The 72,089-nt window shown below is 45.6% G+C and overlaps 1 protein-coding gene across 1 annotated transcript; it reads right to left on the bottom strand.

The window, feature by feature from the left end:
- Positions 1-48,293: 48,293 nt before the first annotated feature.
- Positions 48,294-52,347, bottom strand: LOC123412737 (very-long-chain aldehyde decarbonylase GL1-3-like). Its single transcript, XM_045105672.1, has 8 exons — positions 51,985-52,347; positions 51,635-51,858; positions 50,705-50,943; positions 50,404-50,623; positions 49,853-49,974; positions 49,176-49,747; positions 48,960-49,070; positions 48,294-48,880 (listed from the first exon to the last, which is right to left on the bottom strand). The coding sequence occupies exons 1-8, from the start codon at positions 52,033-52,035 to the stop codon at positions 48,551-48,553; spliced, it is 1,869 nt and encodes a 622-aa protein (XP_044961607.1). The 5' UTR covers positions 52,036-52,347; the 3' UTR covers positions 48,294-48,550.
- Between the last annotated feature and the right edge of the window lie 19,742 nt (positions 52,348-72,089).

Below are 72,089 nucleotides of genomic sequence, written 5' to 3'. Positions count from 1 at the left end.
AATTGATGAAATGATTCACGAGGGCTCCTTGAATGAAAAGCATGATTGCAATTATTTCATTATAAATTCTATTAATGACAATCATGCTAAAAATATGCAAAACCCTAAGCTTGGGGATGCTAGTTTTGCTATGTCCACTACTTGTTGCAATGATATTTGCAATAATATTGAAAGTGGGTTTGGAGAAGTCATGACTTTAGTTGATGATAATCCCACTATTTTGGAAGAGCGTCAACTTTGCATGCATGTGGATCATGAAAAGAATATCCTTTGTGATAGATATTTTGCTGAATTTGATTATGATCCCACATGTAATTGCTATGAGAGAGGAAAATATTGTGGTAGAAACTTTCATGTTACCAAATTACCTCTCGTTATGTGGAGATTGCTATTGTCTCTTTCTTCTTCCTTGCATATGGCAACTATTGGTTGTCTTGACAATCTGTTTTCCTATAAAATGCCTATGCATAGGAAGTATGTTAGACTTAGATGTGATTTTCACATGCTTTATGATGCTCTTGTTGTGCTTCAATTCTTGTCTTTTGTGTGAGCATCATTGATTTATCAATGCCTAGCTAAGGGCGTTAAACAATAGCGCTTGTTGGGAGGCAACCAAATGAATTTATCTTTGCTTTTTTGCTTTCTGTTTTGTGGCGTCCACACCATCATAATTCTGTTGTGGTTGTGTTTTTTGTGTTTCTTTTTGTGTTTGATCCAAGCAAAGCCTTTATGACTAGTCTTGGTGATGGTTGTTTGATCCTGCTGGAAAAAGACAGAAACTTTTCGCTCACGAGATGATTTTTCATTTTTATTCAGAAAGAGATTTTGAGTTGATTCTTTTTTCTGCTGGTTGATATGCCTTTTATACAAGCAGTCATAATTTTTAAGAATTGTTTAGGTACCAGAAGTATACGAAGTATACAGATTGCTACAGACTGGTCTGTTTTTGACAGATTCTGTTTTTGTTGAGTTGGTTGCTTGTTTTGATGAAACTATGGATAGTATCGGGGGGGGGGGGGGGTACTAGCCATGGAAAAGTGAGAATACAGTAATCTAACACCAATATAGATAGAATTCAAGTTTGCTACAGTACCAAAAGAGGTGGTAGTTTGTTTTCTTGTGCTAATGTTATCACGAGTTTGTGTTGAAGTTTTGTGTTGTGAAGTTTTCAGGTTTTGGGTGATGTTCTCATGGACAAAGAGATAAGGAGTGGAAAGAGCTCAAGCCTTGGGATTCCCAAGACATCCCAAGCCAAATTCAAGGACACCAAAAATCCTAAGCTTGGGGATGCCCCGGGAAGGCATCCCCTCTTTCGTCTTTAATCCATCGGTAACATTACTTGGAGCTATATTTTTATTCAACACATGATATGTGTTTTGCTTGGAGCGTCTTGTATCGTAGGAGTCTTTTCTTTTTGTTGTGTCACAATCATCCTTGCTGCACACCTTTTTGAGAGAGAGAGACATGCACTCATCGTGATTTTGCTAGAATGCTCATAGTGCTTCACTTATATCTTTTGAGCTAGATAATTTTGCTCTATGTGCTTCACTTATATCTTTTAGAGCACGGCGGTGCGTGACTTGGTTGTTGGCTTATGCTATGAAAGTAGTCCCAAAGGTGATAGGTACCCCAAGAGGATACAAAAACCTCCATCTTCATGTGCATTGAGTAGAAAGAGAAGTCTTGATTCCTCTCAATTAGTTTTGAGACGTGGATTCGATAATATTAAGAGTTATGTTAGTAGGGTGTTGTGAATCTAGAAATACTTGTGTTGAAGTTAGTGATTCCCGTAGCATGCACGTATGGTGAACCGCTATGTTAGGAAGTCAGAGCGTAATTGATATATTGATTGTCATCCTTTGTGTTGAGGTTGGGATCGCGCGATGGCTAACACCTACCAACCCTTCCCCTAGGAGTTTGCGTTTAGCACTTTGTTTCGATTACTAATAAAAACTTTCGCAACAAGTATGTGAGTTCTTCATGACTAATGTGAGTCCATGGTATAGATGCACTTTCACCTTCCACCATTTCTATCCTCTCTAGTGCCGCGCAACTTTCGCCGGTACACAAACCCACCATATGCCTTCCTCAAAACAGCCACTATACCTACCTACTATGGCATTTTCATAGCCATTCCGAGATATATTGCCATGCAACTCCCACCGTTCCGTCTCATGACTTGGTGCCGTCACTCTCATATTGCCATTGCATGATTGTAAGATAGCTAGCGAGATGTTTCAACGTCATACGCCAAGCTAGATCGTTGCACATCCCGGTACACTACCGAAGGCTTTTCCTATAGAGTCATTTCTAAGCTTTGAGCTGTGAGTAAATAAAAGTGTGATGATCATCATTATTAAAGCATTGTTCCATGTGAGGAAATTAAATAATAATAATAATAAAAGAGGCCAAAGATCCCAAAAAAGAGAGGAGAAAAGAGAAAAAAGAGAGAGGCCTAAGAGCCCAAATAAAAAAAAGAGAAGAGAGAAGGGACAATGCTACTATCTTTTTTCACACTTGTGCTTCATAATAGCACCATGTTCTTCATGATTGAGAGCTTCTTGCTTAGTCACTACCATATGCTAGTGGGAATCTTCATTATATAACTTGGCTTGTATATTCCAATGGTGGGCTTCCTCAAAATTGCCCTAGGTCTTCGTGAGCAAGCAAGTTGGATGCACACCCACTTGTTCCGAGCTTTCACACACTTATAGCTCTAGTGCATCCTTTGTTTGGCAATCCCTACTCATTCACATTGATATCTATTAAATGGGCATCTCCATAGCCTTTTGATACACTGAGTCAATGTGACCATCTCCTCCTTTTTGTCTCACAACCACCACCACACTCTATTCCACCTATAGTGCTATATCCATGGCTCACGCTCATGTATTGCGTGATAGTTGTAAAAAGTTTGAGAAAGTAAGAGTGCGAAAACAATTACTTGGCCAATACCGGGGTTGTGCATGATTTACATTAGTTGTGTGAGGATGATAGAGCATAGCCAGACTATATGATTTTGTAGGGATAACTTTCCTTGGCCTTGTTATTTTGAAAGTTCATGATTACCTTGCTAGTTTGCTTGAAGTATTATTGTTTTCATGTCAATAGAAAACTATTGTTTTGAATCTTACGGATCTGAACATTCATGTCACGTGAAAGAAGTTGCAAAAGGACAACTATGCTAGGTAGCATTCCACATCAAAAATTCAGTATTTATCACTTCCCTACTCGAGGACGAGCAGGAGTTAAGCTTGGGGATGCTTGATACGTCTCCAACGTATCTATAATTTTTGATGGTTTCATGCTATTATCTTGTCAAACTTTGGATGTTTTGTATACCTTTTATATATTTTTTGGGACTAACTTATTAACTCAGTGCCAAGTGCCAGTTCCTGTTTTTTCCATGTTTTTGACCCCTTTCAGATGAGGATTTTGAACGGAGTCCAAACGGAATGAAACTGCCAATTTTTTTTCCGGAACAGAAAAAGATCGGGACGCAGGAGAATCAGGGCAGGGGGCCACCAGGGACCCCACAAGCTCTCATGGCGCGACCAGGGGGAGCCCGCGCCCCCTGGCTTGTGGGCTCCCCGAGGCTCCTTTGCCCTAGGTTTTGCGCCTATATATTCCCTAAAATTCCATAAAAAATCAGGAGATCATCGAAAGTACTTTTCCGCCGCCGCAAGCTTCTGTCTCCGCAAGATCCCATCTAGGGCACGTTCTGGCGCCCTGCCGGAGGGGGATTCGGATACGGAGGGCTTCTCCATCAACACCATGACCTCTCCTATGATGCGTGAGTAGTTCACCATAGACCTACGGGTCCATAGCTAGTAGCTAGATGGCTTCTTCTCTCTCTTGGATCTTCAATACAAAGTTCTCCATGATCTTCATGGAGATCTATCCAATGTAATCTTCTTTTGCGGTGTGTTTGTCGAGATCCGATGAATTGTGGATTTATGATCAGATTATGTATGAATCTTATTTGAGTTTCTTCTGATCTTTCTTATGCATGATTTCATATCCTTGTAATTCTCTTCGAGTTGTGGGTTTTGTTTGGCCAACTAGATCTATGATTCTTGCAATGGGAGAAGTGCTTAGTTTTGGGTTCATACCGTGCGGTGACCTCACCCAGTCACAGAAGGGGTAGCGAGGCACGCATCGTGTTGTTGCCATCAAGGGTAAAAAGATGGGGTTTTCATCATCGGTTTGAGATTATCCCTCTACATCATGTCATATTGCTTAAGGCGTTACTCTGTTCGTCATGAACTCAATACACTAGATGCATGCTGGATAGCGGTCGATGTGTGGAGTAATAGTAGTAGATGCAGAAAGTATCGGTCTACTTGTCTCGGACGTGATGCCTATATGTATGATCATTGCCTTAGATATCGTCATGACTTTGCGCGGTTCTATCAATTGCTCGACAGTAATTTGTTCACCCACCGTAATACTTGCTATTTTGAGAGAAGCCTCTAGTGAACACTATGGCCCCCGGGTCTACTCCACACCATATTTTCAGCCTTACACTTTTTACTTTGTTGCACTTTCCGCCTTCAAATCTCACTTTGCAAACAATCTTGAAGGGATTGACAACCCCTTTATAGTGTTGGGTGCAAGCTCTTTTGTGTTTGCGCACGCACTCTGTACTTGACGATATTCTCCTACTGGATTGATACCTTGATTCTCAAACTGAGGGAAATACTTACTGATCCTGCGCTGCATCACCCTTTCCTCTTCAAGGTAAAAACCAATGCAAGCAAGTCTCCGTCAACATGTCAAATTTTGGCTCTGTTGTTTGAGAAGTAGCATTGGGCCAAGCCCCAATATGCGTAGATGTCCGAGGGCATAATAATGTACCTGCTTGCATGAAGATTGAACAAAGAAGGAGCACGCAAAGTAATAGTCTCACGAGTACCCTGACTAAATACCAGGTTATAAATCATCCTTCTATTTATATCTCTATCAAGAAAGTCATGGCGAACCATGCTATCATAATCTAGATATATCTCGGGAAGAAGAATCTCTTCTTCCTCATCCAGTCTAATAGGTATCTCAAAATGTCTAGCAAGACGAGTAGCCTAGATACCTCCATAGACAACGCCTTTCGAATGGTTCATGTTCAACCGTTGAGCTACTATAGCGCCCAAGCTATAAGTTTTATCATTATAAAAGGCTTCACGCAAGACCGCAAGGTCTGGGGAGCTAAGGGACCCAGCTTTCCCACGGCCAATCAAACATTCTCCCACGAATAGTGAGAAGTACCGAAGCACGGGAAAATGTATGCTAGCATCTCTAGCGCAAGACACTCCTCTCTCCTCTCCTACAACAATTGTATCTATGAAAGCCTCCAAGTCCTGTGGACGAGGTTCATGAATATCCCCAAGAAAAGGCAATTTGCAAACATTGCAAAAATCCGGGAGTGACATGCGTTGGGGGATATCATAAAGTTTGAACTCAACCATAGGAGGATTCTTCCTCGGATAGAAGTTAAAGCTTTGTACGAAGATATTAGTGAGGAGGAGGTATTGCGGACACTTATCTTCAACGAAGGCGGTAAGGGCTGCGTTCTCCACCAAGTGATAAAAGTCCTCATAAAGTCCGGCGGCGCGTAAGAACACATCGCTTGGCCACTCGCACGCTCGAACTTCTACGACTCGAGGGACCGGATACTTGGGCTTCTTCTCACTTCCATCATCCTTGGGGCCACGGCTTGAAGAGCCTCTTAAGAACCTCCTCATCTTTTCCTTTTTCTATTTCTCAAAAATTCTGAATTTTTTAGTGATTCTAAGGAAAAGTGAATAAGGCTCAACAAAACTCATAGCAACTACTCCCACAAGTGCCTAGAGGCCATATTACGCATCAAAACTACTTGGGACCAGCTAAAATTAGCATGTAAATCTCAAGAACAGGGTCACCAAGGCAGCAAAAATACGCGAAGTATAAGGCACTAGAGCAAAAACTAATTGGACCAATGGAGGAGTCACTTACCAAGGAGTAATTTCCCCAAAACAGTTCAGAGAATGGTGCTTTGAGCAAGGAGATCGAAAATCCCAGCAAGAAGAGCAAGAACACGGGTTTGAGCTGCGAAACGATTTTTTCTGGAGGTAGGAGAAGAAGATGGGGGCTAGAATGAGTGGAGGGGGTGCACGTGGGCCCCACAAGCCTGGTAGGCGCGACCAGGGGGTGTCTGTGCCTCCAGGGCTTGTGGCCCACTGGTGCAGCCCCCAGACTAGCTCTCCGTCTCAGTATTTTTCAAAAATTCCAGAAAAAATCATACTTTATTTTCAGGACGTTCGGAGAACTTTTATTTTCGGGGTACTTTTCCACGAGACGCTAAAACAGAAAACAGGGAAAACTAAACTAAATCTATCATTTTTCTTCTAAGCAACCGAAGGTGAAAGCTTGAAACAGAGGTTTGTGACTCCTCAATTCATCCATCTCATGGTCATCGGAAGAAATCCGTCAATGAGGTTGATCAAGTCTCATTGACAAACTTTACGAATCGCAAAAGAAGACGCATAATTTTTCGAATAGTCACTAGGTCATCTCAATGGGGATGTGTATCTCCCCAACGAGCAAATCACACTTCATCTTAACAGTAGGTATAGGGCATTCAAAGCTCCCAATAAGAATCGATGAAGTTTTTTCTTTGGAAAGTGCACCGTATGCTCATTACCGTTGACATGGAAAGTGACATTGCCTTTGTTGCAATCTATAACAGCCCCTGCAGTGTTTAAAAAGGGTCTTCCGAGGATGACCTCCATGGCATCATCCTCGGGAATATCCAGAATAACAAAGTCTGTTAAGATAGTGACGTTAGCAACCACAACAGGCACATCCTCGCAAATGCCGATAGGGAAAGTAGTTGATTTGTCGGCCTTTTCTAGAGAGATTTCAGTGGGTGTCAACTTATCCAGTTCGAGTCTACGATAAAGAGAGAGAGGCATAACACTAACACCGGCTCCAAGGTCGCATAAAGCAGTTCTAACGTAGTTGCCTTTAATGGAGCAAGGTATAGTGGGCACTCCAGGATCACCTAGTTTCTTAGGAGTTCCACCCTTGAAGGTATAGTTAGCAAGCATGGTGGAAATCTCAACCTCAGGTATCCTCCTCTTATTAGTCACAATATCCTTCACGTACTTAGCATACGGAGACATTTTCAGCATATCTGTCAAACGCATTTGCAGAAAGACAGGTCTAATCATTTCAACAAAGCGCTCAAAATCCTCATCATCCTTTTTCTTGGATGGTTTGGGAGGAAAGGGCATGGTTTTCTGAACCCATGGTTCCCTTTCTTTACCATGCTTCCTAGTGGTGAAGTCATTCTTATCGTATCTCCTATTCTTAGGATGTGGGTTATCAAGATCAACAGGTTCAATCTCCACATACTTATCGTTGCTAGGTTGAGCATCATCATGAACATCACTATTGATATTATCATTAGGCTCATGTTCATCACCAGATTGTGTTTCAGCATCACAGGCAGAGACATCGTTTGGACTCTCAGGTGTAACAGCATCAGGGTTGCTAGCGTGCAGGTTCCTATCATCTTTCTTCTTCTTTCTAGGATGACTAGGTGCATCAGTGCTAACTTCTTGAGAATCCTGTTCAATTCTCTTAGGATGACCCTCATGATACAAAGGTTCCTGAGTCATTCTACCGCCTCTAGTGACGACTCTGACAGAATTATCATTCAACTCATTGAGCAAGTCATTCCGAGCTTTAAGTACTTGTTCTACCTGAGTAGTATCCATAGAGGCATGTTTACTCAAAAGTTTAAGATCATTGACATTTCTGTCCACACAAGCACTTAAATGACTAAGCATACGATCATTCTGTTCCAATTGTCTGCTAACATAATCATTGAAACTTTGTTGTTTGGGTACAAATTTATCAAATTCTTCCAGGCATAAGCTAGCAGGTTTATCAAAAGGAATATCACTCTCATTGAATCTACGCAGAGAATTTACTTCTACTACCTGTGGCGGGTTATCAAGACCATGGATCTCTTCGATAGGTGGTAGATTTTTGACATCTTCAAATTTAATGCCTTTCTCTTTCATAGATTTCTTAGCTTCTTGCATATCTTCAAGACTGAGGAATAGAATACCTCTTTTCTTCGGAGTTGGCTTAGGAGGTGGTTTGTAAATAGTCCAAGCATTCTCATTGCACAAGATGTTATTCAGTAGAATTTCAGCTTGTTCTACGGTTCTTTCCCTAAAAACACAACCACACAACTATATAGGTGGTCTCTAGAAGCTTCGGTAAGTCCATTATAGAAGATATCAAGTATTTCATTTTTCTCAAGAGGGTGATCAGGCAAAGCATTCAGTAGCTGGACGAGCCTCCCCCAAGCTTGTGGGAGACTCTCTTCTTCAGCTTGAGCAAAGTTGTATATTTCCTGCAAGGTAGCTTGCTTCTTATGGGCAGGGAAATATTTTTCAGAGAAGTAACTCAGGTGCTAATACTTGAGAATATTCTTTAGGTAAGGAAGCACAGCTGACGTCAGCATTTTTCTGGCACCGTTGCCGGGGAGGTATTGCTATATTCTCTGAGTCACTTGGGATTTATATCTGGTGATCACTATGAAGAATCTGAAGGATCCGAAGACCAAACTCTTGCCCTCAACTACGAGGGGAGGTAAGGAATTGCCATCTAGCTCTGCACTTGATTCACCTTCAGTTATGAGTAAGTTTGCGACATCGGCTCCTGCTAGAAATCTTGATATGTCGCCTGTGCTTGATGATGCTACTTCTGCTGCCTATGATGCTTATGATGATGCTATGCTAGATACTATGCCTGATGATGCTATGCTAGATACTATGCCTGATGATGTTATGCTTGATACTATACCTGATGCTATGCTTGATACTATGCCTGATGATGCTATGCCTGATACTGCTTTGCCACTAGGTGCTCTTGATGCACATATTGCTAGATTTGCTACTAGATGTGATGATACTTCTGAAACTGCTAATACTATTGAAGTAGAACCTGCTACTATGCCTGAATTGCCTGTTATGCTTGATACACGCTATGTTATGGAGGGAGAGATAGCTGAGGAATTTCTTGCGTGTAAGGATAGCTATGATGTTGAGAAACTTCTGCACAAGTGGAAAGAAAAATCTTTGAACGCTAGGATGAAATACGACCCGAAGTTTGCCACTTCGCCTATCTTTGTGATCGATAAGGATTATGAATTCTCTGTGGACCCTGAGTTAATCACTCTGGTCCAATCTGATCCCTTTCACGGTTACGAGTCTGAGACGGTTGTAGCCCATCTTACCAAACTACACGATATAGCCACCCTATTCACTAGTGAGGAAAAGATCCGCCACTACTACATGCTCAAGCTGTTTCCTTTCTCGCTAAAGGATGATGCTAAGACCTGGTTCACTTCTCTTGCTCCTGGTTGTGTGCATAGCCCCCAGGATTATGTCTACTACTTCTCTGAAAAATATTTCCCTGCCCATAAGAAGCAAGCTGCCTTGCAGGAAATATACAACTTTGCTCAAGCTGAAGAAGAGAGTCTCCCACAAGCTTGGGGGAGGCTTATCCAGCTACCGAATGCTTTGCCTGATCACCCTCTTGAGAAGAATGAAATACTTGATATCTTCTATAATGGGCTTACCGATGCTTCCAAAGACCACTTAGATAGTTGTGCCGGTAGTGCTTTTGGGGAACGAACTGTAGAACAAGTTGAGATTCTGTTGAACAACATCTTGTGCAATGAGAATGCTTGGACTATTCCCGAACCACCTCCTAAGCCAACTCCAAAGAAAAGAGGTATTCTATTCCTCAGTCCTGAAGATACGCAAGAAGCCAAGAAATCTATGCGAGAGAAAGGCATTAAATCTGAAGATGTCAAAAATCTACCACCTATCGAAGAGATCCATGGTCTCGATAACCCGGTACAGGTAGTAGAAGTAAATTCTCTGCGTAGGTTTGATGAGAGTGATATTCCTTTTGATAAACCTGCTAGCTTATGCTTGGATGAATTTGATAACTTTGTTGTCAAACAACAGAGTTTTAATGATTATGTTAGCATACAATTGGAACAAAATGCTTGTATGCTTAGTCATTTAAGTCCTTGTGTAGACAGAAACATCAATGATCTTAAACTTCTGAGTAAACATGCTTCTATGGTTACTACTTAGGTAGAACAAGTACTTAAAGCTCAGAATGACTTGCTCAATGAGTTGAATGACAATTCCGTCAGAGTCGTTACTAGAGGCGGTAGAATGACCCAGGAACCTCTGTATCCTGAGGGTCATCCGAAGAGAGTTGAACAAGATTCTCAAGGAGTTAGCACTGATGCACCTAGTCATCCTAGAAATAAGAAGAAAGATGATAGGAACCTGCACACTAGCAACCCTGTTGCTGCTACACCTGAGAGTCCAAACGATGCCTCTGTCTCTGATGCTGAAACAAAATCTGGTGATGAACATGAGAGTAATGATAATATCAATAGTGATGTTCATGAAGATGCTCAACCTAGCAATGATAAGGATGTGGAGATTGAAACTAGTGTTGATCTTGATAACCCACAGCCTAAGAATCAGAGATACGATAAGAATGACTTCGCTTCTAGGAAGCACGGTAAAGAAAGGGAGCCATGGGTTCAGAAACCTATGCCCTTTCCTCCCAAACCATCCAAGAAAAAGGATTATGAGGATTTTGAGAGCTTCGTTGAAATGATCAGACCTGTCTTTCTGTAGATGCGTTTGACTGATATGCTCAAGATGTCTCCGTATGCTAAGTACATGAAAGATATTGTGACTAATAAGAGGAGTGACACGTCTCCAACGTATCTACTTTTCCAAACTCTTTTGCCCTTGTTTTGGACTATAATTTGCATGATTTGAATGGAACTAACCTGGATTGTCGGTGTTTTCAGCAGAATTGCCTTGGTGTTATTTTTGTGCAGAAATCAATGTTCTCCAAACGTCCTGAAAATTTATGGGGAGCAGTTTTGGAAAATATCAAAAATACCTGCGCCAAGTTCCACCTCAGGGGTGGGCGAGTGGGCCACAAGCCCCTGCTCCGCCACCACCACCCCTGGTGGTGGTGGGCTGGCTTGTGGGGCCCACAGGCACCTGCCGCACCCAACTCCAGCTCTATAAGTTGTCTTTCATCCCAGAAAAAATAAAAAGAGAAGTTTTCGTCGCGTTTGCGATACGGAGGCGCCGCCACAACCTGTTCTTCATCTGGAGGGCAGATCTGGAGTCCGTCTTGTGCTCCGGAGAAGGGAAATCGTCGCCATCGTCATCATCAACCTTCTTCCCTCTCCAATTCCATGAAGCTCTTCATTGTTCGTGAGTAATCTATTCGTAGGCTCTCTGGGCGGTGATGAGTAGGATGAGATCTATCATGTAATCGAGTTAGTTTTGATGGGGATTGATCCCTAGTATCCACTATGTTCTGAGATTTGATGTTGCTACTACTTTGCCATGCTTAATGCTTGTCACTAGGGCCCAAGTGCCATGATTTCAGATCTGAAATTATTATATTGTCACCAATATATGTGTGTTTTGGATCCGATCTTGCAAGTTGTAGTTACCTACTATGTGTTATGATCCGGCAACCCCGGAGTGACAATAACCGGAACCACTCCCGGTGATGATCATAGTTTGAGGAGTTCATGTGTTCACCAAGTGCAAATTCGTTGGTCTGGTTCCTTATTAAAAGGAGAACCTTAATATCCCGTAGTTTCCTTTTGGACCCCGTTGCCACGGGAGGGATGGACAATAGATGTCATGCAAGATCTTTTCCCTAAGCACGTATGATGACACACGGAATGCATGCCTACATCACATTGACGAACGGGAGCTAGCCACATATCTCTCCGTGTTATAGCTGTTGCATGATGAATATCATCCAAAAAAATCACCGACCCATTGCCTACGAGTTTGTCCTACTGCTGTTACTTGTCTTGCTCTGCTGCTGCTACTACTGTTGCTACTGTTGTTACTTGTCTTGCTCTGCTGCTGCTACTACTGTTGCTACTGCTGTTACTTGTCTTGTTCTTCTGCTGTTGCTACTGCTATCACTAATGTTGTTCCTTGCCACTGTTATTGCTCGTTACACTACCGTTACTCGTTACTTTGTTGTTACTACTGTGCTTGCAGATACTAATCTTTCAGGTGTGGTTGAATCTGACAAATTCAGCTGCTAATACTTGAGAGTATACTCTCACCTCCCATCGTGCAAACCAACAAGTTGGGTCGAATACTCTACCCTCGAAAACTGCTGCGAACCCACGCGCTGGTGGGCCATCAACAACATTCTTCTAGTTTCATTGCTGGGGAGTGCTAGCAGCATTCTTCTGGTGTCGTTGCAGGAGAAGGTTTGTTGTCATAAGCATTTTTCTGGCACCGTTGCCGGGGAGGTATTGCTATATTCTCTGAGTCACTTGGGATTTATATCTGCTGATCACTATGAAGAATCTGAAGGATCCGAAGACCAAAGTCTTGCCCTCAACTACGAGGGGAGGTAAGGAATTGCCATCTAGCTCTGCACTTGATTCACCTTCAGTTATGAGTAAGTTTGCGACATCACCTCCTGCTAGAAATCTTGATATGTCGCCTGTGCTTGATGATGCTTATGATGCTGCTGCTAGAGATGCTATGCTTGATACTATGCCTGATGATACTATGCTTGATACTATGCTTGATACTGCTAGAGATGTTATGCTTGATACTATGTCTGATATTGCTAGAGATGCTATGCCTGATACTGCTTTGCCTGATGATGCTAGAGATGCAATTTTGCCTGATGATGCTATTCTTGATACTGCTAGATATACTCCTTTGCCTGATGTTCCACTAGGAGTGTTCCTTGATGCTCATATTGCTAGAGTTACTGCCAATGCTCGTGATGCTTCTGAAACTACCGATACTATTGAGATAGAACATGCTTTTGCTCCTGCTAGATCTAGCTCTCCTAGATATGAATTGCCTGATATACTTGAGGGTTACATTATGGAGGGAGAGATAGCTGAGGATTTTCTTGCGTGTAAGGATGCCTATGACGCTGAGAAATTAATTCTCAAGTGGAAGGAAAAATCTCGTGAAGCTAGGATGAAAAATGACCCAAAGTTTGCCACTTCGCCTATCTTTGTCGCCGATAAGGATTATGAATTCTCTGTCGACCCTGAGATAATCTCTCTAGTCGAATTTGATCCGTTTCACGGTTATTAGTCTGAGACGGTCATAGCCCATCTTGCCAAACTATCCGAAATAGCCAGCCTTTTCACTAATGAGGAGAAGATCCGCCACTACTATATCCTTAAGTTGTTTCCTTTCTCTCTAAAGGATGATGCTAAAGCCTGGTTCACCTCTCTTGCTCCTGGATGTGTGCGTAGTCCCCACGAGATGGTCGATTACTTCTGTGAGAAATATTTCCCTGTCCATAAGAAGCAAGCTGCCTTGCAGGAAATATACAACTTTGCTCAACTCCAAGAAGAGAGTCTTCCACAAGCTTGGGGGAGGCTCGTCCAGCTACAAAATGCTTTGCCTGATCACCCTCTTAAGAAGAACAAGATACTTGATATCCTCTATAACGGACTTACCGATGCCTCTAGAGACTACCTAGATAGTTGTGTCGGTTGTGTTTTTAGGGAACGAACTGTAGAACAAGCCGAGACTCTACTGAATAACCTCTTGATCAACGATAATGCTTGGACTATTCCCGAACCACCTCCTAAGCCAACTCCTAAGAAAAGAGGTATTCTATTCCTCAGTCCCAAAGATATGCAAGAAGCCAAGAAATCTATGCAAGAGAAAGGCATTAGATCTGAAGATGTCAAAAATCTACCACCTATCGAAGAGATCCATGGTCTCGATAACCCGATACAGGTAGTAGAAGTGAATTCTCAGCGTAGGTTTGACGAGAGTGATATTCCTTTTGATAAAACTGCTAGCCTATGCTTTGATGAATTTGACAACTTTGTTGCCAAACAACAGAGTTTCAATGATTATGTTAGCAGACATTTGGAACAAATTACTCGTATGCTTAGCCATTTAAGTGCTTGTGTAGACAGAAATGTCAATGCTCTGAAGCTTCTGAGTAAACATGCCTCTATGATTACTACTCAGGTAGAACAAGTACTTAAAGCTCAGAATGACCTGCTCAATGAATTAAATGACAACTCTGTCAGAGTCATTACTAGAGGAGGAAAAATGACTCAGGAACCTTTGTATCCTGAAGGTCATCCTAAGAGAATTGATCAAGATTCTCAAGGAATCAATGCTGATACACCTATTCATCCTAAGGAGAAGAAGAAGGATGATAGAAACCTACATGCCAGTTCACCAAATACTGTCACACCTGAAGAGCCTAATGATATTTCTCCGTCTGATGCAAAAACACAACCTGGTGATGAACATGAACCTGGTGACAATATGGACAGTGATGTTCATAATAATGCTCAACCTAGCAATGATGAGGATGTGGAGATTGAACCTACGATTAATCCTGATAATCCACAACCTAAGAGATACGACAAGAATGACTTTACTGCTAGGAAGCATGGTAAAGAAAGAGAGCCATGGGTTCAGAGACCTATGCCCTTCCCTCCTAAGCCATCCAAGAAAAAGGATGATGAGGATTTTGAGCGCTTCGTTGAGATGATAAGACCCGTCTTTCTGCAGATGCGGTTAACTGATATGCTCAAGATGTCTCCGTATGCCAAGTACATGAAAGATACCGTGACTAATAAACGGAAGATACCAGATCTTGAGATGTCCACCATGCTTGCCAACTACACTTTTAAAGGTGGAACTCCTAAGAAACTTGGTGATCCCGGAGTGCCCACTATACCTTGCTCCATTAAAATGAAACTACATAAGAACTGCCTTATGTGACCTTGGAGCCGGTGTTAGTGTTATGTCGCTCTTTCTTTATCGTAGACTTGAGTTGGATAAGTTGACACACACTGAAATTTCTCTGCAAATGGCCGACAAATCAACTGCTTTCCCTATCGGCATTTGCGAGGATGTGCCTGTTGTGGTTGCTAATACCAATGTCTTAACAGACTTTGTTATCTTGGATATTCCCGAGGACGATGCCATGGCTATCATCCTCGGAAGACCCTTTTTAAACACCGCAGGGGCTGTTATAGATTGCAACAAAGGCAATGTCACTTTCCATGTCAACGGTAATGAGCACACCGTGCACTTCCCGAAGAAACGATATCCAGTACATTGCATCAATGCTATCGAAAAGACTTCATCGATTCTCATTGGGAGCTTTGAATGCCCTATTCCTCATGTCAAGATGAAGTATGATTTTCTTTCCGGGGAGATCCATATCCCCATTGAGGTGACTTAGTGGCTATTCGAAAATTCTCCGTTCTCTCTTGCGATTCGATAAGGTTTTGTCATAAGGACTTGATCAACCCCATTGACGGATTTCTTTCGATGACCATGAAACGGATGAATCAGAGAGTCACATACCTCTGTTTTGAGTTTTCCTTTTCTGTTGCTTAGAAGAAAAATGATGGAATTAGTTTAGCTTTTCCTGTTTTCTGTTTTAGCGTCCCGGAGAAAAATACCTCAAAAATAAAAGTTCTCTGATGGTCCTGAAAATTTAGTATGAATTTTTCTGGAATTTTTGAAAATTTCTGGGCCTGAGAGCTGGTGAGGGGGCCTGACCAGTGGGCAACAAGCCCCCCCCCCCACCGCCACCTACCCCCCTGGTGGCGGGGTGCAAGCTTGTGGGGTCCACAGGCACCCCCTCCACTCACTCCAGCTCTCAGCCTCTTCTTCCACCTCCAGAAAATAAAAATTCGCAGCTCAAACCCGTGTTCTTGCTCATTTGGCTGTGATTTTTGATCTCCTTGCTCAAAGCACCATTCTCTGAACTGTTTTGGGGAAATTACTCCTTGGTAAGTGACTCCTCCATTGGTCCAATTAGTTTTTGCTCTAGTGTTTTATCCTTCGCGTATTCTTGCTACCTTGGTGACCCTGTTCTTGAGCTAGAAAAGTTGATTTTAGCTGGTCCCAAGTAGTTTTAGCGTGTGATACGGTCTCTAGGCACTAGTAGGAGTAGTTACTACAAGGTATACACTAGTGGGGACGGGGCCTTTAGCCCCGACCCGTAAGGGGCTTTAGTCCCGGTTCACCAACCGGGACTAAAGGGGCGGGACTAAAGGCCTAACCTTTAGTCCCGACCTGTTCCAAGCCGGGACTAAAGGTGCTCCACGTGGGCGCCTCGTAGCGCCCCAGGGGCAGGCCCTTTAGTCCCGGTTCGTTACACGGACCGGGACTAAGGAGTTTCAGATTTTGTTTATTTTTGGGTTTTTTTGAATGAAATTATTTTTGGGTTTTAGGGTTTTAGGGTTTAGGTGTTCGGGAGATTAACGTGATGTCTCGTTTGGTGTTCGGGAATTAGTTTTCATATAATTTAAATAGAAATAATTATGCATATATATATATATAAGATTAACTTATCTTACAAGCGAGCATATATATACAATTATATGGAGATCTGAATTATCGGGACTAGAGCCCGTCTATTCGATTACATGGACGAACATCAGTAATGGCCCCTAGCTACACTAAATTGTCCTTTGTCATCTATAGCTTCCGTCCTCAGAAAGGTCGCAAGCTCCTCTGCAACAGCAATCGCGCGTTGCTCTGGTAGGACCTTCGTCCTCATGGTCGTGTACTATATAAGAAGAGGAGATGAATATGAATATCAATCATGATAACAAAGAATGACGGGTAAAATAGGGGTGTGAATGTTCATTGCTTACGTCGAATCTGTGATCCTTGGGCTCACAGGTAAACGTGCGAATGGTCTCGAAAACATAGTATCCGCATAGATGCGTTCCCCGTGGCTGTTGGTCGCACTTTACGAGATTAGAATATATATAATCAAAATAATAATCTAGCATCATAAATGTATTGAAAATAGAAGTATATCATACTACTACTTACCTGAGCCGCTCTAAAAGTCAGCTTCTCAAGAAAGATACCGGGAGTCACGGACTTGAACTGCTTCCAAACCCTGCCCGACAAGGATAATGATTTGCTAAGTTTTTCATTAATTGATATATCAGAAAATCATCGAAAGAGACCGATAGAGCGCAAGAATGATTGAAATTACCCTTGGAGCATGTCCTGCAGGCTTTGGAACTGTTCCAAGGGTCTCGATAATGGGTCGAAGGCATCAACTCTTCCCTTATCAATTTGAATGTCCAACAGAATCCAATGGAAGCTGCACATGTATATATATATATATATATATGTGTGTGTGTGTGTGTGTGTGTGTGTGTGTGTGTGTGTGTGTGTGTGTGTGTGTGTGTGTGTGAGTAACTTATCAATTACACTTATAAGTGAATGGACACAACAGAGTAAAGACCCTCACCTGAAATTGTATGGAAACAGTATGTGGTCACAGAAATTTTGATCTGTTAGAAACCTTAGAAGGTTTTCCTCCGTCTCCTTGGGTTTATCAGTTAGCGTCGCTATATGTATTTTATCTGGGTCAATAAACCCAATATTTAGGATGTTCTTACTTTTACAATCCAGAATCTTCATTCTGCATAATAGAGTACAAGTTATATATATAGACAATGAATTTAAATAACTAAACAAGTTATATGTAGACAACGAATTGAAAAACTTACAGACAATAGCAACTCATAAGCGATTTGTCGAGGGCGTCGCCATTGTACATCTGGAAGAGTTCATCAAAGTCGATATGGATTTCTTCGGGACGGCCGTAGTACTCCCGTGGGACACTCACCACGATCATCGTTCTCCCATTCTTTGATTCACTTAAGTACCATGTATGCAAGTAACACATATTTGTTGGGAGATCATCTTTGCTGACGAAAGGCTCTCCCATGACAAACTGTGGCTTAGGGGCTACCACAGCCTTGGGTAACCTGTCATCTTGGGAAGCCAGAACATCTTCAACCGAGACACCCCATTCAGCCGCCCACTTCTTTGCTAATTCAAAATCTTGCCCCTGCACCGGAGGGGGAACATTCTCGGTTAACACCTTGAGGGGTGGGATCGACTGTTTGGCCTGTTGTCCAAGCTGAGGAACGTCTGATTTTTTCTTGCTTGTAGTTGAATTTGATTTGCTCCCACTTGCACTTGCACGTGATCTGCTCTTTTTCACTTCCTTCTGCAATGTGCGTGTATAGTCATCAGGCTTATGGTGTAAGTCATACTATGATGGAAGGGTCGTGAAGTATTTTGCAAATGCTATTTGCTTCTCGGTGTATTCCGGGCGGGGCTCGGGTTCCTTCTTTTTCATCTGCGCATCATGATGTTCCTTTGCTATCCTGGCGTTTTCCTCGGGGGTACGATCATAAGGTCTGATAGGAAGATTAGCATGAGGTACCTTTGGGAGGGGCAACCGTTTGCGCTTTGGGGGGCTCCATCGCTTAGAAATCGTCGGCGGAGCATTCTTGGTGGCACGCTTCCGCTTAGTATCCTGTGCGGGCGGCGGCGGAGACGGACGACCCAAGTCCGGCGGCGGTGATCGAGATGGACTCGTGTTGTGCTGGCCGACGTCATGTGGAGGGCTTGGAGGTAATGGAGGTGTAGGTGACCTGCGACGACTCGGAGGCGGTGTTGTCCTTGGGGCCGAGCCTGGAAGCTTGACGTAGTTCTTGTCCCATAGGATGACTCCACCCAGTACTTCTTCGAGTGTCCTCTCATCTTTGGGTCCAGCTATGTCGAGCTCCATATCATGAAACCCCACCATGATTTCATCCACCCCGACTTTAGCAAAGCCAGCTGGAATCTCACGGCCATGCCAGCGTGCATCAGGGCCAGAAGGTAAAGCTTGTCCGACGGCCACCTTCATGGATATGTTCTTGAATTTCTGATGGAGTTCACATGATGTTGACTCCTTGATTCCATCCACGGGGTAGCCGGGACCGCCCTCTATCATTCTTCGTTCATCGTCGGGCGGGGCCTCAGATTCAGCCACGCTGCTTTTCCGCTTAGATGGGGCGCCGGTAATATCAAGTGCAGGATCTTCCTGGCGCGCTACTCCTCTAAGTTCATCAATCTGCTTCTGTTGCTCGTTAATCCTGGCAAGCAACTGGTTGAACTTGTCATTCTCCTCATCCTGCTGCCGCTTCTTTGCTCTCTCTCGGCTTCTGTAAGTGTCTTGGTCTCTGGCAAACCCAAGCCACCACGGGTAAGAAGGACCGAAGCCTCATGTTCGTCCTCCATGTTCGTCATTGCCGAGGACCAGTGCAAGCAAATCTTTCTCTCTATCTGCAGTGAACTTTCTTTTTCCCTCCTTAATTTCTTTCACTATCCTTTTCCAATTCTCCCTGGGTATCCTAAGACCGTCACTGCAGATGAGGTCCCCTGTTTCTTCGTCGTACGAACCACCATGCGCAAGGAACCAATTTCTTGCTCTCAATTCCCACTCATCACGGAGTGGTTCAGGTACGATGCCTTTATCTAGCAAATCTTGCTCTTTCTTATCCCACTTTGGGATGGCAGTCTCATAGCCCCTGGCCCCAGCTTGTGGTGATATTTCTTCTTGTCGGCATTTATCTTGTTCTTTTCTGATAATGCCTGGGCATCTTCTGACTCCTTGTACTCTTGAAATGCCTTCTAGTGATTCGCCTGCTTGGCTAGATACCCCTCGAATACTGGCACTTTCTTTGTCTTCAGATAGTTTTTCCATAGCTTCTTCTTCCAGCTATGGAACAGTTCGGCCATCTTCTTTAGAGTCCACTGCTTGACTTTGGCCCTCAGTTTGTCTGCGGCGTCTTCATTCTCACATTCTGGCAGGTTGAAATGTGACATGAGACCATTCCAAAGATTATCTTTGTACCTTTCGGCGACATAGTCACTATCGGGTGCCCCTTTGCGCTTGTTCCACTCCCGAACGCTGATCGGGACGTGATCCCTAACGAGAACTCCGCATTGCTTCTTGAATGTGTCAGCAACATTCTTAGGAAGCTTGGGTTCGCCCGTAGGCAATATCACCTCAAAGGTGTAATGCGTCCGTGCATCCAACTTTCTAGTCGGGCCTCGTTTCGTAGATTTGCTCGATGTGGAGGCCTAATAGGGAGAAACATTCGTCAAATGAATGTATATGTATACAATATAGAGCTATCTCCAATATTTTTCACATATTACAAGTGATTGTCGAACTTCATATGTATACCTCGCCGGACTTTATTATTTCTTCACCGGCTTCTCCACCGGCTTCTTCATCAGTGGAGCTATCACCTTCTCCGTCATTGGACCTATCTCCTGCCCCATCGGCTTTATCTTCGTGTCGCTCGACCTCCATTCCATATCCGGAGGGGTTTAGATATGACGACGGAGATTCAGCTGGTTCAACGTCGGGGCCTTCTTTGATTATATCTTCGAGAAGTTCTTCCTCTTCGAGGTTCCTGATATGTGGATCCATAGTTCTGCAAAAAACGGACATTTGATTAACTAATAAACTAACAAACTATTAACAATAGCAAAATTAGCCCAGTCCCGGACACTTAAGCATATACAATAGCAAAATTAAACTAGTTCTATTAATTTTCTTGCTAAAAATAAACTATTAACACTTAAGCATATACAATAGCAAAATTAAACTATTAACACTTAAGCATATACAATTGCAAAATTAAGCAATAATCTAAGAAACACTATTAACACTTAAGCATATACACTATACAATAGCAAAATTAAATGATAAAAAAATATTTCTTCTTCTTGTAACCCTAAACTAATTTTTCCTCTTCTTCTATTTCTCCTCTTCTTCTACTTCTTCTTCTACTTCTACTTCTCCTCTTCTTCTACTACTTCTCCTCTTCTCTTCTTCTACTTCTCCTCTCCTCCTCTTCTAATTTTTTCTCTTCTTCTACTTCTCCTCTTCTTCTATTTTTCCTCTTCTTCTCCTCTCCTCCTCTTCTTATTCTCCTTTTTCTTCTTTTCTTCTCCTCCTCTTCTTATTTTCCTTTTTCCTAATTCTAAATATTACTAACCCTAATAATCTAGCACAAACCTAATAACAATAGGAATTAAATGACAAAAAAAATCTTTTTCTTCTTTTCTTCCCTTTTTCTTCCTTTCTTCTCCTTTTTCTTCCTTTCTTCTCCTTTTTCTTCCTTTCTTCCCTTTTTATTCTTTTCTTCTCCTTTTTCTTCTTTTCTTCTCCTTTTTCTTCTTTTCTTCTCCTTTTTCTTCTTTTCTTCTCCTTCCCTTTTTCTTCTTTTCTTCTCCTTTTTCTTCCTTCCTTCTCCTTTTTCTTACTTTCTTCTCCTTTTTCATCTTTTCTTCTCCTTTTTCTTCTTTTCTTCTACTTGGACGGAGTGTTGGGGGGGGGGGAGGGGGCGTGGGCTTACCGGCCGGAGGTGTCGACGGCGCGCGGCGAGGAGGACGGCGGCGCGCGGCGAGGAGGACGGCGGCGCGCGGCGAGGAGGGCGGCGCGCGGCGAGGAGGACGGCGACGGCAGGCGGCGGCGGGCAGCCTGACGGCGTCGTCGAGTTCGTCGCTGTGCCGCGCCGGGCAGGTGAACGAGGAAGGAGAGAAGGAAATGCGATTTGGGTTGGAAATTTTCTAACTCCCGCTTATATAGGTGGATCTTTGGTCCCGGTTCGGGGCTCGATCCGGGACTAAAGACCCCCTTTAGTCCCGGGTGGAGCCACGACCCGGACTAAAGGCCCTTTTTCGGCAGACCAAAAGGCGGGAAGCAGGGGCCTTTAGTCCTGATGCGTGGCTCCACCCGGGACTAAAGGGGGTCTTTAGTCCCGGGGTGTGGCTCCACCCGGGACTAAAGCCCCTCCTCGGCTGCACGATAAGTTTAGTCCCACCTCGCCCAGCGAGGGGGACTAACACTTGTTTATAAGCCCCGTCGCAGCTACTCCATCGAGCTCCTCTCTAAAGCAGGCTTACGGGCCTAAACTGACTTAAAAAATTGAAACTATATTTGAAATTGTGGAGACACTTAAACCTGAATGCAAAGTGACATATAGTTTCAATTTTTTTCTATTTTCAATTAAAAGCTATGTTTTATTAAAATTCTTTTTGCATATTTGAGAATTTGACAAAACTATGATAATGAAAAGTGTTTGAAATTGAATAAATAATTCAAAACTATTTTCTATTTTCAAAAGTAATTATTTTGACTATCCAAACTATTAACTATTTTGTTATTTTCAATTAAAACCTATGTTTATTAAAATTCTTTTTGCATATTTGAGAATTTGACAAAACTATGATAATGAAAATTGTTTGAAATTGAATAAATAATGCAAAACTATTTTCTATTTTCAAAAGTAATTATTTTGACTATCCAAACTATTACTTATTTTTTTTGAGCTAGTTGACCCTGAAATTGAAAAGCACTACAAATGAACTCTGAAAATGTTGAAAGTTGGCATGCTATCATCATTTCACCCACATAGCATGTGTTCAAAAGTTGAGAGGGCTACGACAAAAACTGGATGCACTTCGTGTACAAAACGGACAATCTCTCTCAAAGTATCAGGGTTTCGAACGAGAACTCATCTCTTACAAAGGGATTTCATTTTTTTGAACTTATTTGAACTCCATACTTTTTGTGTGTTCAAAATGCACCATTCAAAGGCACATCACAAAATTTCAACAATTTCTGACTTCATTTGGTATATTTCATGCATTTACTTATTTTTTGTGAGCTAGTTGACCCTGAAATTGAAAAGCACTACAAATGAACTCTGAAAATGTTGAAAGTTGGCATGCTATCATCATTTCACCCACATAGCATGTGTTAAAAAGTTGAGAGAGCTACGACAAAAACTGGATGCACTTCGTGTATAAAACGGACAATCTCTCTCGAAGTATGAGGGTTTCGAACGAGAACTCATCTCTTAGAAAGGGATTTAATTTTTTTGAACTTATTTGAACTCCATACTTTTTGTGTGTTCAAAATGCACCATTCAAAGGCACATCACAAAATTTCAACAATTTCTGACTTCATTTGGTATATTTCGTGCATTTACTTTTTTTTTGAGCTAGTTGATCCTGAAATTGAAAAGCACTACAAATGAACTCTGAAAATGTTGAAAGTTGGCATGCTATCATCATTTCACCCACATAGCATGTGTTCAAAAGTTGACAGGGCTACGACAAAAACTGGATGCACTTCGTGTACAAAACGGACAATCTCTCTCGAAGTATCAGGGTTTCGAACGAGAACTCATCTCTTACAAAGGGATTTCATTTTTTGAACGTATTTGAACTCCATACTTTTTGTGTGTTCAAAATGCACCATTCAAAGGCACATCACAAAATTTCAACAATTTCTGACTTCATTTGGTATATTTCGTGCATTTACTTTTTTTTTGGAGCTAGTTGACCCTGAAATTGAAAAGCACTACAAATGAACTCTGAAAATGTTGAAAGTTGGCATGCTATCATCATTTCACCAACATAGCATGTGTTAAAAAGTTGAGAGGGCTACGACAAAAACTGGATGCACTTCGTGTACAAAACGGACAATCTCTCTCGAAGTATCAGCGTTTCGAACGAGAACTCATCTCTTACAAAGGGATTTCATTTTTTTGAACTTATTTTAACTCCATACTTTTTGTGTGTTCAAAATGCACCATTCAAAGGCACATCACAAAATTTCAACAATTTCTGACTTCATTTGGTATATTTCGTGCATTTACTTATTTTTTTTGAGCTAGTTGACCCTGAAATTGAAAAGCACTACAAATGAACTCTGAAAAAGTTGAAAGTTGGCATGCTATCATCATTTCACCCACATAGCATGTGTTAAAAAGTTGAGAGGGCTACGACAAAAACTGGATGCACTTCGTGTACAAAACGGACAATCTCTCTCGAAGTATCAGCGTTTCGAACGAGAACTCATCTCTTACAAAGGGATTTTATTTTTTTGAACTTATTTGAACTCCATACTTTTTGTGTGTTCAAAATGCACCATTAAAAGGCACATCACAAAATTTCAACAATTTCTGACTTCATTTGGTATTCTTCGTGCATTCCATGGAGAATTTGACAAAACTATGAAAATGAAAAGTGTTTGAAATTTAGTACATTCCATACATGCATTACATAAAAGGTTTAATACATTATTACATTATTGCACCAATATTCCTATCTATTATTTCTGTTTTCTTCTGGGTCGTAGCCATGGAGAATCTTCATCATTCAGTAGGATGCTTGGGTCAGTTTTCACTTTGAAGGGCGGAATTTCATGAAACTTATTATAATCTTCTGACATGTCTGTCTTGTCATCTACTCCCACGATGTTTCTTTTCCCTGAAAGAACTATTTGGCGTTTCGGCTCATCGGACGATATCTTCTGTTGCTGATTTCTTTTTCTCGTTTTTGTAGACATGTCCTTCACATAGAAAACCTGAGCGACATCATTGGCTAGGACAAATGGTTCGTCCATGTACGCAAGATTGTTGAGATCCACTGTTGTCAATCGTACTTTTGGTCTCCAACTACCCCGCCTCCTGTCAGCTTCACCCATTTGCACCGAAACAAAGGGATCTTAAAAGTAGGTCCATAGTCAAGTTCCCATATCTCCTCTATGTACCCGTAATATGTTTCCAAACAGTGCCCTTTCTCGTGTGTTGCATCAAAGCGGACACCACTATTTTGGTTGGTGCTCTTTTTATCTTGGGCAACCGTGTAAAATGTATTCCCATTTATCTCATACCCTTCGAAAGTACATAAAGTCGAAGATGGTGGCCTGGCCAAACAGTACCGCTGATCTCCAACGGTGTCGTCATTCATGAGATGTGTCTGCAACCAACTGCCGAAAGTCTTCTCGTGTTCCCCTTTAATCCAAGAGTCAGCCTTCCCCGGGTTTTCGGAGCGTAGAATATTCTTGTGTCTCACGATATACGGAGCCACCACGGTGGAATTGTGTAGAACTGTGTAGTGTGCTTGAGAGAAAGAATGCCCGTTCATACATACTTTTGCTTTCCTTCCTAGTGTGCCTTTTCCTGTCAGCCTACCCTCATACCGAGATTCAGGAACACCAATCGGCTTAAGGTCAGGAAGAAAGTCCACACAAAACTCAATGACCTCCTCTGTTCCATAGCCCTTGGAGATGCTTCCTTCTGGCCTAGCACGGTTACGAACATATTTCTTTAAGACTCCCATGAACCTCTCGAAGGGGAACATATTGTGTAGAAACACAGGACCGAGAATTCTAATCTCTTCGACTAGGTAAACTAGGAGGTGTGTCATTATATTGAAGGATGGCGGGAACAACAACTCAAAGCTGACCAGACATTGGACGACATCAATCTGTAACCCTGATAGACTTTCTCGATCGATTACCTTCTGAGAAATTGCATTGAGGAATGCATATACCTTCACAATTGCCACGCGAACATTTTCCGGTAGAATTCCCCTCAATGCAACCGGAAGCAATTGCGTCATAAGCACGTGGCAGTCATGAGACTTTAGGTTTTGGAATTTTTTGTGTTTCATATTTACGATTCCCTTTATATTCGACGAGAAGCCAGTCGGGACCTTGATACTGAAAAGGACTTCAAAGAAGATTTCCTTCTCTTCCTTAGTAAGAGCGTAGCTGGCACGCCCTTGATACTGCCCTGGATGCATGCCATCTCTTCCTTTATGACGTTCCTGGTCCTCCCGTGCTTCCGGTGTATCTTTTGACTTCCCATACAAGCCCAGGAAGCCTAGAATATTCACACAGATATTCTTCGTCAGGTGCATCACGTCGATTGCCGAGCGGACCTCATGGACTTCCCAGTAGGGTAGCTCCCAAAATATAGATTTCTTCTTCCACATGGGTACGCGCTTATCAGGGCCGTTAGGAACAGGTTGGCTGCCAGGACCCTTTCCAAAGATTACTTTTAAATCTTTGACCATATCGAATACTTCAGCACCAGTACGGATGACAGGCTTCCCCCGGGGTTCTGCCTTGCCATTGAAATGCTTGCCTTTTTTCTTTAAGGGATGCTTGGGCGGAAGAAAACGACGATTGTACGTGTACACATTCTTCCTACATTTGTCCAGATATATACTTTCTGTCTGATCCAAACAGCGCGTGCATGCATTGTATCCCTTGTTTGATTGTCCTGAAATGTTACTAAGAGCAGGCCAATCATTGATGGTTACGGAAAGCAACGCTCGAAGGTCAAATTCCTCTTGTTTGTGCTCGTCCCACACACGTACACCTGGTTCGGCCCACAGCTGTAAAAGTTCATCAACTAATGGCCTTAGGTACACATCAATATCGTTGCCGGGTTGCTTTGGACCTTGGATATGCACTGGCATCATAATGAACTTCCGCTTCGTGCACAACCAAGGAGGAAGGTTGTAGATACATAGAGTAACGGGCCAGGTGTTGTGACTGCAACTCTGCTGCCCAAAAGGATTCATGCCATCTGTACTCAGACCAAACCATAAGTTCCTTGCGTTAGTTCCTAATCTCGGAAACTCTCTCTCTCGATTTTTCTCCACTGCCGACCATCAGCGGTGTGCCTCAACTTATCGTCTTTCATACGATCTTCCATGTGCCATCGCAACAACTTCGCATGATCTTTATTTATGAACAGACGTTTCAACCGTGGTATTATAGGAGCATACCACATCACCTTGGCAGGAACCCTCTTCCTGGGTGGCTCGCCCTCAATATCACCAGGGTCATCTTTTCTGATCTTATACCGCAATGCAGTGCATACCGGGCATTTATCCTTATTCTCGTACTTCTCACCGCGGTAGAGGATGCAGTCATTAGGGCATGCATGTATCTTCTGCACGTCTAATCCTAGAGGGCAGACAAGCTTCTTTGCTTCGTACGTGCTGGCGGGCAATTCGTTCTTTTTTGGAGGCATCTTCTTCATCAGTACCAGCAACTTTTCGAATGACGAGTCAGTCACACCGGTCTCTGCCTTCCACTTCAGCAATTCCAGTGTGCTACCCAGCGTCTTCTGGCCATCTTCACAAGTTGGGTACAACAATTTGTTGTGGTCTTGTAACATCTGCTCGAACTGCAACCTCTCCTTTTCTGTGTCGCAACCTCGCCGTGCAATAGAAATGACCCGGCCAAGATCATAAGCGGGCTCATCTGGTTCCCGTTCTTCATCCTGATCTTCTTCTTCATTGTCTTCCATTGCGGTATCAGCATACTCAGGGAACATAGATCGGTAGTTGTCATCATCGTTCTCTTCTTCTTCATCGTCGTCTTCCATCATAACCCCTCTTTCTCCGTGCTTGGTCCAAACATTATAGCCCGACATAAAACCGGACCGAAGCAGGTGGCTCTGAATGACTCTTGAGGAAGTGTAATCCTTCTCATTCCGACATTCAACACATGGAAAAAACATAAAGCCACCACCATGCTTGTTTGCATCGGCTGCATCTCGAAAAGAATGCACGCCTTTTCTGTAAGCGGCTGTGCGTCGATCACCGTACATCCATGGATGGCTCATCTGCGTTATACGACAGTATATCAAATACAATCACGATCCTAAAAATTAGTACCGCACGGTCTAAACGAGGAAATATAGTTGCTAACCTTTTAGAATAAGTAGAAATAAAGAGGAAGAGGTTCAAGCATGGCTCAGGCATCTCATATTGTAGTTGTGTTCGGTGAACTGAAGCGGCATCCCTCTAACACACATTTCAACAAACACCTCTAGTGCATCAAAAAAAAGTGGAGAGCTAGCACACACCCACAATCCTCCATCCAAAAAAATGCAAGGAAGAGGGGAGAGGGGGTTGTGCTATATATAGGCAGAGGACTTTAGTCCCGGTTTGAGACACAAACCGGGACTAAAGGTGGCGCACATGTGGGCTGCCCATCGCGTAGCCCTTTAGTCCCGGTTTGGGACACGAACCGGGACTAAAGGCTCCTTACGGGCCGGGACTAAAGCCTCGAGGGAGGCATTGAGAATTGGGGCGACGTGGCCGGGCCTTTAGTCCCGGCCCAGAGGCAGGCCGGGACTCAAGGGTCCCGGCCAAAGGCCCGTTTTCCACTAGTGATAGTTGGTCCTCATTCACTTTTCTCTTGAACTTCAAAAATTTCAGCATAAGGAAATTATGTTCAGGAGGAAGTTTCATGGTGGTTCCTCAAGTAAGAAGGGTCCTCGTCTCTCCTTTCGGGAGCCCGAACCTTTTCAACTAAGGGACGCACAGGTGCAACCATGTGAATGGCCTTCCGATGAGTTCATGATCGAAGCAGGCTTCAAGGATGAGTTTGATGCACTTGTCCGCAATGCCGGGTTAAAAGAATTCCTCTCAGATAAATGTGAACAGTATGCTATGCTCACTGCCTCTTTCGTGCGTAGATTTAAATTTTTAGCTGGGCATGAATCATCCATATTGTTTGATCTGTACGATAAATCCTATACCGTGGGTCTGGAGGATTTCAATAGGATTTGCAAGATACCTGATGGAGGTAGTGTTATTGATCCACCTAAGTCTTCGGTCAGAGACTTTGTCTCCAGTATAACTGTAGGAGAAACCAGAGATATCACGCAAGCCACCATAGGAAGCATCCATTTCCCTGCCTTGCACTACCTTGCCCTCTTCATAGGTAGGTGCATTAACGGCAAGGGTGCACATTGTCACCTATGCGCTTCCGACCTCAGTATCCTTAAGAGCGCAGTAACAGGTGACAGGAGCTTCAATATGGGAGCTATTATAGCAAGGAGGCTGAATAAAAATGCCAGTGAGGGGGATTTCTTCGGTGGAGTTTATGCTACACGCTTAGCAAATTTTCTTGGGGTATCCATCCGTCCAGAAGACCCTCCTCTCCGTACAGCCTACCTTGATCGTGTCGCTCTAACACGCTACCAGTTCCTTGAGAGAGATCATGGATCTCTCCTATACCGCTTGATATTTAACCGGCAACGTGTTTTCCATATTACCATTCCTGCTCCTACTTTCTTTGACTTTCAGGTTAAACGAAGATACTACATAACCATAGGAGAGGCAGAGGAGTATGAGAGGGAGGCGACTGCTGCTCGACTTCGTGAGGCAGCTATTCAGGCAGTGGTTGCAGCACTCCCCTATAATACCCATTATGACTTTGGGTATCGCCAGGACCCACCATGGGAGTAGACCAAGCTAGGCCAAAAGCCTAAGCTTGGGCGAGTACGTGTTCTCACCGACTTTACATTCATGCTTACGCTTTCGCTTTGTTAGCCGGTGTTTACACTTTGCCACTGTATTATCCATGCTAGTTTCTTTTCGTTTTCTTGTTTTCTTGTTTTGTGTCCTTTCGAGAAAACCCAAAAAGATTTTTCTTTCTTCTTTTGCTTGTTGGGAGCTTTCCCGTGTAAATAGCTTTCTTTTTCTTTGTGTCAAGGTAGAAAATATTGGTTACAGTGTTTATTGGTTCTTGCATGCTTACCTGTTTAGCTTTCAAAGAGCCATATTACTTTGTCTTCTCCTTTGTGTTTGCCTGCAGATTCAGCTTAGCCCAATGCGCTTATTATCGTTTTCATCGTTCGATCGTGCAAATGAAAGGCAACAATGATGATATATTATGAAGTGACTGAGATTGAAAAGCTGGCATGAACTCTATCTATTTTGTTTTTGTAAATATGACTAGCTTGTCGACCCAGATTTAGCTTTGTTGTGAGAGAACCATGTTTGCAATGACAACTTAGAGATCATAGTTTCTGATGCCATGCTTATTTAGCTGAGAGCTTATAATGGTTTGTCTTGATTGCCAACATAGATTTTGAGATGACTATGATGTAGTATGATAGGATGGGATGCTCCTTTGAATGTTTCAAGTGGCTTGACTTGGCGCATGTTCATGCATGTAGTTGAAACAAAATCAACATAGCCTCTATGTTGTTCGTGTTCATGGTGATTTATATCATGTTCATGCTTGCATTTAATGTTAGTCAAACTCATTGCATCTTGATGACTGTTGTCGCTCTCTAGCTGGTCGCTTCGCAGTCTTTTGCTAGCATTCACTTGTACTAAGCGGGAATACTGCTTGTGCATCCACTTCCATAAACCCAAATTTTTTTACATGAGAGTCCACCATACGTACCTATTTGCGGTATCTACCTGCCGTTCCAAGTAAATTTGCATGTGCCACTCTCTAAACCTTCAAGAAATAAATCTGTTTTGCATGCCCGAACCGCTCATGTGGTGACAGAGGGCTATTGGTATCTTCCATGCTAGGAGTGTTATCCTCGACATGTGTTTATTCACAGTCCTTCACGAGAAAGGGGCCGGTATTTGGGATGCCCAGTTCCATGCTTAAATCGAAAACATAACTGTAAAACAAGACTCCCCCCAGATTGATGTTAGTATGGACGGTACCCGAGGATTCGGCTAGCCGTGGAGTGTGATTGATTGGTGGTGGGGGAGTTAAAACTTTACTTTTCTGTTTGGGAACCGCCTATAGCATGAGTAGCATGGAAGATATTGAGAACTCTTGGTCATTGCGTTGACAATGAAAGCATGCCACCCAAAATTATTATCTCTGTTTTCAAAGCTTGAGCTCTGGCACCTCTGCAAATCAATGCTTCCCTCTACGAAGGGCTTGTCTATTTATTTTCCTGTTGAGTCATCCTCCTCTTATATAAGCACCAATTAGAGAGCACCTCTGTCATTTCTATGCTTTGCTTTCGATTGATATTGAGTATGACTATGACTGTGACTGGATCTTCGTTGCTATGAATTACAATGTTTAGTCAGCCCTTGATCTTTGAAAGTGCTCTGCATTTATGTTTTTCGGTCTCAGAAAGAGCTAGCGAGATACCACCTATTCATATTGCTTCATGCTTGCTTTGATTGAAGTGTTGGTATTTGAAACTCATTATTATTTGCTCGTTAGCTGATTATGCCATTGATATTAGTTTACCGTGAGACCTTTGTGTCATTTGCTTATGTGGTTAACTTGTGACCTTGCTGAAATTCTGGTTATGAGTTAGACATAGTTGCAACAACAAGATCAAACAGAGTTTGTCAAAGTTTTTCTTTCTCTCTCAGTTTTTCAACTGAGTTGCTTGAGGACAAGCAAGGTTTTAAGTTTGGAGGAGTTGATACGCCTCCAACGTATCTACTTTTCCAAACTCTTTTGCCCTTGTTTTGGACTATAATTTGCATGATTTGAATGGAACTAACCTGGATTGACGCTGTTTTCAGCAGAATTGCCTTGGTGTTATTTTTGTGCAGAAATCAAAGTTCTCCAAACGTCCTGAAAATTTACGGGGAGCAGTTTTGGAAAATATCAAAAATACCTGTGCCAAGTTCCACCTCAAGGGGTGAGCCAGTGGGCCACAAGCCCCTGCTCCGCCACCACCCCCCTGGTGGCGGTGGGCAAGCTTGTGGGGCCGACAGGCACCTGCCGCCCCAACTCCAGCTCTATAAGTTGTATTTCGTCCCTGAAAAAAATAAAAAGAGAAGTTTTCGTCGCGTTTGCGATACGGAGGCGCCGCCACAACCTGTTCTTCATCTGGAGGGCAGATCTGGAGTCCGGCTTGGGCTCCGGAGAAGGGAAATCATCGCCATCGTCATCATCAACCTTTTTCCCTCTCCAATTCCATGAAGCTCTTCGTCGTTCGTGAGTAATATATTCGTAGGCTCGCTGGGCGGTGATGAGTAGGATGAGATCTAAAATGTAATCGAGTTAGTTTTGATGGGGATTGATCCCTAGTATCCACTATGTTCTGAGATTTGATGTTGCTACTACTTTGCCATGCTTAATGCTTGTCACTAGGGCCCGAGCGCCATGATTTCGGATCTGAAATTATTATGTTGTCACCAATATATGTGTGTTTTGGATCCAATCTTGCAAGTTGTAGTTACCTACTATGTGTTATGATCCGGCAACCCCGGAGTGACAATAACCGGAACCACTCCCGGTGATGATCATAGTTTGAGGAGTTCATGTGTTCACCAAGTGCTAATGCGTTGGTCCGGTTCTTTATTAAAAGGAGAACCTTAATATCCCGTAGTTTCCTTTTGGACCCCGCTGCCACGGGAGGGATGGACAATAGATGTCATGCAAGTTCTTTTCCCTAAGCATGTATGATGACACACGGAATGCATGCCTACATCACATTGATGAACGGGAGCTAGCCACATATCTCTCCGTGTTATAGTTGTTGCATGATGAATATCATCCAAACAAATCACCGACCCATTGCCTACGAGTTTGTCCTACTGCTGTTACTTGTCTTGCTCTGCTGCTGCTACAACTGTTGCTACTGCTGTTACTTGTCTTGCTTTGCTGCTGCTACTACTGTTGCTACTGCTGTTACTTGTCATGTTCTACTGCTGCTCTACTGCTGTCACTACTGCTGTTCCTTGCCACTGCTATTGCTCGTTACACTGCCGTTACTCTTTACTTTGTTGTTACTACTGTGCTTGCAGATACTAATCTTTCAGGTGTGGTTGAATCTGACAAATTCAGCTGCTAATACTTGAGAGTATACTCTCACCTCCCGTCATGCAAACCAACAAATTGGGTCGAATACTCTACGCTCGAAAACTGCTGCGAGCCCACGCGATGGTGGGCCATCAACAACATTCTTCCAGTTTCATTGCTGGGGAGTGCTAGCAGCATTCTTCTGGTGCCGTTGCAGGAGAAGGTTTGTTGTCATAAGCATTCGTCTAGCTAACACTAGAGATTGCAGGATCAACACTTTTCTGGCACTATTGCTGGGGAAGCACAGCTGACGTCCAGGAGGATACCCGAGATTGAGATTTCCACCATGCTTGCCAATTACACTTTCAAGGGTTGAACTCCGAAGAAACTAGGTGATCCCGGTGTGCCCACTATACCTTGCTCCATTAAAGGTAACTACGTTAGAACTGCTTTATGCGACCTTGGAGCCGGTGTTAGTGTTATGCCTCTCTCTCTTTATCATAGACTTGAACTGGATAAGTTGACACCCACTGAAATCTCTCTGCAAATGGCCGACAAATCAACTGCTTTCCCTATCGGCATTTGCGAGGATGTGCTTGTTGTGGTTGCTAACACCACTATCTTAACAGACTTTGTTATCTTGGATATTCCCGAGGACGATGCCATGGCTGTCATCCTTGGAAGACCCTTTTTAAACACTGCAGTGGCTGTTATAGATTGCAACAAAGGCAATGTCACTTTCCATGTCAACGGTAATGAGCATACGGTGCACTTTCCGAAGAAACAATATCGAGTACATTGCATCAATGCTATTGAAAAGACTTCATCGATTCTTATTGGGAGCTTTGAATGCCCTATTCCTCGTGTCCAGATGAAGTATGACTTGCTTGTTGGGGAGATTCACATCCCCATTGAGGTGACCAAGTGACTATTCGGAAATTCTCCGTCTTCTTTTGCGATTCGAGAAAGTTTTGTCAAGGGGATTTGATCAACCCCATTGACGGATTTCTTTTGATGACCATGAGATGGATGAATCAAGGAGTCACAAACCTCTGTTTCAAGCTTTCACCTTAGGTTGCTTAGAAGAAAAATGATAGATTTAGTTTAGTTTTCCCTGTTTTCTGTTTTAGCGTCCGGTAGAAAAGTACCCCGAAAATCAAAGTTCTCCTAACGCTCTAAAAATCAAGTATGATTTTTTCTGCAATTTTTGAAAAATACTGGGACAAAGAGTCTGTCTGGGGGCCACACCAGTGGGCCACAAGCCCTAGGGGCGCGGGCACCCCCCTAGCTGCGCCACCCAGGCTTGTGGGGCCCACAGGCACCCCCTTCACTCATTCTTGCTCCCATCCAGTTCTCCTACCTCCATAAAAAATCGTTTCGCAGCTCAAACCCGTGTTCTTGCTCCTCTTGCTGGGATTTTCGATCTCTTTGCTCAAATCACCGTTCTCCAAACTGTTTTGGGGAAATTACTCCTTGGTAAGTGACTCCTCCATTGGTCCAATTAGTTTTTTCTCTAGTGCCTTATACTCCGCATATTTTTGCTGCCTTGGTGACCATGTTCTTGAGCTTTGCATGATGATTCTAGCTGGTCCCAAGTAGTTTTGATGCGTAATATGGTCTCTAGGCACTTGTTGGAGTAGTTGCTACAAGTTTCGTTGAGCCTTATTCACTTTTCCTTAGAATCACTAAAATTTCAGAAATTTTCACAGTTAGAAAAGAGAAAGATGAGGAGGTTCTTAAGAGGCTCGTCAAGCCGTGACCCCAAGGATGATGGGAGTGAGAAGAAGCCCAAGTATTTGGTCCCTCGAGTCACAGAAGTTCGAGCATGCGAGTGGCCAAGCGACGTGTTCTTACACGTCGCTGGAATTTATGGGGACTTTTATCACTTGGTGGAGAACGCAGGCCTTATCGCCCTCGTTGAAGATAAGTGTCCGCAATACCTCCTCCTCACTAATATCTTCGTACAAAGCTTTAACTTCTATCCGAGGAAGAATCCTCCTATGGTTGAGTTCAAACTTTATGATATCCGTGAGCGCATGTCACTCCAGGATTTTTGCAATGTTTGCAAATTACCTTATGTTGGGGATATTCATGAACCTCGTCCACGGGACTTGGAAGCTTTCATCGGTACAATTGCTGTAGGAGAGGAGAGAGGAGTGTCTTGCGCTAGAGCTGCTAGCATTCATTTTCCCGTGCTTCGGTATTTCTCACTATTTGTGGGAAAATGTTTGATTGGCCGTGGGAAAGCTGGGTCACTTAGTTCCCCAGATCTTGCAGTCTTGCGCGAAGCCCTTTATAACAATAAAACTTATAGCTTGGGCGCTATAGTAGCTCAACGGTTGAACTTGAACCGTTCGAAAGGTGTTGTCTATGGAGGTATCTACGCTACTCGTCTTGTTAGACACTTTGACATACCTATTAGACTGGAGGAGGAAGAAGAGATTCTTCTTCCCGAGAGATATCTAGATTACGATAGCATGGTTCGCCATGACTTTCTTGATAGAGATATAAGTAGAAGGATGATTTATAACCTGGTGTTTAGTCAGGGTACTCGTGAGACTATTACTTCTCCTGCTCCTTCTTTGTTCAATCTTCATGCAGGCAGGTACACTATTATGCCCTCGGACATCTATGCATATTGGGGCTTGGCCCAACCACAGGTGCACGTACCCAAGCCGCCAGTCGAGTACCAGACGCCAGTTTATCAGTGGGAGCCAGAGGAGCTCACACAGCAGTGGCATCCTCAGTCCACTCCGGAGTACCCCGGAGCTGGTTATTTCCCTCCTTGGGAGTAGACCAAGTTAGGCCAAAATCCTAAGCTTGGGGGAGTACGTGTTCTCACCGACTTTACATTCTTGCTTATGCTTTCACTCTGTTAGCCGGTGTTCACACTTTGCCACTGTATCATCCATGCTAGTTTATTTTATTTTTCTCGTTTTCTTTTCGTGTGTCTGTCTAGTTTGAGAAAACCCAAAAAGATTTTCTTTTTCTTCTTTTGCTTGTTGGGAGCTTTCCCGTGTAGATAGTTTACTTTTTCTTTGGGTCAAGGTAGAAGATATTGGTTACAATATTTAGTGGATCTTGCATGCATACCTGTTTAGCTTTCAAAGATCCATACTACTCTGTCTTCTCCTTTGCGTTTGCCTGCAGATTCTAGCTTTGGTCCAATGCACGAGCACACTTATTATTGTTCACATCATTCGGTCGTGCAAGTGAAAGGCAATAATGACGATATATGATGAAGTGACTGAGCTTGGAAAAGCTAGTATGAACTCGATCTATTTTGTTTTTGTAAATATGACTAGCTCATCATGCCTGATTCATCTTTGTTGTGAGAGAAACATGTTTGCAATGACAACTTAGAGATCATAGTTGCTTATGCCATGCTTACTTAGCTAGGAGCTTATAATGGTTTGTCTTGGTTCCCCACATGAATGTTGAGATGACTATGATGAAGTATGATAGGATGGTATCCTCCTTTGAATGTATCAAGTGGCTTGACTTGGCGCATGTTCACGCATGTAGTTGAAACAAAATCAACATAGCCTCTATGATGTTCATGTTCATGGTGATTTATGTCCTATTCATGCTTGCACTCAATGTTAGTTAATCTCAATGCATTTTGATGACCGTTGTCGCTCTCTAGTTGTTCGCTTCCCAGTCTTTTGCTAGCCTCCACTTCCATAAACCCAAAGTTCAGTCATGTGAGTCCACCATACCTACCTATGTGCGGTATCTATCTGCCGTTCCAAGTAAATTTGCATGTGCCACTCTCTAAACCTTCAAGAAATAATCTGTTTTGCATGCCCGAACCGCTCATGTGGTGACAGGGGGCTATTGGTATCTTCCATGTTAGGCGTGTTATCCTCGATATGTGTTTATTCACTATCATTCACGAGAAAGGGGCCGGTAATTGGAATTCCCATTTCCATGCTCAAATCGAAAAGATAATTGCAAACAAAAGTCCCCAGGATTGTTGTTGGTATGGACGGTACCCGAGGATTCGGCTAGCCGTGGAGTGTGATTCATTGGTGGTGGGGGAGTCAAAACTTTACTTTTCTGTTTGGGAACCGCCTATAGCATGTGTAGCGTGGAAGATGTTGAGAACTCTTAGTCATTGCGTTGACAATGAAAGGATGCCACCCAGAATTATTATCTGTTTTCAAAGCTTGAGCTCTGGCACCTCTGCAAATCAATGCTTCCCTCTGCGAAGGGCCTGTCTATTTATGTTCCTGTTGAGTCATCCTCCTCTTACAAAAGCACCAATTAGAGAGCACCTTTGTCATTTTTATGCTTTTCTTTTAACTGTGTTGAGTGTGACTATGACTGGATCTTCATTGCCTTGAATTACAATGTTTAGTCAGCCCTTGGTCTTTGAAGGTGCTCTGCATTTATGTTTTGCGGTCTCAGAAAGAGCTAGCGAGATACCATCTATTCGTACTGCTTCATATTGTATTGATTGAAGTGTTGACATTTGAGGCTTATTATTATTTGCTCGCTAGTTGATTATGCCATTGATATGAGTTTACCATGAGACCTAGATGTCATTTGCTTTTGTAGTTTGCTTGTGATGTTGCTGAAATTCTGGTTATGAGTTAGATATAGTTGCAACAACAAGATCAAATAGAGTTCGTCAAAGTTTTTCTTTTGTCTCTCTCAGTTTGTCAATTGAGTTGCTTGAGGACAAGCAAGGCTTTAAGCTTGGGGGAGTTGATACGTCTCCGTCGTATCTACTTTTTCGAACTCTTTTGCCCTTGTTTTGGACTCTAATTTGCATGATTTGAATGGAACTAACCGGACTGACGCTGTTTTCAACAGAATTGTCATGGTGTTGTTTTTGTGTAGAGATAAAAGTTCTCGGAATGTCCTGAAAATTTACGAAGATTTTTTCTGGAATAAAAGAAAAATACCTGCGCAAAGATCCACGTGAGAGGGCGTGCTAGTGGGCCACAAGCCCACAGGCCGCGGCCACCCCCTATGGTCGCGTCGTGCAGGCTTGTGGGGCCCACGTGGCACCACCGCCCCCAATCTCAGCTCTATATCTTCCGTTTCGCGTGGAAAAAAAATCAGAGAGAAGGTTTCATCGTGTTTTGTGATACGGAGGCGCCGCCACATCCTGTTCTTCATCTGGAGGGCAGATCTGGAGTCCGTTTTGGGCTCCGGAGAGGGGAAATCGTCGCCATCGTCATCGTCAACCTTTCTCCATCGACAATTCCATGATGCTCTTCATCTTTCGTGAGTAATCTCATCGTAGGGTTGCTGGACGGTGATGAGTTGGATGAGATCTATCATGTAATCGAGTTAGTTTTTGACGGGGCTTGATCCCTAGTATCCACTATGTTCTAGATTGATGTTGCTACTACTTGGCTATTCTTAATGCTTGTCACTAGGGCCCGAGTGCCATGATTTCAGATCTGAACCTATTATGTTGTCGCCAATATATGTGTGTTTTAGATCCTATCTTGCAAGTTGTAGTCACCTACTATGTGTTATGACCCGGCAACCCCGGAGTGACAATAGCCGGAACCACTCCCGGAGATGACCATAGTATGAGGAGTTCATGTATTCACCGCGTGTTAATGCGTTGGTCCGGTTCTTTATTAAAAGGAGAACATTAATATCCCGTAGTTTCCATTAGGACCCTGCTGCCACGGGAGGGATGGACAATAGATGTCATGCAAGTTCTTTTCCCTAAGCACGTATGACTACATACGGAATACATGCCTACATTAGATTGATGAACGGGAGCTAGTTACATATCTCGCCGTGTTATAGTTGTTACATGATGAATCACATCCGTCACACTCATCCATCACCGATCCACTGCCTACGAGTCTTTTACTACTGGTTCTCGCTACGTTACTTTGCCTAGGCTTGTCCCTTGCTACAAAAGGGATTGGGCCACTTTGCTGCTACTGCTGTCACTTTGCTGCTGCTGTCACTACTGCTATTACTTGTCACTTTGCTGCTGCTGTCACTACTGCTGTTACTTGTTACTTTGCTGCTGCTGCTACTATTGTTCCTTGCTACTCCGCTATTATTTGTTGCAAGACTTTGTTGGCGCTAACCTCCCGTCAACAAGGCTTTTTATGGAGCCGTTGCCGGGGATTGTCAAAGCTTTTTCTGGTGCCGTTGCTATCATACTACCTTGCTATTGATACATTGCTTGCAGACACTAATCTTTCAGGTGTGGTTGAATTGACAACTCGGCTGCTAATACTTTAGCTTACCCTTGTGAGCGAATCAAGAAATTTGGGTTGAATACTCTACCCTCGAAAACTGCTGCGATCCCATAAGCTTGTGGGACATCAGAATGCACCAAGTGGCAAAGCAGTATCAAGCATAGCATCATCATAAGCATCATGGGCAGCAGAAGTAGCATCATCAAGCACATGCGACATATCAAGATTTCTAGCAGGAGGTGATGTCGCAAACTTACTCATAACTGAAGGTGAATCAAGTGCAGAGCTAGATGGCAGTTCCTTACCTGTCCTCATAGTTGAGGGCAAGACTTTAGTTCTTGGATCTATCGGATTCCTCATAGTGACCAGCAGACGTAAATCCCAAGTGACTCAGAGAATATAGTTGTGTTTCCCCGACAACGGCGCCAAAAAATAGTCTTGATAACCCACAAGTATAGGGGATCGCAACAGTTTTCGAGGGTAGAGTATTCAACCCAAATTTATCGATTCGACTCAAGGGGAAGCCAAAGAATATTCTCAAGTATTAGCAGTTGAGTTGTAAATTCAACCACACCTGAAAGATTTAGTAACTGCAGCAAAGTATCAGTAGCAAAGTAGGGTGATAGCAGCAGTAGCAATGGTAACCAGTAGCAACACAGTAACAACAGCAACAACAAAGTAACATAGCAAGGACCAGTAGGAAAAGACTCGTAGGCATTGGATCAGTGATGGATGATTATGCCGGATGTGATTCATCATGCAACAGTTATAACATGCAGAGATAAGTAACTAGCTCCAGTTCGTCAATCTAATGTAGGCATGTATTCCGTATGTTGTCATACGTGCTTAGGGAAAAGAACTTGCATGACATCTATTGTCCATCCCTCCCGTGGCAGCAGGGTCCTAATGGAAACTACGGGATATTAAGTTTCTCCTTTTAATAAAGAACTGGACCAACGCATTAACACTTGGTGAATACATGAACTCCTCATACTATGGTCATCTCCCGGAGTGGTTCCGGCTATTGTCACTCCGGGGTTGCCGAGTCATAACACATAGTAGATGACTACAACTTGCAAGATAGGATCAAGAACACACATATATTGGCGACAACATAATAGGTTCAGATCTGAAATCATGGGCACTCGGTCCCTAGTGACAAGCATTAAGCATGGCAAAGTAGTAGCAACATAAATCTCAGAACATAGTGGATACTAGGGATCAATCCCCGTCAAAACTAACTCGATTACATGATAGATCTCATCCAACCCATCACCGTCCAGCAAGACTACGATGAGATTACTCACGAACGGTGAAGAGCATCATGGAATTAGCGATGAAGGAAGGTTGGTGATGACGATGGCGACGATCTCCCCTCTCCGGAGCCCAGAACGGACTCCAGATCTGCCCTCCAGATGAAGAACAGGAGGTGGCGGCGCCTCCGTATCGTAAAACGCGATGAACTCTTCTCCTTGATTTTTTCTGGGCGAGACGGACTAAATAGAGCTGGATTTGGAGGCGGTGGAGTTTTGTGGGCCCCATAAGCCTGCCAGGCGCGACCAGGAGGGGCCCGCGCCTGGTGGGCTTGTGGGCTCAGGGCTCCACTTCCTCCGCTGATTCTTGCGCCAGTATTTTTCATAAATTCCAGAAAAATTCTCCGTAAATTTTCAGGTCATTCCGAGAACTTTTATTTCTGTGCAAAAATAACACAATGGCAATTCTGCTGAAAACAGCGTTAGTACGGGTTAGTTCCATTCAAATCATGCAAATTAGAGTCCAAAACAAGGGCAAAAGGGTTCGGAAAAGTAGATACGACGGAGACGTATCAAGCACATTCTGAATCTCAAGGGTTCGACAAAAGGGAGGAGAGTTCTAAACCACAATAGGGTTGCTGGCGCACGGCTGCTCTAAAAGGCCTACTTTCCCCTGGACCATCATTCCCTGAAATATTTTTCCATCGACGCTTCCACATGCGCAAACCCTTGTTCTTGTTCCGGACAACTCTGGTTCTACCCTTTGCAGAAATGCACGGATGCATCGAGGATTCTTGCATTACGTACCACTGTCGATGCCATTCATAAGATGGTCCAGATGATGGGGGAACATGCCTTGATGCCACTATGAGGTTTGCCCGCACCTTGGTGAAGGTGTTTGGAGTGGTATTTGAGGGAACCAAGTGTGAAACATACAAAAAGGTTGATAGTAATTGGATTAATTTGATCGCTACTTAATGGGCATGCGCTCAAAGGATACAAACAGGGATTCACAAACAAAAAGGGGAATTCGTAGTCACTATTTCCTGTCGTGTAAAAAAAAGTCTTTACGCGAGAGCAACATAGGTTGGAAGCAAGAGGTTTTCCAGCTTGAGTTGATTGCATGCATTGACAATGGAAGAACTATCTCAAAGGTATATGCGGGGTGTACCAAGGCCACGTGAAAGAGGCCACCATCATACTATAAGCAATGACATCAAGTGACTTGTGAATTTGACATGCTTTCTTTGGCATGACAGATTCTCACAACGACATCCATATGGTTGAGCGATCTCTATTATTCAAGTGACTTTATGATGAGGAAGCACCAATGTGCAACTACACCATCGACGGACACAACTACAACCCGAGATACTACTTTGCCGATGATATCTATCCTTAGTGGGTGACTATTGTGAAGACCATATTTGATCCCTATGGCAACAAACAAAGCCACTTTAAACAATCAAGGAAGCACCTAGGAAGGATGTGGAGAAGGCATTTGGAGTGCTCTAAGCTCGTTGGTGTATTGTTCATCGATCTACAATGATGTGGGAATCAGAGACTTTGTGGCAGCTGATTATATCTTGTGTCATTTTGCACAATATGATTGTCGAGGACGAGGATGAAGGGACAAGCTGAACACATGATTTTGAGATGTCCATAGTAGACGTCTGCCTTTCAAAACATGATGCGGAGCTATTATGTTTTTTTTGTGATGCGTCCGAATCTTCAAGATCAACAAGTGCACTTGCAACAGTACTCAATGATCTTGTGATGCATATGTGGACTCACAATAAAAACCAAAGAGTTTAACAGTGTTTCCTGTGAGAGATTCCAGTGTGTAAGAGAGAGAGTTTAATAAGGATCAGCATTGCGACTCAGCTCGTGCCCTAGCATCCACCAGCACATATGGATGAACACCACTCTAGCGCCATCGGCCACCTCCATGCTTCCTTTGTTCCGTAGTCGCGCCTCTTCCCTCCTCCTCTTCCTCGGGATTCCTGGCCACCTTGGCACCCCCAACTTCCCGTTCACTGCTACCTCTTGAGCTTGCGTTGGTTTTTCCCTTGAAGAGGAAAGGGTGATGCAGCACAGTAGCGAAAAGTATTTCCCTCAGTTTGAGAACCAAGGTATCAATCCAGTAGGAGTATCAAGATGAGGCACCAATGTTCCTGCGCAAAAACAAACAAACTTGCACCCAACGCTATAAAGGGGTTATCAATCCCTTCACGATTATTTGCAAAGTGAGATCTGAAGGTGAAAAGTACAACAAAGTAAATTTGTAGATCTGAAAATATGATGTGAAGTAGACCCGGGGACCATAGTGTTCACTAGAGGCTTCTCTCATGATAGCAAGTATTACAGTGAGTGAACGAATTACTGTCGAGCAATTGATAGAATCGCGCAAAGTCATGACGATATCTAAGGCAATGATCATACATATATGCATCACGTCCGAGACAAGTAGACCGATACTTTGTGCATCTACTACTATTACTCCACACATCGACCGCTATCCAGCATGCATCTAGTGTATTGAGTTCATAACAAACCGAGTAACGTCTTAAGCAAGATGACATGATGTAGAGGGATAGATTCATGCAATATGATATAAACCCTATCTTTTTACCCTTGATGGCACAACACGATGCGTGCCTTGCTACCCCTTATGTCACTAGGGGAGGACACCGCACGGTATGAACCCAAAACCAAGCACTTCTCCCATTGCAAGAATTATAGATCAAGTTGGCCAAACGAAACCCACAACTCGAAGAGAATTACAAGGATACAAAATCATGCATATAAGAGATCAGAGGAGACTCAAATAATATTCATAGATAATCTGATCATAAATCCACAATTCATCATATCTCGACAAACACACCGCAAAAGAAGGTTACATCGGATAGATCTCCATGAAGATCATGGAGAACTTTGTATTGAAGATCCAAGAGAGAGAAGAAGCCATCTAGCTACTAGCTATGGACCCGAAGGTCTGTGGTGAACTACTCACGCATCATTGGAGAGGCAATGGTGTTGATGAACAAGCCCTCTGTGTCCGAATCCCCCTCCGGCAGGGCACCAGAACATGCCCCAGATGGGATCTTGTGGAGACAGAAGCTTGCGGTGGCGGAAAAGTATTTTTGTGGCTCTCTCCGGTGGTTTTGAAATTTTAGAGAATTTATAGGCGAAAGAGTTAGGGCAAAGGAGCCATGTGGGGCCCACAAGCTTGCCAGGCGCGGCCCCCCAGGCCGCGGCTAGGGGTCTTGTGACCTCCCCGAGGTCTCCTGCCTTGGTTCACAAGTCCCCTGCGTATCTTCTGTTATGAAAAAAAATCATCCCATGGGATTTATTCCGTTTGGACTCCGTTTAATATTCTTCTGTGAAAAATGTCAAAAACACGGAAAAAACAGAAACTGGCACTTGGCACTGAGTTAATAGGTTAGTCCCAAAAAAGATATAAAATAGCATATTCATGCATATAAAACATCCAAAGTTGACAAGATAATATCATGGAACCATCAAAAATTATAGATACGTTGGAGACGTATCAAGCATCCCCAAGCTTAACTCCTGCTCGTCCTCGAGTAGGGAAGTGATAAAGACTGAATTTTTGATGTGGAATGCTACCTAACATATTTGTCCTTTGTAACTTCTTTCTTGTGGCATGAATGTTCAGATTCGTAAGATTCAAAACAATAGTTTACTATTGCCATGAAAACAATAATACTTCAAGCATGCTAGCAAGGTAATCATGAACTTTTGAAATAACAAGGCCAAAGAAAGTAATCCCTACAAAATCATATAGTTTGGCTATGCTCTATCATCCCCACACAACGAATTTAAATCATGCACAACCCCGGTATTGGCCAAGTAATTGTTTTCGCACTCTTACTTTCTCAAACTTTTTCAACTCTCACGCAATACATGAGCATGAGCCATGGATATAGCACTATAGGTGGAATAGAGTGTGGTGGAGGTTGTGAGGCAAAAAGGAGGAGATGGTCACATCGACTCGGCGTATCAACAGGGCTATGGAGATTCCCATCAATAGATATCAATGTGAATGAGTAGGGATTGCCAAGCAACGGATGCACTAGAGGTATAAGTGTGTGAAAGCTCAAAAAGGAAACTAGTGGGTGTGCACCCAACTTGCTTGCTCACGAAGACCTAGGGCTATTTTGAGGAAACCCATCATTGGAATATACAAGCCAAGTTATATAATGGAAATTCCCACTAGTATATGGAAGTGAAAAAACAAGAGACTCTCTATCATGAACAACATGGTGCTATTTTGAAGCACAAGTGTGGAAAAAGATAGTAGCATTGTCCCTTCTCTCTTTTTCTCTCTTTTTTTTGTTTGGGCTCTTTGGCCTCTTTTTTTTCTTTTTTTCTTTTGGTGGGCATCTTTGGCCTTTTTTTTTATTTTCTCACATGGGACAATGATCTAATAATGATGATCATCACACTATTATTTACTTATTACTCAATACTTAGAACAATGATGACTCTATATGAAATGCATCCGACAGTGTACCAGGATGTGCAATGGCAATCTCGCTAGTTATCTTAGTGTATGACGTTGAAACATCTCGCTAGTTATCTTACGATGATGCAATGGCAATATGAAAGTGACGGCACATGTCATGAGACGGAACGGTGGGAGTTGCATGACAATATATCTCGGAACGGCTATGAAAATGCCATAATAGGTAGGTATGGTGGCTGTTTTGAGGAAGATATATGGTGGGTTTGTGCACCGGCGAAAGTTGCGCAGCACTAGAGAGGCTAGCAATGGTGGAAGGTGGAAGTGCATCTATACCATGAACTCACATTAGTCATGAAGAACTCATATACTTATTGCGAATTTTTTTATCAGTAATCGAAACAAAGTGCTAAACGCATACTCCTAGGGGAAGGGTTGGTAGGTTTAACCATCGCGCGATCCCGACCGCCACACAAAGTGTTAAACGCATAATCCTAGAGGAAGGGTTGGAGACGTATCACTCACCTGCCCTTCATCTGCAACTGTCACAATTATATTTTTTTGTGACGATGGTTCGATGAAAAACGGTGTGACCCCATAAACAATCACTAGCATGTTTTCGGCGAGGAAAATCGGTTTTACGTGATACAAGTGAACCGTCACTAAAAGTGATCCGTTGTGTAGTGGTTATGTCAAAAAACCAATGGAGATCACTCATCTCATCTTTGAGTGCCGGAGGAGGAAAAATTGTAAGGTCAAATATGTACCGAAGGACAACACTTGGGCCCTAAAAGTCAACATCACCGAAATCGTATCCTTGGACCACGTCCGTCAACTCACCGCCCTTTGGCTAGAGCTTGGTAATGTCAACCTTCTAGAAGGCATCGGCCATCACATATCTTGGAAGCACACATCTAGCGGCTACTCGTAGCCTCCGCCTACATGGCTCAAATCCTGGGTGCAATCCACACCTTCATGGAAATAATGGTTTGAAAAGCATGGCCCCCTATGAATGTCATTTTTTCACTTGTCTGCCATTTAAAATAGGGTTTGAACAACGAATAGGTTGGTTAAACCCGGTCGGCCAAATTGTGACCTATACCCCCGTGCAAAAGGGAGCAAGAATCCAATTCACAATTGTGTCAGTCAAAAATATTGATACACATTAAGGCTATGGGGTTTGGTGAAGGAATGGCTACAACTTGCATATCTTGGCACCACCGCTTGGTACTTGGGGCGCTCAACCAAATAAGAATGATGGATCAACATGTGTGAAAGCAACGTTCCAAATAGGCGCACCATGGGCTCGCTCACTATGCTTCTAAGTTGGGCCATTTGGAACCAGACAAATGATAGAGTCTTCCACCCCAAGTCTGCACCTCCAACAATCCTCCTTAGGCTTTGTTGTGTAGAAGTGGATTGAAAAGGTTTGAGGACGAGGGAATTTGAGGGGATTTGGTGAATCCCTTTCTTTCATCCAATCCTCTCAAATCTTCAGGGTTTTGCTTCCATCAGTCCTTCGAAGAGGATTCTGAAACACGTGGATAGGAAGAGATTAAAGGGGAATGGAGGGGATTCGGCTAAGCAAACCCTTCTTACCAAATGGGCGTCCGAGGTTTTGTGGGGTTTCTGGCCCTCTCGGGGATTTTTTTCTCGAAACTTCCTGAATCCCTTCGTGTCAAACGAGGCCTTAAGGGTATAAAGAAAAAGGGTAAACTTTACGTCATGGCAGGGGCAAATCACTTGGGTCTAATCATGCATGAAGAGTAGTGTCCTTGTTCTATGTTGGTGGATGCTTGAGCGTAGTTTGTAACCAAAACACTAAATTGCTCGCTTAATTAATGGATAAGATATTTTTTACCTTGGTTTAAAAAGAAATTTTTATGCATTAATGTGTACTTTAAATATGTTTAAGCTATGTTTTTTTTCTAAGAGCAATTAGGGTAACATCAACGGATCGACCCAAACGGACGGCGATTTTGTTCGTTTTTCGTTCAATTGGGTTAGTCGGCCTGTCTGTGTCCGCTTTTTTAAATGGGTCATCACAAGCACCCAACGGAAAGCAAATGTACAGCAACACTGTGGTAATATAATAATGGAAGAAAGGTGGGTGGGAATGGACCTACGAATTAAATAAACAGGCAGAGGTGGGTGGATAGCTGTGTGACAAGTAGGTCAGGCCGGCCACATGCGGACACAGAGAGGGTGTGCGTGCGTCCGCTTCGGGTCCACGCAGACGTATTTTAGTCCCAAATTTGAGCCAGAAATGGGTCGACGCGAACGCAAAGCGGACGTGTTTTGAAAATGAATCCGTGCGTTCAGCCATTATTTTTATCCGCACGGATCCAACCGGACGATGGTGAACAAAATAGATCAGTTCATTAAAGTTGCTCTAATTATTTACTTATTATGATATTTTATGTGTACGATCAACCGACGTCCATAGATTTGCATGTACTTGAAGTTTTTATATGAAAAATGTAACTGTACAAGAGTACATTGAAGGAGCCGTTTGGCGCTGTTCAGACTCGTATCTGAGTACGTCCATAAATATTTAAGACGTCAGATTTGTCAATTCCGACCGTAGATTCTTTTATAAGAAAAGGTTTATTTTAAACCATGAACTCATAGAGGTTCGGCGAAATGAATTTGAAAGTCAAAATCTATGTCGATTGCATCCTGAATTATGCAATCCTGATCTAAATCAAACTCTGTAATTGCTTGTCAAACCGAAACTGCAAAGGATGTCCGGGATTGTTTTTTTAAACAATGGGCAGGGCCTAGTTTATTGGTTTTCTTTTCTTTTTTTTTTCTTTTTATAAATTTTAGTTTCTTTTATGTGTATATGTTCTCATTTTTTGAAATGTCTGTGTTTCTAAAAAATGTTCAAGTTTTTCAACACCATGTCGCAATTTGCAAAAAAGTTCATCCTTCTGAAAAATGTTCGCGCTTACAAAACAAGTTTCCAATTTTTAAATTTGTGAACTTTTGTTTTCAACAATGTTCTCGTCTTTCAAGTTTTTCAACACAATGTCGCAATTTGAAACAACACTCATCTTTTGTTTTGGATTTTTAAAAACTGTCCATGTTTGAAAAAATGTTCCGGGATTTCATAAGAAATGTTTGTATTTCAAAGAGTGTCCAAAAATTTCAAAAAATGTTCTTGCTTTTAACTTTTATCACTACTTACGAAAAATGTTCGTGTTTCAAAAAAAATCGTGTTCATGTAATTCAAAACTATTTTAAAATGTTCTGCATATTCAAGAAATTTCTTCGTATTTTTGAAAAAAATTCTTTGCATTTTAAAATGGCTGGTTGTACCTGTAGGGTTTTAGAATATATCTGAAATCAGGAAGGAACATGGATAAGGCGGCAGTGTTGGGCGACGGGATCGAGGGCTCGATGACTGCTGATGGCGGATCCTTGCTTTGTGACCGCTGGATCCGACGTGCAGCGCTTGGGAAGGGTGGACGAGGCTAGCAGCGGCGCTTGACCAGGCCAGAGGCGACGAGGCTTGACGAGTGCGCGACTGCGACGGAGCTTGACGATGGCGTGACGGTGGGGCTCGGGAGGGGCGCGACGGCGACAGAGCTCGACGTGAGCGCGAGGGTGAGGCTCGAAAGGGCGTGACGGTCAGACTCGGGAGGGCACGGCGGCGGCGGAGCTTGACGAGGGTGCGGCGGCGATGGGTCAAGAAGGTGCGGCGACATAGGAGCTTGACGACGGAGCGGCGATGAACCAGCCCAGGTTACCCGCCCCTGCACGAAACGCAGGCATTTGGAAAAATTAAGTGGGCCGGTCCAGCAGGGAGTAGGGTGTGCACGTGTTGGAATTTTTTTCGAACGAAAAAAAATTAAAACAGGCCGGCCCATTAGAGGAATCCCAGCTAACACGTTGCTAGGGTTCGATTTAGACCAGAATTACAAAGTTTAAGGTATAATCAACCGGGATTTTGATTTAAGATTTATTCGATCCGGTCAACACAAGTTTAAGGTTTGAATCGAACTTTTTCCTCCTCTTATACATCACAGGGCGGAGCCACACACACAGTGTAGAAACGAGCTCCCATCACATTTCTTTCCGGTGTCACGGAGGAACAAACAAAGCCGTCTCCTGTCGCTCTTGCATGCGGTATTCGTACTACGTACACATTACATAACACGTGACCATCCAAGGCTATATCACCATTCAACTTATCAAGTATCAACACACGCACGCACGCGCACCCATCGTTCCAACGGGCAGCCGGCGCGTTATTCCGGCCGCGCACGCACAGAGGCTCGTCGTCTTCGCCGGCCGGCCCGGCATCACGGCGGCGAGAGGCCGTGCCTGAGCGCCGCCTTCCAGACGACGTCGATGCGGTCGACGTCGATGGCGCCCACCTCGTGGTGCTCCCACCCCTCCAGGCAGTGCACCACCCCGCCGGCGTGGCACGCGTGCACCACCCCGCGCTCCATCGTGTACTCGCAGGACCCCAGGCCCTGCACGTCCTTGGGCAGCCGCATGGCCGCCAGCTTCCCGTAGGTGCAGTCCCGGCGGAACTCGATCACCGGCGGCACCACGAACTGGTGGAAGTGCGTGCCCGCCGGCGCCCACCGCTGCTCCCTCGGCGACAGCCACTTGCCCACCAGCCACGTCTGAAAATCCAGAGACAACCATTTTCATGTCACAAACATGTATCGATCTGAGTTCCGAAGCAAGACGAACAGTCGGTACCTTGACGGTCTTGGCGGCGTGGTACTTGGTGACCTGCACCAGGTACTGCTGGAACTCCGCCGGCGCCTCCCTCTGGATCTTCAGGAACCGCTCCGACGACAGCGTCAGCATCTGCAACAGCGCCGCAATTCATGCCATGAATCATCCGTGTCTTTTACTACTAACTACTGATGATCGCCGGTCAGCAATCTGAAGAAGAGTTGTGACGACGCGTACCAGGACTCTGATCCTCTTCCGGCAGAGGTAGAGCGCGATGGCGCGGCCGAGCTTGGAGGTGGCGCCGGTGAGGAACACCTCCTTAACACTGCCCGGGATCTCGTTGAGGATCACTGCCGCCGTGAGTGTGTTGCCGTGCACCACCCGGACCCTGAGGTCGGGGTGCTTGTCGACGAACAGGGTGCCGCCGCCGTTGAGCGCCTCGTTCTTGTTGAGCGCGGCGAGGCTGAGCACCTTGACGCCCATCTTGTCGGCGCGGAGGATGGCGAGCTCGATCTGGCGGTTGATGCCGTCCTTCATGGGCGGGATGAAGTACTGGAAGCTGTACCTGGGGATGGTCCAGGTCTGGTGGAGCGCGCCGCGGAGGCAGTAGAAGCTGACGGTGAAGGTCTTGGAGCACAACACCTGGAGCACCATGAGGCAGAAGGCGATGGGCCAGAGCGGGAGCAGCACCAGCCGCGTCGCCCACGGCTGCGAGCTGCACGCCCGGAACGCGAACGGCACGTGCATCGACGACACCACGTCCACCACGTGCGCCAGGAACACGAAGTCCGGCACCCGGTCGTTCTTCCCTGCAATTCCCCATTCCATTTCACTCATCGGTTTCACTGCTGATGAATTTTGACTGAAGCTTGCTGTAGTAAGGATTTGTGGCATGGTGGTCGGCGTGTGTGTACCTTGGTCGACCTCCTTCTGGAGCTCCCATGACCTGGGGTGCACGGTGCCGCCGAGCAGGTCGAAGAGCGGCATGAAGAGGCAGAAGTTGGAGTCCTTCTCCTGGTGGTGCAGGCTCAGGTACCTGTCAATGGCATGACACAGATGATCAGTCACCAGTCTCATCAAGTCTGAAGCAAGCAACACATGCACTCATTCGTCAGCCTTGTCGGCAGTACATCGTCAGTTAAAGCCATCCAGATTCGATCTCAAGCTCAAACCGCACATTAACAAGGGATGGATGTGACGCACATTAACCCCCCTCTGCCTGCTAATCAACCTGCAGCCCACTAATTATAGAGACACCACCATGAATTTCTGTATCTGTATTTTGGCAAGAATTATTATTGTGATGCCGATGTTAGTTAGTAGCATTGTTCGTCCGTATCTAAGCATGGTTGATCGGCACCGATAAAAAAATTCTAAAAAAGGCATATCCTTTGACAAGCAGATGCTATTACCGTACAAGTTTTTTTTACCGAGGTAGTAGTAAAAAAGAGGAGTGGGCACTCACGTTGGGGTGTAGATGAGGTATCGGAGGAGGGGGAAGGCCCGGAAGGTCCTGTGGGAGATGACCTCCACGTTGCTGTACCCCATGCACCGGAGGTAGTCGAACACCAAGATGTGGCCGTAGACGAGGCTCACCGACCCGGCGCCGGCGAGGAAGGCGCCGGCGAGCGGCGCCGCCATGGCCAGCGTCAGGACCAGGCTCTCCAGCGGCGTGCCGTACGCGGCTGCAGTCAGGTTATCAGCACAACCCTCATAAGTCATGAGAAGAAGAAGGCCATTATTGCAGCTGGGGTCAGGGTACGTACAGGTGAGGGGCTGGGTGACCGGCGACGCGTGGTGCTTGGAGTGGTACCGGCTGAAGAGCGGGCCCCGGTGCAGCGCCCTGTGTGCCCACCGGAACCCGGGCTCCGAGACGGCGACGTGCAGCAGCAGCGCCACCGCCCACCCCCGCGGCTCCCACACACGGAGGTCGCTCACCGCCGGGAACACCGGGCTGCTGATCGCCATGGCCCCCAGCAGCGTCTGCATGATCACCATGTTATCCCTGCACAGCCACGGCAACAGCAACAGATAAAACGTCAGCCGGAATTACTCGCAGCGTTCCAGTGTCTCGTCTCGTGCTCCAGAATAATTGGAGAGGAGGACGAAAGCGATGGCTCTGGCCGCGGCCATCACGCAGTTTGAATGCGTGTGGGCAGTTGCCTGCCTTGCCGCGGCTCCATGGAGAGACGGGCCGGTGCTGCTCCTGCTTGGGGCATCGACCAACAAACACCCAGATCGGGACGCAATCACTGCGGCATTTACTGCGTGCGCCCTCGAAGAACGCCGTGCGCGTGCCAGCTCGTGGTCACCACCAACAGAGCTGACCAGAACTCATCAAGTTCAAAAGAAACAGATCCCTCTTCCCCATGGCTACGGAGATTAAATCACACACTACTACACGCGAGACGAAACCAACTTGGCCAAATCAAACCAATCCGCAGCGGATGTGGAGGCTATCCACGAGCTGTAGCGGCGCGTGACCGTGTAGGTGATTAATGGCCTGCTTACTTACTCCGTACAGTGCGTGGCATGAACGCGGACAGTGAAGTCAAACTGCGTAGGTAGGTGGGTTGGGTAGGTAGGAAAAAAACCGGCGGCCGGCCATGGCCATTGGCGGGCTGGAGCGTGCGTGCGTGCGTGCATGCATGGGCGAGCAGTCGTAGTAGTAGAAGCAGTGAGTAGTACATACGCACCAGTCCCACTCGGCGTCGATCTGGACGAAGTCGACGCCGTCCGGGACGACGCGGCGGCGGCGGGTGAAGAAGAGCATGTTGGCGTAGGAGAACCAGAGCTGGTGGGTGAGCGAGCGGAGCGCCAGCAGGAGCAGCAGGTGGAGGCACCACGAGTCCGTCGGCGCGCCGCCCTGCTCCCGCCACGCCTGCGCCACCCCCGCCACCAGCGGCCCGTACAGCAGGTACTGCAACGTCAAAGATCAACACAGACGACAGAGCAAGATCGATCGGTCAGCACGCGTGTCTACAACTCTACATATCTCGAATCAATGGCGACGGGAAGAAGAAAGAAGAGCTTGATCGGTGCTTGCCTTGTACGCGCCGAGGCCCGCCCATGGCCAGGAGGAGAGCGGGGAGCCCATGGCCGCCGCGGCCGGCCGGAGAAGACGAGGGAGAGGGAGAGACAGTGCCCTTCTCTTGTTGCGTGGTGTGGGTGGGATGTTTGTCGCCTGCTCTCGACTGTGCGTTGTGCTGTGGAGTCCGGATGCCGGCCACCGTCGCGCTACTTATAAAAGACGGGGGAGTGGAGGGAGCACGGAGCAGCGGAGCCAGAGCAGGAGTAGGAGGAGGAGAAGAATTCAACGACAGCCATCCCGTTTGGTGTTGGTGTTGGTAATACTCGACGCGTTGGTGGTTACCGGTTAGCCAGCCATGCCATGCCATGCCATGCCGATGCCGGGGAGTCACTGGGGTGGTGCTTTCGCGCCTTAAAAACGGCAGTGCCCACAGTAAAGTGACTGTGGCCGTGTCATGCCCATGAGCGCAGGCTAGCCGGCCGGTGGATCCCAGGTAGAAATAGACCTAGGCAGGGTACGTACGCGCCGGGTCCTGTGAGCGCCCATGCTTTTGGGTGAGTGGCTCGTCCAAAAGTCCCCATGTACAATAAAGTGCTAGCTCAAAGGGGTTAACCACAGCTCATGCATGTGATTACATGAATCGGGTCTGGCTTCGATCGTGTTACTCCAGCGGCCGTATGCGTATGCACTTCGGGCGTCTTTTTTTTTTTTTTTTTTTTTGCGACGAATTCTCGCAGCTTTATTAATAAAAAGTGTTTGCCAGGAAACTCGGAGTTTCAGAAAGCCAGCTCTCGGTAGCCCCGTTTGCGCAAGCACGCTTGGCACACAGGTGAGCTGGACCGTTCGCTGCTCTTATTACATGCTGAATTACAAAGGAGGAAAACATAAGAGAAAGCTCTTCGATCTCGGAGAAGATAGTGGCCACCACAGAGCGACCATCACGGCGACCACGCCAGAGGTTAACCACCTCCAGGCAATCTGTCTCTATAGTAACTTCGGAGAAACCCCGAAGACTTGCGAAAATGACACCTTCACGCATAGCCAAAGCTTCGGCAATCAGAGGATCGGTGATCCCAAGTTGGGGTTTGCCCCAAGCCCCCAACAAGGAGCAACTAGAGCGCGCCACCCCGCCTGCAGCACTACGGTGGTTCAAAATATCCACCGCCGCATCCGTATTAATTTTGTTGAAGCTTCCCTCAGGTGGCTGCCAGCCGTACCCAGGCAGTATCGCGGCTTGCACGTTAGGAATCTCCAACACGGCTAGTGATTCCCTAATATACCTTATGGAGTGCACTGGATCAAACTTCTCTCCCTCATGTATCCATTTGTTCCGCGAAGTCCAAATAGCCCACATGATAGTGATAATCGTGGCCCGATCCTTAGGGGAGAGACAAGGCTCGGAGAGGATATCCTTCTGCCAAGAATCCTGCTGGAATGCTGGGAGCTGAACATCCAACAGAGCTTGCGCCTCGGCCCAATACCGACGGGCATGAGTGCAGTGCAACAGCGCATGCCCTAGACCTTCCTCAGCTAGGTTACATAGCTTGCATAGGCTAGTTTCTCTTATATGGCGGTACTTGAGCGTAGCTTCGTCAGGTAGAATGCCTCGCATGACTCTCCATCAGAAAACGCGTACCTTAGGGACGACTTTGAGAGACCAAAGTCTCTTCCACAATTGTTGATGATCCATTGAAGTGCCGATATCCCCCCCTTCCACTTGAGCAGAATGCTCGTTATGTGTCATTAGGGCTCGGTAAGCTGACTTGACTGTGTAATTGCCAGATTTCTCGTACGCCCAAGCCAGAAAGTCGGCCCCCCTCCACGCCGAAGTGGTATATTCAGAATAGCCTCTGCATCTGGTGCAGCAAAATTCTCCCTCACCTGATCCACCCTCCAAGCTCCCGCATCAGTGTCGATGAGCTCACCGACAAAAGCAACGGTCGCCCCTAGGGGGTCTTTCAGTGGGAATCATAGTCGCAGTAGTCGGGATCCATTTGTCAGTCCAGACATTGATGGAAGTGCCATCTCCAATACGGTGGAGTAAGCCCAATTTCAGAACCTCTCTGCCTGCCACAATAGCCCGCCAAGTAGCAGAAGCCGAGTGTGGCACCGTAGCCTGGACGAACTCCGTGTCTGGGTAGTATCTGCCCTTCAGCACTCTCGCACACAGGGAATTAGGGTTGGTAATCAGACGCCATCCATGCTTACCCAGCAGAGCCAGATTGAACCCATGAAAGTCTCATAAACCCATTCCTCCCTTGCATTTTGGCGTTGTTAGTTCTTTCCAGATACCCAGTGTAGAGACCGCCTGTCAATGGAACTGCTCCACCAATACTTAGCCATGCTAGACGTTAGACTTTTGCAGACTTTCTTGGTGAGCAAGAAACAGCTCATACTGAATGTGGGAATTGCCTGAATCATGGATTTCAGAAGTGTTTCTCTTCCTGCACAAGCAAACAGCCTCTCAGACCATCCCCCCATCTTGCTCCTCGAGCGCTCCCCAATATGATCGAAAGACCCACTCGTGATACGTACCACCACAGTTGGGAGGCCGAGGTAGCGATCGCTAAAGGCTTCCACCGAAACCCCCAGAATTCCTTTTATACATTGGCGCAGTTCAGAGGGCGCACTAGGGCTGAAATAAACAGCACTTTTCTCGCGATTTACACATTGTCCCGATGCTTCACCATATAACTGTAAAATATCATTGAGCCTCTCTGCACTCTGGGATTGAGCATTAAGAAAGATCAAACTATCATCTGCGAATATTAGATGACTTACCCAGGGAGCACGAAGACTTGCCCTTACTCCTCTGTCAATGTCGCCGTAGTACTTCAGTAGCGAGGAGAATCCTTCGGCACATAATAGGAACAGGAAAGGCGACAGAGGATCTCCCTGCCGCAAGCCACGAGTTGGGGTGAAGAAAGGTTGCAACTCCCCATTAATCCTCACAGCAAAACGAACTGAAGTAACACATTTCATTATCAATCGGACAAAGGAGGAGCTGAATCCCAATCGAAGGAGAATTGCCTCCAACTAGTGCCACTCTACTCGATCATACGCTTTCATCATATCGAGTTTAAGTGCACAAGCATGATTGTTCCCCTTCTTCCGTCTGCGAATCGCGTGGACACACTCGAAGGCCACGAGGACGTTATCAGTCAGCAGACGGCCAGGGACAAAAGCACTATGTTCCTCACTAACAACCTCATCCATGCAAACCCTAAGCCGGTTAGTGATCGCCTTGGATGCCACTTTATATAGAACCGAGCACAGGGAAATAGGACGATACTGGGAGATTTTCTAGGGGTTTCGTACCTTGGGTATAAGTGTGATCGAAGTGTCGTTGAGGCCCAAGGGTAGATCACCTCCATTCAAGAAGCCAAGCACCGCCGTTGTGACAGAGCTACTCAGCAAATTCCAATGTTTCTGGAAGAAACCCGCGGTGAAACAATCTATACCTGGGGCTTTAGATGGCGCCATCTGAAACAGCGCGTCCCTAATCTCCTGTGCCTCGAAGGGTCTATCGAGCAGTCCATTCATCGGAGGTGAGACCTTTATGTTGGGGAACGTCGCATGGGAAACAAAAATTTTCCTACGCGCACGAAGACCTATCATGGTGATGTCCATCTACGAGAGGGGATGAGTGATCTACGTACCCTTGTAGATCGTACAGCAGAAGCGATTAGAGATCGCGGTTGATGTAGTGGAACGTCCTCACGTCCCTCGATCCGCCCCGCGAACAATCCCGCGATCAGTCCCACGATCTAGTACCGAACGGACGGCACCTCCGCGTTCAGCACACGTACAGCTCGACGATGATCTCGGCCTTCTTGATCCAGCAAGAGAGACGGAGAGGTAGAAGAGTTCTTCGGCAGCGTGACGGCGCTCCGGAGGTTGGTGATGATCTTGTCTCAGCACGGCTCCGCCCGAGCTCCGCAGAAACACGATCTAGAGGAAAAACTATGGAGGTATGTGGTCGGGCAGCCGTGAGAAAGTCGTCTCAAATCTGCCCTAAAAGCCCCATATATATAGGAGGAGGGAGGGGGACCTTGCCTTGGGGTCCAAGGGAACCCCAAGGGGTCGGCCGAGCCAGGGGGGAGGACTCTCCCCCCCCCCAAACCGAGTCCTACTTGGTTTGGTGGGAGGGAGTCCTTCCCCCTTCCCACTTCCCCTCCTTTTTTTTTTCTTTCTTTGATTTTTCTTCTTTGGCGCATAGGATTTGGTGGGCTGTCCCACCAGCCCACTAAGGGCTGGTGTGACCCCCCCAAATACCTATGGGCTTCCCCGGAGTGGGTTGCCCCCCTCCGGTGAACTCCCGGAACCCATTCGTCATTCCCGGTACATTCCCGGTAACTCCGAAAACCTTCCGGTAATCAAATGAGGTCATCCTATATATCAATCTTCGTTTCCGGACCATTCCGGAAACCCTCGTGACGTCCGTGATCTCATCCGGGACTCCGAACAACATTCGGTAACCAACCATATAACTCAAATACGCATAAAACAACGTCGAACCTTAAGTGTGCAGACCCTGCGGGTTCGAGAACTATGTAGACATGACCCGAGAGACTCCTCGGTCAATATCCAATAGCGGGACCTGGATGCCCATATTGGATCCTACATATTCTACGAAGATCTTATCGTTTGAACCTCAGTGCCAAGGATTCGTATAATCCCGTATGTCATTCCCTTTGTCCTTCGGTATGTTACTTGCCCGAGATTCGATCGTCAGTATCCGCATACCTATTTCAATCTCGTTTACCGGCAAGTCTCTTTACTCGTTCCGTAATACAAGATCCCGCAACTTACACTAAGTTACATTGCTTGCAAGGCTTGTGTGTGATGTTGTATTACCGAGTGGGCCCCGAGATACCTCTCCGTCACACGGAGTGACAAATCCCAGTCTTGATCCATACTAACTCAACTAACACCTTCGGAGATACCTGTAGAGCATCTTTATAGTCACCCAGTTACGTTGCGACGTTTGATACACACAAAGTATTCCTCCGGTGTCAGTGAGTTATATGATCTCATGGTCATAGGAATAAATACTTGACACGCAGAAAACAGTAGCAACAAAATGACACGATCAACATGCTACGTCTATTAGTTTGGGTCTAGTCCATCACGTGATTCTCCTAATGACGTGATCCAGTTATCAAGCAACAACACCTTGTTCATAATCAGAAGACACTGACTATCATCGATCAACTGGCTAGCCAACTAGAGGCATGCTAGGGACGGTGTTTTGTCTATGTATCCACACATGTAAATGAGTCTTGATTCAATACAATTATAGCATGGATAATAAACTATTATCTTGATACAAGAATTATAATAATAACTATACATTTATTATTGCCTCTAGGGCATAATTCCAACAGTCTCCCACTTGCACTAGAGTCAATAATCTAGCCCTCACATCACCATGTGAATTACATTGTAATAAATCTAACACCCATACAGTTCTGGTGTCGATCATGTTTTGGCCGTGGAAGAGGTTTAGTCAGCGGGTCTGCTACATTCAGATCCGTGTGCACTTTGCATATATTTACGTCCTCCTCCTCGACGTAGTCGCGGATGAGGTTGAAGCGTCGTTTGATGTGTCTGGTCTTCTTGTGAAACCTTGGTTCCTTTGCTAAGGCAATGGCACCAGTGTTGTCACAGAACAAGGTTATTGGATCCAGTGCACTTGGCACTACTCCAAGATCCGTCATGAACTGCTTCATCCAGACACCCTCCTTAGCCGCCTCCGAGGCAGCCATGTACTCCGCTTCACATGTAGAATCTGCTACGACGCTTTGCTTGGAACTGCACCAGCTTACTGCACCCCCATTAAGAATAAATACGTATCCGGTTTGCGACTTAGAGTCGTCCGGATCTGTGTCAAAGCTTGCATCGACGTAACCTTTTACGGCGAGCTCTTCGTCACCTCCATACACGAGAAACATCTCCTTAGTCCTTTTCAGGTACTTTAGGATATTCTTGACCGCTGTCCAGTGATCCACTCCTGGATTACTCTGAAACCTGCCTGCCATACTTATGGCCAGGCTAACATTCGGTCTAGTGCACAACATCGCATACATGATAGAGCCTATGGCTGAAGCATAGGGGACGGAGCGCATATGCTCTCTATCTTCATCAGTTGCTGGGCACTGAGTCTTACTCAATCTCGTACCTTGTAATACTGGCAAGAACCCTTTCTTGGACTGTTCCATTTTGAACCTCTTCAAAACTTTATCAAGGTATGTGCTTTGTGAAAGTCCTATCAGGCGTTTTGATCTATCCCTATAGATCTTAATGCCTAGAATGTAAGCAGCTTCTCCTAGGTCCTTCATAGAGAAACTTTTATTCAAGTAACCTTTTATGCTCTCCAAAAGCTCTACGTTGTTTCCAATCAGTAATATGTCATCCACATATAATATTAGAAACGCCACAGAGCTCCCACTCACTTTCTTGTAAATACAAGATTCTCCAACCACTTGTACAAACCCAAATGCTTTGATCACCTCATCAAAGCGTTTGTTCCAACTCCGAGATGCTTGCACCAGTCCATAAATGGATCGCTGGAGCTTGCACACTTTGTCAGCATTTTTAGGATCGACAAAACCTTCGGGTTGCATCATATACAACTCTTCCTTAAGGAAACCGTTAAGGAACGCCGTTTTGACATCCATCTGCCAAATTTCATAATCGAAAAATGCAGCTATTGCTAACATGATTCTGACGGATTTAAGCATCGCTACGGGAGAGAAAGTCTCATCGTAGTCAATTCCTGGAACTTGTGAAAAACCCTTTGCCACAAGTCGAGCTTTATAAACGGTCACATTACCGTCAGCGTCCGTCTTCTTCTTAAAGATCCATTTGTTCTGAATAGCCTTGCGGCCCTCAGGTAGTATCTCCAAAGTCCATACTTTGTTCTCATACATGGATCCTATCTCGGATTTCATGGCTTCTAGCCATTTGTTGGAATCTGGGCCCACCATTGCTTCTTCATAATTTGCAGGTTCATTGTTGTCTAACAACATGACTGATAAGACGGGATTACCGTACCACTCTGGAGCAGCGCGTGATCTCGTCGACCTGCGTGGTTCAACAGAAACTTGAACTGGAGTTTCATGATCATCATCATTAACTTCCTCCTCAACTGGCGTCGCAATCACAGGGGTTTCCCCTTGCCCTGCGCCACCATCCAGAGGGATGAGAGGTTCGACAACCTCGTCAAGTTCTATCTTCTTCCCACTCAATTCTCTCGAGAGAAACTCCTTCTCGAGAAAAGTTCCGTTCTTAGCAACAAACACTTTGCCCTCGGATTTGAGATAGAAGGTGTACCCAACTGTCTCTTTTGGGTAGCCTATGAAGACGCACTTTTCCGCTTTGGGTTCCAGCTTTTCAGGCTGAAGCTTTTTGACATAAGCATCACATCCCCAAACTTTAAGAAACGACAACTTTGGCCTTTTGCCATACCACAGTTCGTATGGTGTCGTCTCAACGGATTTCGATGGTGCCCTATTTAAAGTGAATGCAGTTGTTTCTAATGCATAACCCCAAAACGATAACGGCAAATCAGTAAGAGACATCAAAGATCGCACCATTTCTAATAAAGTATGATTACGACGTTCAGACACACCATTACGCTGTGGTGTTCCAGGCGGTGTTAACTGCGAAACAATTCCACATTGTCTTAAGTGAGCACCAAACTCGAAACTCAGATATTCACCCCCACGATCAGACCGTAGGAACTTGATCTTCTTGTTACGATGATTTTCTACTTCACTCTGAAATTGCTTGAACTTTTCAAATGTTTCAGACTTGTGCTTCATTAAGTAGACATAACCATATCTACTCAAATCGTCAGTGAAGGTGAGAAAATAACGATATCCACCGCGTGCCTCCACGCTCATCGGACCACACACATCGGTATGTATGATTTCCAATAAGTCACTTGCACGCTCCATTGTTCCGGAGAACGGAGTTTTAGTCATCTTGCCTATGAGGCATGGTTCGCAAGTGTCAAGTGAATCAAAGTCAAGTGACTCCAAAAGTCCATCAGCATGGAGTTTCTTCATGCGCTTTACACCAATATGACCCAAGCGGCAGTGCCACAAAAATATGGCGCTATCATTGTTTACTCTAACTCTTTTGGTCTCAATGTTATGTATATGCGTATCTCTATCGAGATTCAATATGAACAATCCTCTCACATTCGGTGCATGACCATAAAAGATGTTACTCATAGAAGTAGAACAACCATTATTCTCAGACTTAAAAGAGTAACCGTCTCGCAATAAACAAGATCCAGATATAATGTTCATGCTCAACGCAGGCACTAAATAACAATGATTTAAGTTCATCACTAATCCCGATGGTAGTTGAAGTGACACGGTGCCGACGGCGATTGCATCAACCTTGGAACCGTTTCCTACGCGCATCGTCACTTCGTCTTTCGCCAGCCTCCGTCTATTCCGCAGTTCCTGTTTCGAGTTGCAAATGTGAGCAACAGAACCGGTATCGAATACCCAGGCACTACTACGAGAGCCGGTTAAGTACACATCAATAACATGTATATCAAATATACCTGATTTTTCTTTGCCCGCCTTCTTATCTGCCAGATACTTGGGGCAATTGCGCTTCCAGTGACCCATACCCTTGCAATAGAAGCACTCTGTTTCAGGCTTAGGTCCAGCCTTTGGTTTCTTCGGCGGATTGGCAACTGGCTTGCCGCTCTTCTTCGAATTGCCCTTCTTGCCTTTGCCGTTTCTCTTGAAACTAGTGGTCTTGCTCACCATCAACACTTGATGCTCTTTACGGAGTTCAGACTCTGCGACTTTCAGCACCGCAAACAACTCGCCGGGAGACTCGTTCATCCCTTGCATGTTGTAGTTCAACACAAAGCCTTTATAGCTTGGCGGCAGTGATTGGAGGATTCTGTCAGTGATAGCTTCTTGCGGGAGTTCTATCCCTAGTTCAGCTAGACGGTTTGAGTACCCAGACATCTTGAGCACATGTTCACTGACAGACGAGCTTTCCTCCATCTTGCAAGCATAGAATTTATCGGAGGTCTCATACCTCTCGATCCGGGCGTTCTTCTGAAAGATAAACTTCAACTCCTGGAACATCTCAAATGCTCCATGACGCTCAAAGCGACGTTGAAGTCCCGGCTCTAAGCCATACAAGACTGCACATTGAACTATTGAGTAGTCCTCCTTACGTGCTAGCCAAGCGTTCTTAACATCCTGATCAGCCGTAGCGGGTGGTTCATCTCCTAGCGCAGCATTAAGGACATAATCCTTCTTTCCAGCTTGTAAGATTAGCTTAAGATTACGAGCCCAGTCTACAAAGTTGCTTCCATCATCTTTCAACTTAGCTTTCTCTAGGAACGTATTAAAATTGAGGATGACACTTGCGTGAGCCATGATCTACAACACAAATATATTCAAAGTGGACTTAGACTATGTTCAAGATAATTAGAGTTCAAGTCCGATCATCACGTGAGTTCAAGATAATTAGAGTTCATGATCCACTTACGCTATCCCAAGTCCGATCATCACGTGAGTCGAGAGTAGTTTCAGTGGTAAGCATCCCTATGCTAATCATATCAACTATATGATTCATGATCGACCTTTCGGTTTCATGCGTTCCGAGGCCATGTCTGCACATGCTAGGCTCGTCAAGCTTAACCCGAGTGTTCCGCGTGCGCAACTGTTTTGCACCCGTTGTATGTGAACGTTGAGTCTATCACACCCGATCATCACGTGGTGTCTCGAAACGACGAACTGTAGCAACGGTGCACAGTCGGGGAGAACACAATTTCGTCTTGAAATTTTAGTGAGAGATCACCTCATAATGCTACCGTCGTTCTAAGCAAAATAAGGTGCATAAAAGGATTAACATCACATGCAATTCATAAGTGACATGATATGGCCATCATCACGTGCTTCTTGATCTCCATCACCAAAGCACCGGCACGATCTTCTTGTCACCGGCGCCACACCATGATCTCCATCAACGTGTCGCCATCGGGGTTGTCGTGCTACTTATGCTATCACTACTAAAGCTACATCCTAGCAAAGTAGTAAACGCATCTGCAAGCACATATGTTAGTATAAAAGACAACCCTATGGCTCCTGCCGGTTGCCGTACCATCGACGTGCAAGTCGATATTTCTATTACAACATGATCATCTCATACATCCAATATATCACATCACATCATTGGCCATATCACATCACAATCATACCCTGCAAAAACAAGTTAGACGTCCTCTAATTTTGTTGTTGCATGTTTTACGTGGTGACCAAGGGTATCTAGTAGGATCGCATCTTACTTACGCAAACACCACAACGGAGATATATGAGTTGCTATTTAACCTCATCCAAGGACCTCCTCGGTCAAATCCGATTCAACTAAAGTTGGAGAAACCGTCACTTGCCAGTCATCTTTGAGCAAAGGGGGTTACTCGTAACGATGAAACCAGTCTCTCGTAAGCGTACGAGTAATGTCGGTCCAAGCCGCTTCGATCCAACAATACCGCGGAATCAAGAAAAGACTAAGGAGGGCAGCAAAACGCACATCACCGCCCACAAAACCTTTTGTGTTCTACTCGAGAAGACATCTACGCATGAACCTAGCTCATGATGCCACTGTTGGGGAACGTCGCATGGGAAACAAAAATTTTCCTACGCGCACGAAGACCTATCATGGTGATGTCCATCTAGGAGAGGGGATGAGTGATCTACGTACCCTTGTAGATCGTACAGCAGAAGCGATTAGAGATCGCGGTTGATGTAGTGGAACGTCCTCACGTCCCTCGATCCGCCCCGCGAACAATCCCGCGATCAGTCCCACGATCTAGTACCGAACGGACGGCACCTCCGCGTTCAGCATACGTACAGCTCGACGATGATCTCGGCCTTCTTGATCCAGCAAGAGAGACGGAGAGGTAGAAGAGTTCTCCGGCAGCATGACGGCGCTCCGGAGGTTGGTGATGATCTTGTCTCAGTAGGGCTCCGCCCGAGCTCCGCAGAAACACGATCTAGAGGAAAAACTATGGAGGTATGTGGTCGGGCAGCCGTGAGAAAGTCGTCTCAAATCTGCCCTAAAAGCCCCATATATATAGGAGGAGGGAGGGGGACCTTGCCTTGGGGTCCAAGGGAACCCCAAGGGGTCGGCCGAGCCAGGGGGGAGGACTCTCCCCCCCCCCCAAACCGAGTCCTACTTGGTTTGGTGGGAGGGAGTCCTTCCCCCTTCCCACTTCCCCTCCTTTTTTTTTTCTTTCTTTGATTTTTCTTCTTTGGCGCATAGGATTTGGTGGGCTGTCCCACCAGCCCACTAAGGGCTGGTGTGACACCCCCAAATACCTATGGGCTTCCCCGGAGTGGGTTGCCCCCCTCCGGTGAACTCCCGGAACCCATTCGTCATTCCCGGTACATTCCCGGTAACTCCGAAAACCTTCCGGTAATCAAATGAGGTCATCCTATATATCAATCTTCGTTTCCGGACCATTCCGGAAACCCTCGTGACGTCCGTGATCTCATCCGGGACTCCGAACAACATTCGGTAACCAACCATATAACTCAAATACGCATAAAACAACGTCGAACCTTAAGTGTGCAGACCCTGCGGGTTCGAGAACTATGTAGACATGACCCGAGAGACTCCTCGGTCAATATCCAATAGCGGGACCTGGATGCCCATATTGGATCCTACATATTCTACGAAGATCTTATCGTTTGAACCTCAGTGCCAAGGATTCGTATAATCCCGTATGTCATTCCCTTTGTCCTTCGGTATGTTACTTGCCCGAGATTCGATCGTCAGTATCCGCATACCTATTTCAATCTCGTTTACCGGCAAGTCTCTTTACTCGTTCCGTAATACAAGATCCCGCAACTTACACTAAGTTACATTGCTTGCAAGGCTTGTGTGTGATGTTGTATTACCGAGTGGGCCCCGAGATACCTCTCCGTCACACGGAGTGACAAATCCCAGTCTTGATCCATACTAACTCAACTAACACCTTCGGAGATACCTGTAGAGCATCTTTATAGTCACCCAGTTACGTTGCGACGTTTGATACACACAAAGTATTCCTCCGGTGTCAGTGAGTTATATGATCTCATGGTCATAGGAATAAATACTTGACACGCAGAAAACAGTAGCAACAAAATGACACGATCAACATGCTACGTCTATTAGTTTGGGTCTAGTCCATCACGTGATTCTCCTAATGACGTGATCCAGTTATCAAGCAACAACACCTTGTTCATAATCAGAAGACACTGACTATCATCGATCAACTGGCTAGCCAACTAGAGGCATGCTAGGGACGGTGTTTTGTCTATGTATCCACACATGTAAATGAGTCTTGATTCAATACAATTATAGCATGGATAATAAACTATTATCTTGATACAGGAATTATAATAATAACTATACATTTATTATTGCCTCTAGGGCATAATTCCAACACTTTACTGGAACGTGTGCAAGGATCTCCCCCATGTCGCTCCTTCCTTGAGAAGAATATAGCTCCTGGTAGAATGATAAGATCTCGGTCTGGTCCTCCTCCCTGGTTGTACAGACTGGCCCATCTGCCCGCACCAGGCCACAGATCGTATTCATGCGTTGTCGTTGCTTCGCCTGGGCGTGGAAATACTTTGTGTTTCGATCACCCTCTTTCAACCATTTTACTCTGGATCGCTGCCGCATCCAGATATCTTCTTGTTTTAGAGCTAACCGAAGTTGCGATGCGGTTGCCTTTTCCTCATCAGATGGGCCACGTCCAATCGATGACCGTCGCAGCTTATCAAGCTTGCGCTGTAGTTGACGGACAGTCCGTGCCAAACAGCCAAACTCTTTCACACCCCATGGCTCCAAAGTTCTCTGTAATGCTCCCAGCGAGTCCATGATCCCCTGGAGGTCACACGGTCGCGGTTGCTCCTGCCATGTCGCCTCAACCAGATTCTCATACTCCAAATGAGTTTGCCATACATTTTCATAGCGAAATTGTTTAGTTCCCCGCACTCCCTGGTTCCTCCCATGTTCACTAATGTCGATGATGATGAAGCAATGGTCAGACTCTACGACACTAACATGCCTCACCCGGATGTTCTCGTAGTGCTGACGGAAAGGCTCATTTGCAAAAGCTCTATCCAAGCGAGCTTTAACGTTGGAAGAGCCCTGCTGTCTATTATCCCATGTGAAGGGAACCCCCGTCCATCCTAGATCCTGGAAAGCAACCTCCTCCACCACCTCTCGGAAGAGCTGCATCTGACGTTCCGAACGACGTGCCTGGCTAAAGTGCTCGTCGCCATAGAGAGTCTCGTTGTAGTCTCCCATACTTAACCACGTTATATGTGGCATCGCAAACAATGACCGCAGCAGGTTCCAGCTGTGAATCCTATTCTCCACTCTCGATGCACCATAAAACCCTGTGAACCTCCATTCAACTGAATCATGGTCACTCAATCGCACCATAGCATCAATATGGTCGATACTAAGACTCCTCATGTCTACGGTGACATCTTTGGACCAGAAGAGGCCAACAGCCCCACTAAGTCCATTACTGTCCACCGCAAAGCAGCCCGCAAAGCCGAGCTTATACCGTAGATTTTCAACTCGTCTAGCCCTGATTTTTGTCTCCATTAAGAACAGCAGGGCGGGAGCTTCCTGCTTCACAATACTGCGAAGCTCTCGAACTGCCTCGGGGTTCCCAAGCCCCCGGCAGTTCCAGCTTATGCATCTCACTGGGACTGGCAGGGCTGCACCCGCAGCCTCTGCCGAGTTTGTTGGAGTTGGCTTTTTCTTTTTTGGAAATCTTTCTCCTTCCTTGGCCTCCTCAGGGTCCCTTTCATTCTCATCTCCTTTCATACCTTGGTCACTTGTTGTTGCATCCACTGCCTCCGAACCATCAGTGATCAAGAGTTTTGATTCAGTAACACGACGGTAGGCCTGCTTAGGAACCTCCTTCCTCTTATTATTCAAGCGGTTTTTGACAGGGGAGTTTACTTCAGCAGTACCACCTTTAGCGCTCGAGCTAGAGTTCTTGGACTCCCTCTGATTACTAGCACCGGAGTAGTGCTCCTTATTGGAACTATCACCAGAACTCGCCTGCTTCCAGTCATCACTAGCCCGAAGTTTGGGCCCAAATGGCAGATCTCCATTAGCGTCTCTAGGGCCTGGAGCAGAGCAGTAGATATCTGCATGACCTAGTCGGCCGCAGGAGAAGCAGAAGTGGGGAACATGTTCATATTGTATGTCATACATGTCTACCTTCTTTCTTTTTGCCGAATCAATCAAGATCCACCTCCGAAGAGGCTTGCATACCTCGGTTGAGACCCTTGCTCGCAGGTAGCCACCCACATTGTGACATCCTCGATTTTTGCTACAGTAGTAATTGTAATTAAGCTACAGTGATCAACCGCTAATGATGCCACGTCATCGGATTCCCATCTCAGACCCGCTTTGATTCGCGTCTGTCCGGATTAAAAGATTTGGAAACAAAAGAAAAATACCTTATAAGTTCATTACGAATATTAAAAGAATAGGTATATGAAAGATAGGATTAAAAGTACGTATAATAATTTGCAAAAGAAAATATAATAAGAGAAAGTGTTTCAAAAGAAAATTCAAATAGTAAATTAAATAATAAAAGAAAGAAAAGAAAACTGAAAGAAAGAAATAATAAAAGGGAAAAGAGAAAACAGAATAAAACAAATCAAGAAAAACAAATGAAAAAAAAAGGCAAACAACCCAACCCCCCACCTGGCCCAACTGGGCCTAGTGGCCCAGCCGGCCAGGCCACCCACCAGCCCCGCTGGAACCCTAGCCCACCCCCCTCGCAAGACCCTCCCTCCCTCGTCAGCCCCCCCTGGGCGCCGCCACTCCCCACCCCACGTCGCCAGCCCTCCCCCACGAGGGCCCCCCCACCGACACTCCCTCTCCTCCCCACGATCCCTCTCTCTGCTCCCGTGACTCCCTCCTCTCCCAACTCCCGTCGCCCCTTCTCCCTCCACCGCCCCCTCCCACGGCGGCCCCCCCCTCGGTCCCCCTCACCACGCCGGCGGCCACCCCCTCCTCCCGTCGGCGGCCTCCTTCCATCCCCCACGGCCACCTCCTCCCTCCACGGCCTCCTCCCCCCACGGCCTCCTCCCTCCCCCGGCGGTCCCTCCCCTCGCCCCGCCGGCCGAGCCCCTCCTCCCCGCCGGCCGAGCCCCTACTTCCCGCCGGCGAGCCACCCCCTCCACCCCGCCGGCAGGGGGCCCCGGTTGCCTCGGCCCCCACCTCGTCGGCCTACCGCCCCGGCCCCCCGTCGGCCTTCTCCCGCTCGGTCCGGGAGGGACCGGGCAGGGAGACACCTCCACCACGCCGGATCCGGCCGGCTCCTCCTCGCCGGCACCGTCACCGCCTCCACGTCCGTCTCCACCATCAACTACGTGCGAACTCCGGCTTCACCGGGCCGTCACGTCACCGTCGGTGAGCCCCTCCTCGGGCTCCTCCCACCGTGCCGATCTCCTCGCCGCCCCGGTTCCGTTCCGGCAAACGGGGCCTCGATCCGTCGAGGGTAGACTCCGGTAGGAGGGATTAAAGTTTAGGTTCTTCTAGGTGGTGTTAGAGAAAGTTGTTCTTGGAGATGAGTGTTTTGAGAGATAAAGAAATAAAAACAATTGATGTATTAGATGCCGTATGTATGTATGTATGTATGTATGTATTCGATACCCGTATTATGTATGTATTTGCGTATATGGATATTTAGAGGAATACGGTATTTGCACGGATAGGTATCTAATAAAAATAAATGAGAAATTAGCCTTAGGCCACTTACCGGTGGAGCCAATGCACCGCTGTCAATGACAGGGAGGCCCCACGCGATAATTAAAAATAATGTTTTCTTAAAATAAATAAATAAATAGATATTTAGTTAAAATAATTAATTAACATAATTAGAGTATGACACGTGGGTCCCTCGTTGAATTAATCTGATTAATAAATATTTAATCTTAAATAAAACTTGTGCCTATGACGTTCGGGGCCCGCTGGTCAGTTGACCAGTCAAATGTGATGTCAGCATGACATCGCGATGATGTCATAATAGGATTTTACTAAATCTTTTAAATCCGTTTTTAATTCTTAAATGCTTAATAAAACTTTGAAAATTAATATTAAATAATTCGTAAGTCAGATCGAAATAATTTCAACATGAAAGTTGATCAGCAAAGCGAGACGAACCCGGATACACGGTCCATTCGTCTATCACGCGTCCCTAGCATAGCAAACATGGAACTTTTCCTTCGTTTCCAGTGTAACCGGTAGTAGCCCGAGACCCGGATAATATCGTCAGATATTCTTCCGACCCGTCTATGACGGATGTTCCTGCGTTAGCTCATGCCTAGCCTGCATATTTCCATGTCATGTTTTGTGTTGCATCGGTGCTATTATTTATTGTTTCTTCCCCCTCTTCTTACCGGTAGACCTCGAGACTGACGCTGCTGCCGGGTACATCTACGACCCTGCCGATCAGTCCTTTGCCGCAGAGCAGCAAGGCAAGCAAACCCCCCTTGATCATTCCTATATCGCCTATGTCTTTCTTCCTACTGCTTGCATTAGTATTTTGCTACTGTTGTAGTTAGCTCCTATATCTGATGCATAGCCTGTTTTTGATGAACTGCTACTTTCAGTCCTGTACCTTTAACCTGCTTAGTATAGGTGGAGCAGTCATCCCCTCTGACCCCGTAGATCAGTTGCCCCGCTTGTTTTCAAATCTCGATCTTTGATCGACGAGCCAGACCCGACACAGCACATTCACCCCCCTTCGTTGTACGACGCTACAGAGATACTATCGGGTACCGAGGGTGACACCTCGCTAAGTACTCCTGATGATATCTCTGTAGTATAGCTAGTCGGTCGTGGTTATCGAGGGTGATTCCTCTTTCACCATTCCCGATGACGCCCCTGTCGTGCAACCCTGCGAGTGTGGGACCCCCGAGGGTGATTCCTCTAAGCCCACCTTGACGGGTACATCGTTCGGGATCCAACAAGGGTGATTCCTCGGATTCCCCCCGATGTTACAACCACACAGTTACTCGACCATGTTACTGGGATCATGGGTGATTAGTTGTAAGACGGGTGGATTCCCGTGAGACTGTGTTGTGGCCTAATTAAAATGCTAATGGATTTGGGTATTTGATCTGGGTTGGTCGGAGACCTTTTCGCACTAACCGGCTACGCGGGAAGAATTATGGGTACTCGGCGTCGCGGTATCAGCCGAAGCTTTTCAGATGCCAGCAGTGTAGCGGCGCGCGCCCGAGTGGTCCTGAGATGCATCGCGCTTGTGATTAAGGGATGCTAGGACTGACGTCGGCCGCCCACGCCACGTGCAAGAGCGTGAAGGGGAACTGGGCCCATGAACCCTTTGTGCTTAGGATTTAGACCGGCGGGCTGGCCTCTCTGATTAGTCTTAGGTGGGGCTGCGACGTGTCGATATTCCGAGGCCGGGCAGGACCCAGAAAAGTATGTCCGGCCAGAGTGTTATCGAGCGTGACGGGACATGTGGTGCACCCCTGCAGGGATGAAAATTAACTATTCGGATAGCCGTGTCCACGGTTACAGGACGACTTGGAGTTGTGCCCCGATCTTTTACAACTACAATTGTTACTTAACTGGAATTAGTTTGCCTCGGGATTGCTTCCTCGCAGGGAGTCGAGGGAGGATCCTTAGGCGTGACCTCACTTTAATACTGCTGCAACAATATGACTATTAATGTGTTACCCCCTGTTCTACTCTCGTCTATTGCTGCAAGACCCTGAAGATGCTAGTCTTCGATAGGACTAGGCCTTCTCTCTCTATTCTCGCATTGCTGCAGTCAGTCCACACATAACCCCCCCTTCTTTGATACTGATGCATAATTAGAATAGTTCTGATGTAAGACTTGCGAGTACTTTGGATGAGTACTCACCGCTGCTTTGCTCCCCCCTTGTTCCCTTGATCCGCTTGCTGCGACCAGATGATGAAGCCCAGGAGATGGAGGTCCCCGCCACCGACGACTGCTACCCCGACGGTGCCTACTACTACGTGGAGGCCGCTGATGATCAGGAGTAGTTAGGAGGTTCCCAGGCAGGAGGCCTCGCCTCGTTCGATCGTTGTATCTTTTGTGCTAGCCTTCTCTAAGGCACCCCATGTTTTATGTCTGTACTCAGATATTTGTTGCTTCCGCTGACTCGTGTGCTTTTCGAGCTTTCGTATTCTAGCCCTCGAGGCCCCTGGCTTGTAATATGAAGCTGATGTTATTTTATTTGTGTCTAGAGTTGTGTTGTGATATCTCCCCGTGAGTCCTTGGGTTTGATCGTACGCATTTGCGTGTATGATTAGCGTACGATTAAGCCGAGGGCGTCACAAGTTGGTATCAGAGCCAACTGCCTGTAGGTAGCCCCCTTTCCAACTCCTTGGCCGAAGTTGAGTCTAGTGTTTGAAAAACTTACTAACACTGATGTTGTGGCTTACGGGCCCACATCTCAATTGGGTGGTATTAGTATCTTTTACTCCTTTTCTATACTCTGGGCTCTACTTTCTCTTCTCTTTCGGGTCAAAGATTTTACTAACTCTAATATTAGGTTCTCGAATCACATCAATCCGTAGCGCTGGACTATCTACTCTTTTTCTCCTGAATATGTATTACACACACTGTCATTGACATTCATCAATCTTATTTTCAGATGCGTCCCGCAAGACAGCACGTGCGCCTGACACAGGCCACCGAGACAACTGGGTTCCCGGCCATTTTGGTCGATCTCCTGACCAGGCTGGGATATCGCTGGTACCCCGAGTACACTGTGTTCGAGGATTTCCGCGAGTACAACCAGTGCCAGTACCAGGCTGAGGTTCGCATCTTCGACCAGAGGGGCGGCGAGACCCTCGAGCGCCACGTGTTCTGTGGTATTGGAGTGTCGGTCGAGATGGCCGTCCATGATGCGGCCTACATCGCCATCACCCGTCTCCGTGGAGCGTACCCTCACCTGGAGGAGAGCCCTTTCAGATACATCCCGCATGCTCCTGCTGGGGATGAGACTGGGTCTGATCTCACTGCCTACGCTTCTGACGTTCGGGAGCGCAACGACCGTTCCTACGTCGCTGTCTGCGCCCCCTACGTGACGCGTCGCTACGACGTGCGGATTCTGGTGCAGTACACTGAGGCAATGGATCGTGCTTTCCGAGCTCTGACTGTGGAGCTGTATGCTACGCGCACTCGTCTTTACGACGCATTGACAGAGCTGCAGCCATCACACTGTCCGAGGGTTCCCCCTTTGCGCATCCGCGAGCCGAGCAGGACAGAGCTACTATCAGCTCTCGAGTGGACAGATGTTGGGGGTAGAACCCCTGCACTTGGACCTCAGCTCCTCGACTGGATGCGGTACCGTCACCAGAGTCACAACGGGACACAGGGTCCTGTCCCTACCTTCTATCACCGCCAGCTACCAGGATTCGTTCGTCCTCTCCGACGTTGATGTAGCCTTATCGCTACATCTCGTTGTGGTACTCTTCCACCGCGTGCCTGCGCGCCGCCTAGTGAGTCCAGGGTATCGTCAAATGCGTCCGGGCTATCGCCAAATTTCGAGTTTTTAATCGTTAGTCTGTAAGCGAACTTATGTATGGGTCTGTATGTCGAACTCAACTACTATGGAGTATCTATCGCTTTTCCCTTTCATTATGCTTGATTACTTCATGAATGCGTGCGATGCCTTTCAATTACTTTAAGCTAAACTACCCCTGCTAAATATTTAACAGGATGGTTAGACCAGCTGGCCGCCCGCGTGGCCGTGCCAACGATGCACCACCCCCGCCTCCTGAGTATATGGCGGGGATGATCCAACAGTTTGAGCTGAACCGCCAGTTTATGCAAGGGCTCATGGATCAGTTCCAAAGGCCGAACATGAACCAACCACAAGGCGTGACACTGCAAGACTTCTGCCGTCTCAACCCTGCGATCTACCGCAGCTCAACTCAGCCTCTTGATGCTGATGACTGGCTCCGTGACATTTCTTATGAGCTAGAGTCTGCCAATGTGCCCCTGGCGAGCTATGTCAACTTTGCCGCATATTTTCTGAAGGGTCCCGCTGCTC

Source organism: Hordeum vulgare, chromosome 7H, assembly GCF_904849725.1.
Source record: "Hordeum vulgare subsp. vulgare chromosome 7H, MorexV3_pseudomolecules_assembly, whole genome shotgun sequence".
NCBI classification, from domain to species: domain Eukaryota; kingdom Viridiplantae; phylum Streptophyta; class Magnoliopsida; order Poales; family Poaceae; genus Hordeum; species Hordeum vulgare.
Note: the sequence above shows the minus strand (reverse complement) of the source record. Positions and strands in the feature narration are given on the sequence as shown.

Coding starts and splice junctions, on each gene's coding strand:
- LOC123412737 (XM_045105672.1), bottom strand. CDS start 52,035: ATGGGCTCCCCGCTCTCCTCCTGGCCATGGGCGGGCCTCGGCGCGTAC. Junction 50,944..51,634: donor ATCGACGCCGAGTGGGACTG/GTGCGTATGTAC, acceptor GTGGCTGTGCAG/GGATAACATGGTGATCATGC. Junction 49,748..49,852: donor CCAGAAGGAGGTCGACCAAG/GTACACACACGC, acceptor GGGGAATTGCAG/GGAAGAACGACCGGGTGCCG.